The following is a 72,089-nucleotide window of genomic DNA, read 5'->3' as shown; positions in this document are numbered from 1 at the left end:
TTTAATGTTCAAGGACAGAGCTGCAGTGCCTCCCAGCACACACTCATTGTTTTCAGAGAGGCCATGAGGGAATGATGTAATACCGGAGATGATCTGTAGATCTGAGGTAAAGCATTTCCTGATGATCACTAATGTCAATAAAGGCAAATGAAGAGTGCACACAGACATGGTTGGAAGATACAAATGATTGGGAATAATGCTGCTCTGTAAAGCAGATGATCTGTTTTTGCCAGGCTTGTTCATAAGCATCTCTCTACATCAAACAGTGCACTCTGCCGCCTGTAGTCTGCTGTCATCTGCACATATTCATGCTGACACACCAAGGTCATCTTGAAGCTGAAATAGGAATTCAAGCATTTATTCCATGAGACACTATTTAAGTAAGCTAACCTACTTAAATTAAATAGGTTAAATTTCTAATGGCTATTTTTCAGTCGCTGCTGTGCAAAGGGAGGCATGAGGGGATTTTCTAGGTTATCAGTTTCTTCAGGTTCCAGTGGCAGCCACCATTATATGAAGATGATAATATGTCTCAAATGAGGAGAATCTGCCAAAACAGAATGTTCCCCTCCCCCATTTCTGCCTGAAATACTTAGTCTCTCTTCTGCTTGTAATAATTATCATAAGTTTCTTGCTTGCTACACACTTTTGTCAACACTGCTGTCTCTGCTCACATGAAGCAGTGGCTTTTGTATAGGCATTAAGAGGAAAATCCCACCACTTCTTTGGACATCTTCTCCGCCTCCCTGTGCTTTCTTTGCACTGTGTTCCCCCATGCCTCCAACTTATTCTTTTACATGTGGTTTTCTTCTCCTCCCTGTTCTGTTTCTGTTCCTGAAGCTCCTTTTATTTCGCTGCTCCTCTTTGTCTGCTCCATTCAGCACTTCAAGATTTAATTCTGACAGTTGCCTGCTCAGCCAGTTGGCCAGCACAGCGACTGCCACACAGATATTTACAGCACTCCTTCCACTGTCACCAGTGGCTATTTGAGTAAGAAGAGATTAGAGATGAGTACACTGGTCTACACTTGGCTCTGACCAAGTTGTTCCATAAAATCCACTAAGCATTGCTTGCTTTCTTTCTATCTGTCTATGTATCTGTCTGTCTGTCTGTCTATCTATCTATCTATCCATCTATTGCTATTCCTGTGCTGGGATGCCATAGCTGTGGGCTGGTGCTGGGGCTAGGATGCCAAAAACCTGTAAGTGACTCCTTTAATTGTTTCTTACCACATCTGTAATACACTCATTCTTCTTTGCCTACACCCTAACAAGTCCTTCAGGCTCTTTGAAGTCGACATACAATGGTGAGAATGCCTGCATTTAGGTTTCACCCTTGAAGCTGAGATTGTATGTATATAGAGTTTATTTTTGACCAATAAATGATCCATTTTAGACTGGCACCTGCGAACTGTTCATTTTACAGAAACCATCATGCTTTTTTAGCTCAACATGTAGTTGAGTTTAGCTGTACCAAGTTGTTTGTTCCTGTTCCACAGTCTGAATGTGTTTAGGTTACTAATGCATAAACATTTCCATAAACAGTGTGCTCTGTCTGGCATTCCTTCTACGTGCCCCACATTTGACTTCAAAGACGTGTTCTTTCCCTGCATGCTTAAGTGAAATATGTTAAATTGCTGATGGTTAGAAAATTCTGTACAGGTTCTCATGAATGCTTTAATTTGCATAGGAATAAATTATTTTAAGGTGTAATTCAGGGCTTAGCATTTCCTAATTTTCTCTTGTAGTTGTGATCACTTTGCATATTAGAAGGGAAAAAAAATAATGTGAAGAAAAGTCCAAAGTCACATGGAGGAGAAAGAACCAGCAAAAGTAGCAGGTTTATTTCATGGTTAAACAACAACAAAAAGCTAACTTCAGATGCTAACAGAGTCAAAAAGTGTGATTTCAGTGTTATGATATCAGATATTCATGACCAATGTTTTGAGTAGTGACCCTGGAAAAAAGATTTCTTCTGGCACAGGTTGTCACTAAGATTTTTTCATAACTAGTCTGTAAAATCACACTGTGTGCTCTCAATCTAAATTTGTTTAGCACAAAAGATTTTTGAAAGCTTTCAAATCTTGAGTAAAAGCTTAAATTATTATAAATTCTATTCATCATGATATCAAGAAAAGACTCACCCAGCCAGCATAAAACTGCAGTTCAAGAGTCCCTTTAATGAATTAAGAAAGCTTTTATGATTTGGCAAGGTGAACACTAGTACGTGTAAAAAGTTGCAATGTCTGTATCAGATTATTCTTGATGTAAAATGCTTTCAAGTGTTCTTTTCTCTGATCTTTGCTAATTACATCACTTGTCATAGCTGAATAGTCCTTCAGTGACCATACTCCAATACCTTCCTTATTTTACATTGCAATCTTATCTCCTACAATGCAAGAGCTTTATTTTTCATTGCAGTGCCATTTACAAGATGTCAAGGGCAAGCAGCTGCACGGTGGATATGTATAGATATTTCTGGTGAGCTTTTGTTCTTCCCCCGACACAGCAATTAGACGGAGGCTGCAAAGGGGAAGGAGAAGAAAAGGTCTCCCTCTTTGATTCCCTCTATCAAGCTGCACATCCCTGAACTGAAATTTCTGGATTCATTGCTCTTGTACGAATGCTAGTTTGGCACTCTAAGTTAACAAATGAGCAAATAAATGAAACCAAACAAATTCACACTTTCAATTAAAAGAGGTCGGATGTTCTATTATTATATATTCTTATCCTCCCAGCAGAGATCTCCCAGCTGTTCCCTTAGGGGTTTCTTGGTAGAGAGTTTCCATGCTGTTGAAAGGCTGTTTCTGGGCAGCCATCTCCAGAGAAATTCATGTCTGAGCTACCAGACAGTAAACAACAGTACGGTCCCACAGGGTCTAGGCTGACCTGAATAAGGTTCAAGCTAAAGGTAGTGACAGCAGTACAATCCTTGCAGAATGTCTGTGCACACGTGCATGTGTAATTTAGACCATGAATATTTTAAATAGCCTTGGTCAAACCTCAAGCGAAACAACCAGCAAGACAATGAAATGGAAGATATTTTTGCTGACAGTTTATTTTTGTCTGCAGAAAATAATAAGTGTAGTTACATTTGTGTCACAGTATGTCCTTATCACTCATTCTAAGCTTTTATATCATCTATTCTCTTCACCTTTTCTCTCACTGTATGCAGACTCTTACATACACCATATTTTCAGCTAACCCATTTCTCTCAGAGGGAGGCAGAGTTGATCAGTTCTATCCACAATGTTGTTGTGGTGAATGTGATGAGATAGCTTTATGTACCTAGTATTAATTTCTACATTTACTTACACTGTTTCCTGTTGCTCTTCATATTTCCTTTCTCCTGTGAGCCAAATGACAGGAGAGTTTAGCCTGTTCTGTATGAATTTACAGATCAAGCAACTTTCCTCTTCCTTTTTCCTAGAGTGGCCTTATGCTATTGGGTCTCTTGATTGCTGAAAAATTTGTTTTTACCACAAATTCTCATTTTACCGTCTGTCAGTTATATCTGTATCTCTCCATAATAGGCTTACTACCCCTGCTGTGTCCAATTTTTCTTTTGAAAGAATCTCATATTTTTCATTTCCCAGTGCAGCCTCTCAGGTTAATTTTAAAGGATAACACATTATTTTTGTTAGCAGAAAACACATTTTGCATCTGTTTATAGTGGGCTGTAATCTACTGCACATGGAATTGGTTTTTTGTTTTTTCTTTTTTTGCAAATTTTCATTTTATGTTAACACTTTTCTAATTTTCCCTCGGTCTTTCAATTTTCAGTTCTTGTCTGAATGTCAGAACATGTATTTAAAGGTCTCAAGGAGAAGGCCTTTATATTCACTGCTTCTGCTGACTAATCATCACCTGAACAAAACAGATCTTGGAGCAAATTCCATCTTTTTTTCTTAAAGTGCAGACAATTTAGATTATTTTTTGTGAAAAAGTGTGAAATCTTTCTTCTCTCCATAAATGTCTTCATGAACAAGTAATATTCACTCCTCATCATCTTCCAGATCACTGGCAATAAGGCATTTTTGATCCTTGGACAGTGTTGATACAGGAGTATTTTAGTTAATTCACAGGATTTTTATTTAATTATTTATTTATTTTTTATTTTTTTGACAACTTGTGGAGATATTCTCCATGATATTCTTTAGTATCTCTTTTCCTTTTTGTTATCTTATGTATTTATGTTGTGATAACATCATCTTTCATACTAGATTCTGTGAATAATAAGTAGAATCAGTGCTCCAAATAGTAAAAAACACAAATGGATCAGACAGGCAAAAGGTAGTATTACCTCTGCTTGAAAGATGGGCAAGTGAGAATACCTCTCCAACTCTCTCTCAGAGATAATTTGGACTGACATGCTCTGTGTGCTGCTACTGCAGTCTTTCTAATAATCATCCCAATGCATTCCCCGTGCTCTACATATGCATACTCTCAGTTGCTCTTTCATATTTTACTAGTAAATACTTTACCTTTCTTGCTGCAAGCAGGATTCAGTACCCCGCTGGGAAGCACAGTTGCCTTGAGATGTATGCTCTTAATATGCCAGGAGAATTTCAGGTTCTCCTTTATGTAAACTGTTGCCTTTAATACAACTCTTCATCTGTTGGTGCTAGGAAATAAGTTTTATGGATTTTGACATTTAATTGTCACGTGGCTGACTGTGGATTTTTTCCTGCCTTGGCACCCTGTCTTTTTGGTAATTTGTTGGCTTGCGTTTCATAGCTTTTGTAAACTGCACTTGCAAAACTCTATCTCCTTCTGAACAATGGAAAACACCTGAGATCCATGCAGCTGCTACTATCTGTAAATATTCTCCCAAGTTCTCTATGTGCAGTCTTTTTCACAGTGTTTCCTTATGGCTGCCCGTGCACTTTCTATTCATGATAAGCTGATTGTGTCCTTCAGTCCTAAGAACTTAACTGGCAGCCTCCTCTTGGCCTGCACCTTGACCTTGTATTCATCATGATTCTGCTGCCAAAGGCTGCATGCTCTGGCTGTGTCCTACTGCTTGGATTTGTCATAATTGTGCTTCTAATAGCAAGTCTAACTTCTGTTCAGGCTTGCAAGGAGGTTAGGACATCAACGTTCTTCACTTTTTCAAAGTGCTCCTCTGAAGCTCTTTCTTCATCGTGGAAGATAAACTCTATCAAAGTTTTCAGAGGCAATACACAGAACCTAGACAAGGACTTGGCTATCCCTGTACATTGCTGACATTCCTTCATCACTTGTTTTGTCTATATGTTTAGCTGCCTTCAGAGTCTCACTGGAATCGCACAGAAGCCAACGTGTATTAAACGTAAGGAAGTCCACTCTTAGCTTTGCATAAAGTCTCTTCAGCAGTTAAGACTTGGCTTTGCCATCTGATGTCCATTGCTTTTTAGCGCTTTTCCCAGTGGAGGATTGCATCAGGGAACTTTCAGGGGCTGTGCTGAGGCTCTGGCACCACTGCTACTCCCTGACAGCACTTGTTTATCCAGATCAAAAGACTGGGGCCTTTCTGGAGAGAAACAAAGAATCATTTTCTCTCTTTTTGATGTTAATCTTCAGTTATTTGCAGCACTTAATGTTTCCCTGCTCTGGGTTTATGGGTCAGTGTGCGCCTGCATTTTATCAGACTCGCACCATGAACAGGCTCCTCATCCTCCCCAGCCAGGATTTGCGATACCCCATCCCTCAGAAATTTCCTTGTACAATGACTTGCTTGGAGATGCCACATTTATTTATTAATTTACTGTGAGGAGGAGGTAAGGGTCTCTGTTACTGAGTCTCACTTCCTCTTTGTGACTATATCCTTGATCTGAATACTTTTTTTCTGCTTGACAAAGGTGTCTGCTCCCTCTTCTCCATGTGGTGTGTTCTGTGGGATTACCTTGCTTGCACTGCTCTGCTGTGGGTGGAACTCCTACATGTTCACTCATTGTCATCAGCTGAAAGCCTTAGTGTTTCCTTTCACTTCTCTATCTTATTTACAGCCTACATTTCTTCCCACAGATGGCCCCTAGAACGATTTTTCTAAAAGCATCTGGTCATATTTCTCTGCTCTGTTATTGCTGATACTGTTGGGTTTATGCTGTACTCAGCTTTGCAAACCAGTTAAAATTGGTTGTTATCTAATTGAACAACTGCAAATAAGCAGCCTTTGCATCAGTGAATGTACTTGGAATGCATGGGAAACAGTGACTGTTGCATACACATGTAAACTTTTGTGTTGCTACCACAAGTATTTACAGTCATCAAAGTGCAGCAGGCTCGAATTCAGTTTTGCAGGGATTATGTGAATTTGTTCTGATTTCCAACCTCTGCAGAGGTTTGTCTTGTGTTTAGCGATATCTAAAGTTGAACTAGGGCAGATTTTCTTACTTCTGCTAAAATCATAGTGTGGGAGTACTCCTCACAGGATGTTTATGTCTCCACCAACAATATGTGTACCATTGCTCTTTGTTTAGAAAGTGGTGACTACCTGACATGTATTTTTTTTCTTATACCTTTGCCCTATAATTTTCAGCCAGGATATTTTTTTCTTCCAGCTTTCATGCTGTCTGCTTGACACTGGATTCTTATGATTGTAGCTTCAGCTGGGGCTGCTCCTGGGTTTCAGACTGAGCCTGGTATCTCTGTCCTACAAAGAATCACAAAGTAGAAGCTGGCTTGTACTTGCTGCACTGCTACTTCCTCTAGTGAGATCCTGCTAGTCCTCATGCCTGCTCTCTGTGCACTACAGTCACTCGACTTCTCCTTCCAGACCCACATTCTTCCCTTCAGAGACATACCACCTAATCTCCATTTAGTGGTTCCATTTCTGTTTCAAAACCATTTTTTTTTTCAGCAGCAATAGCAATTTTTTTTATTTAGGGAGAAAATTTCAGGATATTTATTTAGTTATTTTTTACTTGTTCTAAGAGCATTTTTTCACTGCCTGGTTCACTGGATCACCAGTAAAATTTCACTATATCTTTTTGGACTGACAAGACAAACACAAGTATGATGCCAAATTTCCTTGCAGGAAAGTCTCAACTTCTGATTGTGGATCCATGGGAAATGATAATACTTCCATTATAAAATGCTAGTTATATAGAAGTGTCAAAGACCTGGTGTTTCTCTTGATATGGGACACTGAGTGAAGTGCCCACAGCTTTGGTTATTGTTATTTATTCCCACTGGAAGGATTTTTTTTGTCTGCCAGAGACTAGGACAGACTTACAGGACAAGAGAAAATGGCTTTAAACTAGAAGAGGGGAGGTTTAGATTATATATTAAGAGGAAATTCTTTACTCACAGAGTGGTGAGGCCCTGGCACAGCTGCCCAGAGAGGCTGTGGTGCCCCATCTATGGAGGTGTTCAAGGCCAGGCTGGATGAGGCCCTAAGCTGGTGGGTGGCAGTGCTGTTCATAGCAGGGGATTGGAACTGCTTGGGCTTTAAGATCCCTTCCACACCAGACCATTCTTTGATTCTGTGATTCTATGAAGCATCTATTTTTTCTGTACTGCATTTTCCTCTCCTGCCCTTCTAGCCTAGTGATGCACCTGAGGGCAGAGAATGACAGAGCAGAGCATCTGTTGGTCTTTCTGCAGCAGATCTCTGTGAATCACGTCCCTCTGACAGACAGGAGTGAGACTTGGGAAGTCACTACCCATGGAATACTTAGTGGTTCCCCTGCAAAAAAGTCCTTCCCAACAGCTCACTTTCTTATTTCTCTCAGTGTGAAAAACATTTTAATCGCAAGAATGCTCCCAGAGCAACTGAAAAATAGTAAGCTATCTGGTCCATATTGGGCCTGATTACAATTATTTCTCCTCATATTACTTTAGAAGACTTCAATCTGTGGTAAATGAAGAACAATGAGTCCGTGTACTTCTCCTGCACAAGGAAATCTTTTTATCTATAAAACTCTTGACCAAAGCAGTGAACTGAATTTATTGAATCTAAGTGGTACACCTGCTAAAGCATTGAAGGCAACAACAAATCCAGCAGCAATCTTCTACCTGTGGAATTTCAGTAGTTTATCAGGTTTTGTACTTTATTGATTGAGGTTAGCTCTTAAAGAATCCTTAGCTAAAACTTCATAGCGTTGGTTTAAACATTCCACAGAATCACAAAATCACAGAATCACAGAATGGCCAGGGTTGGAAGGGACCTCAAGGATCATCAAGCTCCAACCCCCCTGCCACACGCAGGGCCACCAACCATTTAATACTAGACCAGGCTGCCCAGGGCCCCATCCAATCTGGCATTGAACACCTCTAGGGACGAGGCATCCACAACCTCTCTGTGCAGCCTGTTCCAGCACCTCACCACTCTCACCACTCTCTCTGTAAAGAACTTCCCCCAACATCCAACCTAAATCTTCCCTCCCTCAACTTAAAATCATTTACAGATCTTCCTGCCTCAGAACTTGGAGCAATGATACCATTTAGAAAAACAAAGCTAGTATAAATACAGTGCAACATTAAAAATAACAGTAATTGGTTAATGTATTTCAGTATCTCCTCAAAATTCAGAAATTTACTTCCTGTTACTCAAACTGCAAATTCTGTTTTTCATTCCCATTTATGAGAAGGGCAAGTAAGTCCAAAATTTCTTGCAGAATATCCTTCCTTAAGATGCTGGGTTTAGATATTTTTGTAAACTGTAGAAATGTAGAATAATTTTTAAAATGTTTAAGAAGTAATGCCACTTTTTAATTGAAATATCTCTTTTTCTACATCAAGTTCTCAGTTACTTTTTCTAAATCACAGCGACTTCAGTTTGTTGCAATGAAAATGAGTAATTTCAGCTGATGCAGAGTAACAGCTGTTCTCAGCAACATAAAATTAGGAAATTACTAGCATAAATTATAAAAACAAGTATAATGTTAGCTGACATCATATTAAATAATGTAATATGCAAATGTTAAAAAATATATAATTTTCAAGACTTCCGGATGTTCTAAAGTGTAAATAAATCACTTTTTTATTTTTTATTATTGGGAAATCTTCACATAGTTATGAAACCTGTAGGTGAAAGCCACATTTCTTTTTGCAAAAAAAAAAAAACAAATCAAACCAAACCAAACCAAACAAACAAAAAACATTACTTCTGACACAACAAGACTTTTTCTTACTGTATCTGGCTTGGCTGGCATAAACTGCCCTTGAGAAGATCATCCTGAATAAGAGATGTCACGTTCTACACACTGCAGCAATCCTTCCTCTGCACTCAGATAAAATTAGCATGTCATCTTGTGAATGGGCATGATGCCAACAAAGAGGAAATGGGCATAAGTGTCCTCACCAGTAAAGTCTGGGTGTTAGGCAGTCAGACTTTTCTCATAGAATGCTGCAGTGTTTCAGCCTTGGCTAATGCGTATTTCATCACTGCTGTTGAAGGGTGGATTAACTCTGTAAGATTCAGAAATATTTTCTGCTAAAATGACTGTCAGTTTCTGGTAAATGAGATTTGAAAGTCTGACATAAAGAAAGGGAAAAAACCAAACCCACACACCTGTGTCCTTCAGAAACACATTACAAAAAGGAATTATGCACTTTGCAATGTTTTTGTGGCCCCGGAGTGTTTCCTGCTAAATAACTCATTCCTTTGTGGAAAATGCATTTGTGACCTTCTGTGGCTTTCCCTCTGTAGAATCTTGTACATATTTTCTGCTGAACAGGGCAGAAAACGAGCTCCATTTGGAGTGCAGCTAACCATCTGAATAAATCATGCTTCAAGTACATGACCCCATTTCTTCTCAGCGGAATATCATACTCTGCTAATGGAAGTGTTCTGGTTTCAATATAGCTATCTTTTTCCTGGCAGTGAAAGGAAAGCCTTGAATGTGGGTGTATCTAGCAATAAATATAGAGTCTTGAATGCAAACAAATGACTCATGGTTAGACACTAGGTATACAGTGATTGCATAGCTATGCCAATCCTTTGCTGATAGGAGACAGACTAGGTTACTCCAGCTTCACATTTTATGTTTTATTTTGAAGAAATTGAAAAAAAAAAAATCAAAACAAGAAAGCAAACAAAAAAAGGTAAAATGGGACCAAAACTTGGATGCTGAAGGGGAAGAAGTTAATTCAAAGATTTAAATTCTCCAACCTTTGGAGAAATCTAGATTTGAAGATGTCGCGGTTGGATAGTATTTCTTTGGTGACTAAATAACATTCTTCTCACTGCAAAATCTGTATCTTTGTTTTCTTAAAAAAAAAACAAAAAAAGCAACAAAACTGAGTTGTCTCATTTCTGGATACTTTCTTTTCATGAATCTTCAGGAATATATCTGACTATTTTCTTGAATTTCTACTTGAAATGTTGTAAATTTAAAGATAATAATATTTTATTGGCTTTACTGGAATAATTTGAAGACTGGAAAAAGCAGCACTTGACTAAGTATACCTTAAAACTATGAATGTGGTTCTTTTGTCCCATGGGAAGACAAAGAAAGACCTGCATGTCTCAAGATAGAAGTAGGGTTTTCCCCACAGTCACACATATATTTTCCCTATAAAGATAAAAGTAAAGCCGTCAGCAGTTGCTTAAACAATACCAAATGGTTTTGCATTAGAGAAAATGAGAAATTATCACGCAGCCTTTTCTCTTGGCTTATAAAATGTGACAGTTTAGCATTTATTCCTTAAGTGAGGTTGGCAACAAGCACCTGAGGGTAAAAATAGCTAAGCTGCCATTGCTTTTTTTTTCAGCTTTCACTGCAACTGGAAGTGGAATGCTTCATTAGTAAACTGAATTTGTAAATTGAAATAGTAAATTATGACATTGCAATATCTGTGGAAGGTGTGTATTTAGACACATTTATTATAGCAAGATAAACAATGATTCCTAATCATAGAATCAGAGACTGGCTTTCATTTGAAAGGACCTTAAAGACTATTTAGTCCCATCCCCCTGCCATAGGTAGGCTTGCCACCCACCAGATCAGGCTCCCAGGGCTCCATCCAACCTGGCCTTGAGTGCCTCCAGGGATGAGGCACCACATCTTCCCTGGGGAACTCTTTCAAGGTTGCCTCATTATGGGATCACTTATCAAACGTGTCCAGGTCCGTTTGGATGGCACCCCTTCTTTTGTATCAACTGCACCAATCAGCTCAGTGTCCTCAGCAAAGTTGCTGAGGGTGCATTTGATGCCACTGTCTATGTCATTTATAAAGATGTTAAATAGCACTGGATTCCTGAGGGATACAACTAGGCACAAGCCTCTGGCTGGACGTAGAGCTGTCAACTGCAACATTTTGACCAGATTTATTGATGGGAAGAATGACTTTAATGTTAGAGAATAATGTAGAACATTATATATATGACCAGCTGCAAAGACCACAGATGTGTGTGCTGTTTTTTTTTTTTATTAATTTTGGAGGAAATGTTTTTCAATATTGGTTTCTCTCAGTAAACATGCTGTGTTGTAATGGCAGATGGTCAAACTAAGACTACTTTTAAATTAAAATTTATGTTGACATGGAATGTACAAGAAACAAAGGTATTTATCTATATCATTATATATTTGAAATGAAATATATATATTTCATTCCTTCAGGCATGCTCTGGTAGTATGTGTGTTAGTGTCTCAGTTAACACTGAGCCTCACACTGCCTTGAAACTTAGAGACAAATCCATATAAGAAGCTTTGGGATGGAAAGAGCAGAAGTATTTGCAAAGGGTGCTTTTTCAAATAAAATGTGATGCAAATAAAAGACATCAGGTACTACCAAATAATTAAAATATGGCATTTTCTCTTTTGGTAGCATTAGATAAATATCGTTATCTGTTCACAACTTCATTGCCAAAGTAACTTCACACATGGCCTATGGACCCTGAAATTGAGTAGAAACATGAAATAAAGATAGCCACAAAGAAGACAAAATTGCTTTAATTGTATTTGTTAATGATTGAATACTAATACTAAAATTTACCTACTGCTAGAACACAGCATGAAAAAAAATTCTTTCTTCTCACATCCTTGTCTCCTCCAGTGGCCTGTTCATGAAATCTTGAATTGCCTGGTGTAGGGGTAACCATTTGTTAATTGAAGCCTTCAGAGCTGTAATCCATCTAAAAGAAAAACCAACAAATGTATATACTTGGGTGTTATGAATGCACTTCAAAACCCTTTAGAATATTCTATGAACGGTGTTTGTTTAAATGTGTTACTGTGTATACTGCTTGGAGAAGGGTAGAACGGGAAGGAGTTGACTGTAATAGCTTTATATCTTAAATTCACTTTCCATCATACCCAATAGCTTTGTCCTCTGTTCATTAAATTAGAATCCAAATCCTGCAATTAGAAGGTTTATGCAGTCAGAACTCCCACACAGCCATGGAATTTGACTGAATTGCTATGACAGGATTCACCTTTGGAACATGATTTCGTAGGCTAATTTTCATTTTTACTACTAATGATCATTGTTGGAAGTAAACCATCCTTGGGAACGTTGGGAATGAGGAGGATATGCATTCTACTAGTCTGGGCTCCTCTAATGAGAAAGTACCATAGGTTTTCTGTTCAGTGTAATAATCCACTGTGAAAAGCACTTTATCCAGATTCCCTTCTGAAACTCTGCAATCCAGAATTGCTGCAGTTCCAGCACTGACAGTAACAGAATTGATGACTCACATGGCCCAACATGTTGTGCTACAGTGTGACTAAAGCTAGAATTGAAAGGAAGTCTAGAGAAACAAGTGAAAACAGAATGAAAAGCTGTTATCAGGTCTTTCCCAAGCTATAGTGTTTCCAATTTTCTTAACTCAGGCAAATAAAATAGAAACAAGAATATTGGTTTACCTTTTGTTTTCATTTACATTTTCGGCACATAAGTAGAAAGTTTTAAATTCTTCAGATGGAGGTTTGAGTTCAATTACAGATCTCTTGGATCCCAGAGTCTGTTCACTCACAATATACCCCTGGAGGTAGAGGCCACCTTGATGGAAAAAAATTAGTATGCATCATGCATGTTGAAGATACTATTTAGGAAATGACTTCTTGCTAGCTGAATAGTGAAATTTTGTGAAAAAAACAATTTCCATATGACTTGTGTTGAGCTTTTCCACAGTTACGCAGAATTTACATACAGAATATAAAAAATATCAGTTTTCTTCTGAAAATTAATATGAACGGAGCTCCTTACTTGCTCTTTGTACAAGATTTCAGATTTCTTTTTCCTTTTCCTCTCAGCTACTTAGTGCAGAACTTAGTGGGAGTTCTACCAAGTCAGTTTTCATTGCTGCCTCTTCACTGCATCAGGAAAGAACTACACTTCTTTGGATGAAAAGCAGTGTACAGGTGGTAAACATTTTTATTGTTACAGATTGAATTTTCCCTCAGTTAATGCTTATGCTCCCAGATGTTTTTACATAAATGTATCTGTCCAGTTGCTGGAACTTTCTATTCTATTGCATTATGAAAGCTCACTCTGACTTGACAGATAAAGGGAATACAAAGGCATAATAAGCTGTGAATAATAAGTGTGAATATGATTACACAAAATGTGAGATTAGTTATGTGACAAAGCAACCTAATATGATGAATAGACATACTCAAAACTGTACTAAAATTAAACCATCTTAAAAGTTAGAAGTGAAAAGAAGTATGGATTTGAAATGTGAGAATAGATTTATTTGTGCTGTGGTTAGCTTTGTGTACTAAACTCTTGTCTTGAAAACTGTATGAACAACCAAGATTCAGGGGTTCGTTTTCAGTCAATTAATCTTAGAGGCTGCTTCAAGTTAAACTTGTAAATTTTGTTTTATCTGTCTGGTGTGGTTTTTGTTTCTGTTTTTTTTTCCTTTAAAAACTAAGGGGATATGAATTTCCAAATTAAAAAAAAAATTGCTGGAACCAGCATTTGTTCTTCTTATTTGACGTGCTGCCATCAGTAATTGGAACTCCATTGCAGGCCACACCAATTAGCTCTAAGGAAAGGAATTACACAGCACTTGCTCTTCATAATATTTTTGTTTTATTTGCTCATTTGTTTTTAAAGTGTCACTATCATGCCATAAATATAAAATACTCCTTTTTTTTTTTTTTTTTTTTTTTCCTTTCTGCTAATTCACTGCTTTGGGCAAATCTTAGGGTCAGTTTACTGTGGAACTCACTGGCCTTTTCACACGTGCACACCTTTTACAGGTGAAAAAAAGTTTTCTCTCTCAATCTGAAAGCCAGCTAGTAAGCAAAAGTACATTTCCTTTCTGGTTCTTCTGGCTGCCAGTTTCCTTAGGATAAGGAATCAACCCTTCTTCTTTGAGCTCCAATTTAAAAGAAAAAAAAAAAAATACAAAGTCCCAGGAAGTTGTCCTGAATGCCTAAAATTCAGCTCCTCTACCTCAAAGTCATTTGTAATGGATGCCTTGCTGCCTTCATGAAGTGGCCAGACACCTTCCTACTTTGTTACAAGGAGAACTGCTGCACAGCATCATGGATTTTTTAGCCTAGATGAAACCACCTGACCAGATTCTGTAGAACCCACCTCTGCTGCTGTTCTGCCTTTGCCAAGGCTGTATGAAAGCCCAGTAATGGTGGAGAAACCAACCAGACCTCATGATGTCCCTCCCTCTAAGGCTATTTATCAGAGTAGTCTGACAGCTTTCAACAGACTTTCAGCCACCAATGGCAAGGAATCAAGCCTCTAGGAAGTGCTTTAGGAAGGTGCTGTCTCTTGCTGATGTGTTCTTCTGAACATCTTTATCAGCTGTGTTCCAGAAACAAAAATTCAGACCACTGGCCATTTAAAAAATAATAATAATTATAATATGGGGAGAATGAGGAGTGTACTTTGTGAAAAGAAATTGAGTTTATTCTTCGTATGCTCACCTTCCCAGAACACTAAGAATTTGCTGACAAGAGAATTTCATTAGTGGTCAAAGTTCTATTTGGAAACTGCAATGAAATGTTTTATTAGTAACCATTTGCAATCCCTCAGCCAGCTCTACCTTGGGCAGGTGTGGAGCGGAGAGTGGCATAGAAGTACAAGCAGCCATCCTTCAGAATGCAGTAGTGCTGAATCCAGGCATCTTTGCTTCTGTCTAGCTGGTGGAGGAGTCCCAGGCACTCTGGGTTTTTGATGGCTAAGGGTGGCAATGCAGTGTTATGTAGCGTGACGTCTACCCATACGTGGTTCTGTAAGGTAAGCATGAAATGAACAGTTATGTTAAGAAATTAAAGATGGCCTGCTAGTATGAAATGACACTGTCTCTAGTCATGTGCAGGCTTTGGTTATGAAAAGAGTTTGTGAGCTCAATCTGGAAACGCAATTGAAAAACTTGTATTTGATGTAAAAAAATCTCCAACTTCTACTTCCTTCTTACAATCATAACTTGCATTTTCTGCAACTCTTTTGTTTTCCAAAATAGGTTGTGTCAGTAGAAACAGGATGTATGGTCTAAGCTGACAGTTCAGCACCATACCATTGTTCATTTACTCCTTCCCCTCCCAGTGGGATAGGGGGCAGAATTAGTGGATTAAGAAAAAACTATTTACTAAGACAGAAAAGGAAGTGGAAAAAGGGATAGTAGTATTTGTAGATAGTAGATATAGAAAGTTATTTTTATTTGTAAGTATATACAAAACAAGAGATGCACTTGTTACTCACCTCTCACCAACCAATGCCCAACCAATTCCCAAACTGTCCACCTGGCCAACTCTCCATTGTTTTTCAAGCTTTCCCCTTAACCAGTGTGGGTCAGCTGTCCTGGTTCTGTCCCTTCCTAACTCCTTGTGCTCCTACAGTTCTCCTCACTGGCAGAACAGTATGAGAAGCTGAGAAACTGAAATGTCCTTGGTTCTGTACAGAACTGTTCAACAACTAGACTATCACTGTGTTGTCAACATTGTCTTTCCCGAAAAGCCAAAACATAGCACCATACTAGACACTATGAAGAAAAAATCAACTCTGTCCTAGCTGAAATCAGGACAGATGAATATTTCAAAACCAAAAGGAAAACATTTTTTACTACTGGTGTAATTTCTGGATTTCATCAGTCTTTATTTCACATAGTAAGGCAAGATAAAATTCATCTCCTAACCTTTGTGTTACAGAGGAAGTGTGGTGATGTCTAAGATAAGAATACAGCACTCAAACACAGATGGCAGTACTATACTGTACATGGTTCTGAATGGCTTTCCAATCCCTTCTGGGATAGCAGTCTTTTCCATTACTCTAATGATCCCATTGTTATTTCTGGGTCAAAATTCTTCTTTCCTTCTTATCTTTCCTCTCTCCTCTCCTCTCCTTATTTCCTTCTTCTCTTCTCTTCTCTTCTCTTCTCTTCTCTTCTCTTCTCTTCTCTTCTCTTCTCTTCTCTTCTCTTCTCTTCTCTTCTCTTCTCTTCTCTTCTCTTCTCTTCTCTTCTCTTCTCTTCTCTTCTCTTCTCTTCTCTTCTCTTCTCTTCTCTCCTCTCCTCTCCTCTCCTCTCCTCTCCTCTCCTCTCCTCTCCTCTCCTCTCCTCTCCTCTCCTCTCCTCTCCTCTCCTCTCCTCTCCTCTCCTCTCCTCTCCTCTCCTCTCCTCTCCTCTCCTCTCCTCTCCTCTCCTCTCCTCTCCTCTCCTCTCCTCTCCTCTCCTCTCCTCTCCTCTCCTCTCCTCTCCTCTCCTCTCCTCTCCTCTCCTCTCCTCTCCTCTCCTCTCCTCTCCTCTCCTCTCCTCTCCTCTCCTCTCCTCTCCTCTCCTCTCCTCTCCTCTCCTCTCCTCTCCTCTCCTCTTCCTCCCTCTCTCCCTCCCTCCCTTCCTTCTTTCCTTCCTCCCTTCCTTCCTCCTTTCCTCCCTCCCTCCCTCCCTTCCTCCCTCCCTCCCTCCCTCCCTCCCTCCCTTCCTTCCTTCCTTCCTTCCTTCCTTCCTTCCTTCCTTCCTTCCTTCCTTCCTTCCTTCCTTCCTTCCTTCCTTCCTTCCTTCCTTCCTTCCTTCCTTCCTTCCTTCCTTCCTTCCTTCCTTCCTTCCTTCCTTCCTTCCTCCTTCCTTTCCTTCCTTCCTCCCTTCCTTCCCTCCCTCCCTCCCTTCCTCTATTAAAAAATCCTCTATTCAACTGAATGAAAAGTCTATTTTGAGAGAAGGATTCTTTAGATCCTTAGTATTCTTTTAAGAAACACTACCAGGTAGAATATACTTAGACATAAATTTGTATCTCATCTAGAAAATGAAGTCAGAAGAAATGCATCTTTGATTGTTTTTATTTTAGAGACACAAGGATTAAAGATAAAGGCTTCCTTTAACTGACTGGAAACAAATCACTATAACATACTGCTGAAGAGTCACCCCGATGCCTTAGGTTAAGAGGAAAAATGAAATAAGTATTTTAAAATACTTTTATTTCTGCATTGTGTTAAGGCAGTTTAGCATTTGTAACATTACTTAATTGTGTTGAAGACTTTATTTCATTTGCAAAAGAATTGGTATTTCTTTTGCTTTGGTATTTATCTTATGTTTCAGCCTCAGTTTCTTTTTGCTAAAAATCCAAATTGGTTCAGTAGCTATATCCATTTAAAAATGATTTTACAGATCAACAGCACATTTTTATAAAAAGGTTGGAGCCAGGAAAGGAGGGGCTTTAACTCCTATGCTTCTAACCCTGGAATTACTAGAACTGGTTTTGCAGCTCCCGATCTGGGGCCAGTCAGGGATTATTTCTATTAAATTACATTGAACAGTACAAGATCTATTTCCTTTTTGCAGCTCAAAAGATCTTATAGCTATATTTCTCCCAGCCACAGAAGCCAGCATTGAGCAGAGCTAAAGAGATGGAGAGAGAAATTCAAATCCATCAGCCACCTCATCTCTCTTCATCTCTTAAAATACAGAAAAGTCAAAAATACCCCAACAACTCTCTTTCTAATAGTCTGTCTGAAGTGACAGCAGATAGCCTCAAAAAACTAGCAATCAAGGCAGGCTTATGGGGAATATCTAAGAAGATAAAGTCCTTCTCTCCTTTTATTCTAAATAGTATTACGCTGTGCAGCACATGTCATAGTGAAAGTCTTCTCCACTGTGCTCATTCTTCTTCCTACCTTCCCACTAGTTTCATTTTAGGTTATATTTCTGTATGAGCTTAAAGCTGCTGATATCTGGAGAGGGAACATTTTGATTCATACCACCATATGGCAGCAAAACATATTTGCTGAAACAAAATAATGTGTGTATATGGCTTTCAGACTGGAGCTGATTCACAACTCAGCTGCCTTCAACAAATGTTTGCAGCTTCCATGTTATTATTTGCACTGGGCCATGCACAAAAATATCTATGGTCTCTCAGTCTTCTGCACAATATATTATACTGTACTTCTCACATAACTAAAGCATTACCTGATGGACAGGATGCACTGCTTTCTCCATAGCCTCCAGCCACCTATAAAATGACCAATAATGAGAATATCTTAGTTTTGTAGAGCAGAATAAGTGTGCGACACCACTTCTTTTAATTCTTGCTGATACAGTCAGCTTTCAAAAGGATGTGCAATTTTCAGGATGCATTCAGGGCTTCAGTATAGAAAACTAGTGGAATAAGTCTAAATAAATACTTCTAACTTGCAGAAAGATAACTTTCAGCTTGCTGTACATCACTGTAATAAATTAGAGCAATACTGACTATAGGATGAAGGTGAACATTTTGTTCATAATTCACCGTGTCAAGCTAAATGATCGTACTTCTGTCATTGTTATAATGTAGATAATAAACTTGTAGAAAGTGTAAAGCATCCTGAAACAGGAGATTACCAAATAAAGCATGAAGTTTGTTGGCAATGTTATTCCTTTTGCACCATGAATGGTATAAAATAGGAATTGAAAAATACCGCAATATGACAGCTGTGGATATCTAAAATACTAAGGTACTATAAAAACATGGGTGGAGAAGTCAACCTTAGAAAATGTCTTCCTACTTCACAGGTTTAGGTTTCAAATAATGCACACTAAAACTATAAGGGAAAAAAGATTAGATTTCACTACATTTTCAAACTAAAGCCTGAAAGTAATTACTTTCTAGTCTTTTGAATGATTTTAGTGTCTTTGTCTGCTATAGTATTTGGGAAATGCATAAATAACATTTTTTGGAGTTTGAAAAAAGCCCAAACTCATTGGATGAGACAAATCTCTTGTCTCATCCAACATGTTTTTGTGGCATATTTAGAATTTTAAATGAAAACATAATGATTTGATAGAATGACAGAAAGGCAAATGGAAGAGGGGATTGTGTTTGTGACTTGCATTGTCCTTGTTGGGCAAAGGAGAGATCATTGGTGAGAAATGAACAATAAGAAAGTTTACATCCACAGGAAGATTTAAGTTTCCATTTGAAATGGTGGAGAAGGTATGAGAATATGTGTAACTTTTTTTTTTTTTTTCCTGGAAATAACTCAAATCATCGGAATTCAGGGAAATGTTGAGGAGAGCATGAATGTTAAAAACTTGTAGAAAAAACTACCTTCTCATAATAACAAAAAAGTAAATTCTGAAAATGAAAAATATTGTTGAAAATTCTGCAAATAAAACCCGGAAAAACAGAAACACCAATCTTCCTATAAATAAATTTTTCTTTTTTTTTTCCATTGATCAAGAAAAGTCTTGTAAATATTCTCCAAAAATCCAGTTGTCCTCTCTCCAAATCAGAATAACAAAACTGTAAAATGAAAGATCGCTTACCTCTTCATTTCTTGGTTAGAAGTTGCACAGAAGTAGAAAATCCTGTTTCCACTTTGAGGTATGCACTTAAAAACAAAGGGTTTACCCAGACTTGTGTCAACACCAATTTCTGCTCCTTCCAACTTTGTTACTCCCAAGGGTCTGCACTTCCCTTCATCCTGTGATTAAAGAGAAGAAAATGCTGTGCCAAAGTTCAAAGCAGAGATGGAATCAGCTCAGGGAACATTCAAAGGTGTAGAAGTTTGTGACAGGCTTTTTTGCCTTTCAAACCATCCTAATTATCATTTGCTCTAATGATCAGTAGCCTCTGTTTGTTTATTTATTTATTTATGCTTTATCAGTTTACGTCTGTGTGCAGAAACCTCACTAGCTGTAAATATTCCAACTTTTGAGCATGGGTTTTTCAAATGTACTGAACCGCTTAGGAACATTGTAGAGTCATCATAGAATCCTACAATGCCTTGGATTGGAAGTGACCTCACAGATCATCAGTTTCCAATCACCCTCCACATGCAGGATTGATAGCTTCTATATCATGTATTAGATCACATTGATCAGGGCCCCATCCAAGCACCTCGAAGGACAGGGAACCACGACCTCTCTGGGCAACCTGTTTCAGCACCTCATCACTCCCTCAGTAAAAAATTTTCCCCCACATCGAATCTAAATCTCTTCTCCTTTAGTTTAGGACCATTCCCCCTTGTACTATCTACTATCTACTTGTGTAAAAAGTTGATGTATACTCTAGTATACACTATCTACTATAGAGTATAAAAGTTTATATATACACACTTGTATACACTATCTACTTGTGTAAAAAGTTGATTTCCCTCATGTTCATATACTCCCTTTAAAAACTGGAAGACACAATGATGTCTCCCCACAGCCTTCTCTTTTTCTGGCTGACCAAGCCCAGTTCCTTCAGCCTCCTTCACAGGAGAGGTGTTCCACCCTTGGATCATCTTCATGGCCCTCTTCCAAACCCTCTCCAAAAGCTCCACCTCTTTCCTGAGCTGGGGGTCCCAGACTTGGATGTATTACTCCAGATAGGGCCTCGTGAGGGCAGAATAGAGGGGGACAATCACCCCTCTCACCCTATTGGCTACCAGAATGCCATTGGCCTGGAGTATTGGAAAACCTACAAAACATGAGGCTATTCACAAAAAAGTGCTACTAGCAATTTGGGTTTATACTGAAAACCTCACTTATATATACAGACAGAGGGAACAAAGGCTTACATTCAGAAAATGGTGTCTGTATTTTAAAAGTCTGGATTTCAGTTCCTTTGTACATTTGCCCTAAATAGAAAACTATAGAATTATAGAATCACCAAGGTTGGAAAAGACCCTCAAGGTCATCCAGTCCAATTGTCCACTATCACCATTATTTCCCACTAAACCATGTCCCTCAGTACAATATCTAAAAGTTTCTTGAACATCCCCAGGGACAGTGACTCCACCACCCCCCTGGACAGCCTGTTCCAGCATTTGAACTCTTTCTTGGAGAAGAATTATTTCCTAATGTCCAATCTGAATCTCACCTGGCACAACTTGAAGCCATTCCCTCTAGTCCTATTGACAGCTACATGGGAGAGAAGGGTGACCCTCACACCAACAAAACTTCACTTTAGGTAGTTGTAGAGAGCTATAAGATCTCCCCTGAGCCTCCTCTTCTCCAGACTGAACAATCCCAACCTCTTCTCATAAGATCTGTGCTTCAGACTCCTCACCAGCTTCACTGTCCTTCTCTGGGCACGCTACAAGGCTTCAATGTCTTTCTTGTAGTGAGGGGCCCAAAACTGATCAACAGTGCTGATTACATACATAGGGATTGCCACTTCCCTGCTCCTGATGGCAACACTATTTTTGATACAATCCAGAATGCCATTGGCCTTCCTGGCCACCTAGGCACAGTGCTGGCTCATGTTCAGCTGGACGTCGACCAACATCCCCGGGTCTGTTTCCTCTACACAGTCTTCCAGCCACTCTATCCCAAGCCTGCATTGCCTGGGGTTGCCATGGGCAAGGTGCAGGACTGAGTACTTGGTCTTGCTGAACTTCATCCCACTGGCCTCAACCTATCAATCCAGCCTGTCCACATTGCTCTGAAGGGCCTTTCTACTGCAGTCAGATACACACTTTCTCCCAACTTGCTGTCTGCTTTCTTCTTCTTCTTTTTTTTTTTTTAATGAAAAGCTAAAGTCAATATAATAGATGAAAACAATCCAGAAAGTCATCAGCTCTGTGTGACCTACTTTACTTACGATATCTTCAGACACAAAATCACACTAGATAGACACAAAGATAGCATAAGCAAAATACACATTCAGGCTCCAAATCTTACTTCTAGTGCAGAGAATAATATGTGCTAGGGCAATGAAGCATTACCCATCAGGATCCTTTCCATCTTCTCTTTTCTGCTGACTGTCCTAGCTTGTGGCCCAAAGGCAAAGGTATTGTAGATGCTGAAAAGACTGTGTGACTGCTGTATTTACACATCCCTATAAACTACTTTTCTAAATACTTTCTATGCTGTCTAGAATTAATACAACCGGAGTTCTGTCATATCAAGAATGATTAATGCCCACTGCTTTCCAATTTAACACATGTGGGAAAAAAATAAGAAGGACCTGAAGCATTCATTGCAAAGAGGACAAAATGTTCTTTGTTGACTGAAAGGCAAACTCTCACCTCTAATCCTGAAACGCCAGAAGTAAAGGGCATTTCTTTTCACTAATGTGTCTATCATGAACTATATCTTGTGAGCATTCCTATGGTAACACTCCCATTGTTACAAAAAGTGCCAAAGCTATACAGCTGAAAAAACATCATAAAAGTTATTTGGTATTACTGTGACCGTAGTGTAACCCACTAATGATACTATCTCTTGGCAACTTAATAAAAGTACAAGAAACTTTCAGAATTGATGGTATGTGCTCTAAAGGTTTGAAATGAACTAGCTCAAATTGTAGCTACTACAACACTCTTCTGCACTTAAGAAAACAGACTTTTTGTTCTCTCAAGGTTGCTATGAGCTATTTCGTAGATACTTGGCAATTCACAAGATCTGACATGGATGGAATCTTTTGGGTAGAGGGCAGAGAGCAAATGCTATGTTGATAAATACTAGTCTAAGAACAACAGAAACACCTGAAGTAACTCCTCCCTTGCAGCTAGTATTTTTTCAGGTGGTCTGAGTTTTAGGGGATTTTTTTCCTGGAAAAAAAAAAAAAAATAGATACACATGAGGCTGAACTAAAGGAGACATAATATGAAAATAGACATCTCCTTATTTTAATGTATGAAAAGGTCATAAAGGTAGGGTATGTAGATTGAGGTGTGTGGGAGGGTGGTCACAGATTTAGTGTAAATACTTCCAGAAAATAAATGACATTCATAGCATTTGCCAGATAATTCACTGCAATTGAAGGATTTTGTTTGAGCAGAGTCGTATTTACTATTCTTGTTAAACTGCTTTGTCTAATAGAAATGGAAAACTGAAAAGATATATGAAGATTTCATGCTATTTGCAGTGAAATAAACAAAAATCAACAGGAAGAACTATGAAAATAGATTAAAATTAAACTTAATGGTACTGCAAGTACTAGTAAAAATGGAATAGAAATAATTGTACAGAAAACAAGAGCAAGTCCTAAAGAAATAATATAAAAAATTTAAAATATAAACTTAAAACGAATGCTGTCAGAAAGCAGAAATGGAAGATTGGCTAGCCTGGGAGATTCTCAGTGGGATAAGCAAGGCAGTCACTCTCAGCTCACTGGCTCAAACTGGTCGGTAATTATTTGAGAAATTTTTAGTGTCTGGACATCTTTTCCTGACTTGTAAAATGTCTTTTTGGATGCACCCTACTTTTCGTAAAGATGACATATCTGCAATGAGACGGGAAAATGACCTATTCTCCTTTTGCTTATTTCCCATTTGCCCAACATTCTTCATCAAAGCTGATGTGATTACAAGCCTCCCTGGCACTCAGTCTGAGGTGATTATCTATTATTTTCTGTTTTTCTCTGCCCAGCCTCTTCCTTACTCACAGTGTTGCTTACTTGGTAGTGTCTCTAAAATCTTGCCCTCCTTATCTCTTTTTTTCTAATCAGTATTTTTTAAGGTAGGCTTATTTTTCCAGATATTTGTTAAATTACTGCTAGAGTCTGTCTGCGTTTCTTCTCTCAGCTGAGCACATGGGATAAACTAAAGTAGAAGAATAGCTAGCACACATCAGGGAACAGAGATCTCTGGACTCCAGATCTGCATGCATGGCTTTTTTCTTTTTTTTTTTTTTTCTTAAATAGAGCTAAATTATCTTGTTTTTCATTTTGTTTTGCTTTAAGCCTTTCATATCCACATTAGAGAGAGTAGCAGCGTACTGAGAAGCAAGACAATAGAGGAAAAAATATGCAAATGTTCCTCTGATTTGAAGGACTTAATTATTGTACACCTAACTACACTGACTGTCAGATGGCAGTCAATGTGGTGGGCTTGTTATGTGACTAATCTTCAAATTTCTTTTGCTGAGTTCGAGTCATTTACTGCAATTCATTGCACAATAGGTAATTAACAGTTTTCAGGACCAAGTCATAGGAAGAACGTAGGAAGACTGGGTTATAGTTTTGAATAATTTGAATCAAGTCAAATAATATATCTCTTTATGACCGTCTGGGGTACAGTATGCAATCTGTTGGTAGTCCAAAATTAACTTATCACATCAGTCAGAAGTATTTAAAATTTATCAATTGAAAGAATACTGCAGAAGTAGTGAAAAAACTGGAGCCAGCATCTAAATTGAAAACTATATCCTGGAGTCATGGGAGTCATGGAAATCGTAGAGAAGAAATCAGTTTGTATACCAGCTCTAAGTAACGTGGCAGCTCCCAGACTGTGATGATAAAGCTCCAAGCAAGACAAAAGAACAAACAGAAGTGGTATCTTTATGAGCAATGGCTCAGGCCTAAATCTATTTATAGCTAAGCCTTTTATATAAAGTGCTTAGGCTTAGCGATGAGCCTGTACAGCAGAACTAAGGACTGAATGTTTATCATAGACTGAAACTGTGAAGGGTCCACACGTGGCAGGCATGGATTTCTTTCTTGTTATAATAATCAGACCCTGTATCTGTCACAGAAAGGAAGATAATTTAAAAGCATCTTTTCTTTTTTCTATTCCATTCTGCTGGGGAAAGTAGAATAGAGCACCTACAAGAAACCAGCAGCATGTACTGTAGATTCTGTGTTTTGTTTTTGTTTGTACGTACACTTTCTTTAATGACCCCAGTCTGAGATATAGAAACAATTGTAGAAAGAAAAGGGAACATTTGAGTCTGCATTTAAATTTTGCCTGTGTGCCTAGGGAGGGCTTTCACTTGTTCTGTAAGGCATGTGTCTAAAGTGATGTGTTTTTATGTGAATTAAGGCAAAACAGAGGACTGGAATCCAGTTGATTAAACATGTTTTGGAAAAGTTGAATGCTATTTAGAATAAAAAGGAATAGCAAACTGTAATACACCTGCCAGGTGTTCTGAATAAGACAGAGGGTGAGAAAGGAAAAATGTACAGACACAAACATATCCTAATGGAGACAACTAAGGAGCACAATTTCTTTTTTATAGTCTCTTCTAGTTAAAGACTACTCAATGAGAAAAGCATTCTTCCAATGAAAAAACTTTGCACTCCTTTGAGTGAGGACAGCACTGTATAATTATCCGAGCAATATTTAATTGCCACCGTGCTGTCTGTGTTAAATTGTGATAAACAGAGGAGGCTAGGTTCTGCTGAGATATTAATGGAACTAGGATTGCAACTTTTAGCTGAACATCTAGATGATATGTACTTGCTGATTAGGCTGGGATCTTTTTTTTTTTTTTTTTGTTAAGACATTTTAAGAAATGTTATAAAATCTTCATTCTCTCCATCCTTTCCTCAACTTTTGCTTAGTTACTCACAGTATGACTGAGGGCTTTCTAGAGGCATTAAACTTTAAAGGCTAAGAAATGCAAATTAAAGTTTGTTTTTAAACTGACAGACATTATTAGATATTATCATCACAAAGTCCAACAGATAGCATGTCCTTCCACCCCACTGCTTCCACTGTGATCGGGAGAGTCTTTTTCACCGATTATGTGTTCTCACAAGAAAATATATTGCAATTTTCTTGCAGAAAGAAAAACCAGAAAGAAAAACCATGATGAACTGTAACTGAAGGCCATTTATCTGAGGGTTGAACTAACTTAAAGATGAATTTGCTTCTTCTTTTTTCTCTCTCAGCTCACTTTGTTGCTACATATGAAGCTCTAAAACAAGCCTTTTCCTTACTGTTAGGACAGCAATTTTCAGCTTTACTACTTTCAACTTAACTGCTCCTACTTGTCCTTATGATATTTCTACTTTTTACTTCCCTACTTTTAGTTTGTTCAAAATGCTAGCAGCAAAACTGTGGTCTCTATCTATTTGTTTTTAATTACTTTTGTTTTATATTATTCTTAGCTGAGGAAATCAAAGAGTGAAATGGAGTAGCTGACAAGTCTAACATAAGCACCCAATGCCAACTGGTATGACTAGAATACATTAGTGCTGGATTTCTGGAAAGTATCATGTCTACAAGGGAGATACTTTAAAACCATATTCTCCTGTTTGGAAGCAGTCATTTTTATAGCTTTGCTTAGATGGTAACATCAGTAATATTTAACTCATATTTTCCTTTTCAGGTACTAGATTGGTCCTCAGTCTCACTCTTCTGTTACCCAGGGTTTATTATGGCATAGGGAGAGGAAATATTTCCTAGGAACATAGTAAGTCATAAAACAGAGAGGACTTGGGATATTGTTACAGACGTGATCTTTTGATGATTCTTCTAACTTTGTAAACTTTTTTTTTTTTTTTTTTTAATCCACAGTGCCACTTAATGACTTCTTTTTTTTTTTTTTTTTAATCAAGCTGTTACAGAAGTATTGAAACTAGGAAATTCTGTCTTTGGATGATAATTTTAGTGGTTTTGTAAATCCCAGCACATAATTAACTACTTCCATGAATGACATCTATACTGAAAAATTTGGGAAATATGTTATTGGCTATGATGCTTTCTTTGTCCTTGTGCTTCCCTATTAAAGATAGAACACTGTTATCACTTCAGCAGTTGCATCTTCATGATAGAGAAATGTGTATTCCATAACTTTCAAATTCCTTATTGACCCACTTGCTCATAGGTCCCAAGAATTCTCTTCTTTATTTTTAATGAATTTGATGTCTGAAACTTTTTTCCTGAAGTCTGTAGCATGTTGCTAATTTTTCAAGTTAGCTGTCGGGTTCTAAAAGATTCTTGATGAGGCAGCTCAGAGCTCTGTGTGAAACCTATTTAACTTGTTGAGCTGATGCTCTACTGCTGTGGCTAGATTGCTTTTGTTATCTTTCTGGTCTAATGTAAAGCTGATTAATTTTTCTTCGTTCTACACAGCAGCATTCACTGAATTGCAGAAGTACAGAATCGCAGAATCAAGTAATGGTTCAGGTTGGAAAGGAACTTTTGGAGATCAGCTAGTCCAACCTATTCAAGCATGTTTTTCAGAATTGTGTCCAAATGGCTTCTGAGTATCTTCTGGAAATGAAACTGCAAAATTTCTGGACAATCTGTACTAGTTCCTAATAGTATTCAGCACAGACATTTTCTGGTGACTTTGCAGTTGCCTTATTGTACTGTGCATGGGTCAGAGCAGGAGACATCACTATCTTTAAAGAAAGCATTAACATGGCTGTACTGGTGTGCTTCCTGTCCTTGAAGAAATGCATAAGCTCAAACTGAAGATAATGGCTTATCTTTGCCTCAGAGTAGGACCAGAGTGTACATTATTTACTCTCTCCTCACCATGTTCAGATAGGTGAAAACTTTGGCACAAAGAGGGAAATTTCATGCTTGAGAAGAAATAGATTATGAAGTGTACAGTGGACCTCCACTGCTGCTCAGTGTAGGCAAAACTGCTATAAATTGTCACAGCTTCACTGATCACAGTAATTTACAAAATCTAATCCCCATGTGGTCACATTCCTGCTATAAGGTGGTAAACAAAGCTGCACGTAGTGTGGTAACACAGCTGTGTTTTACTTGTTTGAGTAAGTACTTCAAGAATCAAGGCCAGTGACAGCATCTACTTGAAGGAAAACAAAATGACCTTGTAGGAAAAGTGATTGAATCTATTGCAATAGCTATCACTTCACCAGTGTATGATTGAATAGAGATGAGGCTGAAACAGCAGAAATTACATAGGCGAATCAATATGTAAAGTGCTCCAGAAACATCAATCACTTTTTTTAATGTATGTGGGAAAAGGAAAGTTCAGGCTGGATAATCTCTGCCTGTAAATAGCAATGATGAGGAAATACAGCTCTTTGTGTTTGTTGGTATGAACTAAAACAGAAGATGGAACAACCTGTCCCTTCTCAATAATGTAGAGTATATACAGATACACAGTTCAGGCATAAATAAAAAGACTGGTTGTGGTCTTACATAGATGTAAATCAGGCATGATCTTGGAATCCCTGCAATTACACCAGTGTAAGCTGTTGTTCTTGTCATGAGCATGAAGCCCTAGTTGAGTTATACCTCAAAACAGAGGAAACTGGTTAGCTTGCTTGACACTGATCTACAGATTATACTGAACTACTATTTCCACTCTTAGTTATTCTTGCCTTCAATCCACTATGTTAAAGAACATCGTATACCCACTAAGTAGAAACATTTGATCTCCTAAGTGAGGTAAGACCTAGAGCATATTGTTTCTAATATAATTGCATAGCTGACATGTTACATAAACGTGTTACACTAGGAACATTATTTGTAATTTTCTTAGAAAAGCCGTGGGATGAACAGCATCTGCACATGTTGCTCTTCTTATGTCCAGAAAGAAATCACACCAAAAGAAAGGAAAAATGCTAAAGAACCCATTTGAGCTTCCTTAACTCATTTGAGCACTGAATCTCTCAGTAGCGAAGAAATGCATTTATACATCAGCACCTTTCTTTCTCTCTTACTAAAGGCCTTTTTGGAGCCCTTTGTGAGGAAAGAAAGTCCTCATGCTTTCAGGAGCTTATTTCAGTCTATTCTGTGGCATCTGGAGAGAGAGCAAGAGCAGCTGGCTGAAACAATAACATGAAAGAATTCAAAAGGTGTTTGAATGGCACTAGTCTTTCATTATGCAAGAAAATACATGGTAATTATGATGATATATTTATGTGGTGCTTTAAATTTATTTGTCCTTTTTAAGCAAAAGGTTTTTAGCATGCTTTCAATGTTAAAATGCCCACTATCAAAACATGACATTGGGATTATCTAGCTATTTTTTCAATGCTTTTTTTTTCAAAGTTCAAGACAAGAATTGCTGGGTTAAAAAAAAAAAAAAAGTAGGCTTAGAAAGAAATGTGTTAGTTGAAAGAAATAAAATGAAAATTTAATTAAATACAAATGAGTATAAAATTATGAGGTAACTTATAATCCTTAATCCAGTTTATATTATGTTTACTGTCTTCAGAATTTATTAATTGATTGAGAAGTGGAGACCATTTAAAAGGCATAACTAGATTTTTTTTTTTTTTACATCTCAGGAATTTCCTCAAACAAGGAAATTCCTAAATGTTTGTGTCCTTTTCAGTGTACAAGTTTTGTTTGTTTGTTTGTTTGTTTGATACCAGAATATTTAATGATGAAACAACAATGACTGAAAGCCAGACTATGTTGTAATATAGAGGGGTTCTGCAGCATAACCTGGGTTAGATAGCTACTACTCGTATTATGGCATATGCAAAAAAACAAAACAAAACAAAAAAAACCTACCAGACTCTGTGCTGAAAATGTCAAGTGGATAAAGAACTGCAGAAGAAAAATCTCTTTCTGTAATTTTTAATTACTTTTCACAAAATGACTTTTATCCTCAGAAGTGACTGGTTTTGATCAAGAAGCTTAAACGTCTGAAAGCCTGTATAATTTCAGTTTGGTTATGAAGCTGCACAGCATCATGTGAATCCTTTTCTTCATCTTAGTGGTACTGCCCATGAAAATCTATGCTAAGAATCACTAAGAGACCAGAATTCATTAGGGGAAAAAAGGGGGTGAGCAGAGATCCTGAACAAGAGAAGGATTTTTCTCATTAAGTCTTCAAAGCACAGGCCTTGGGAAAGCATTGCATCAGCATCTTTCAGGTAAAAAATAATTTTGTGCCTAGGTTTTTACTAAGAGGGAAAATATTTCCAGTTAGAATTTTACAGGATTGGCTCTAGCAAGCATGTAAAAGGGACTAAACAGATTCATATATACATAGATATATAAGCAGTAAAATGAAATATACAGCTGGCTTAGAGAAGGATGAAGTAGGAGAAAAAAAAAATAATGTAAAGGTAGAATTATGATCAGGTGTGAAAAATGTTGTATTATATTCCCCATTATTATCTACTTGTTGAAGTACTCTAAAACTGTCTTACTGTCTAGAATACATTCATGTTTATTATAAATTCACATTGGTATTTCTACACATGTATACCTGTAAGTCCTTCACACAGTGAGTTGGCCAAGAGGTTCTGTGGTCACATGGAAGAGCTCCAAACTATTTTCAGGGCAAGGACTTTGTGCCCTTCTAAGGTTCTCATATGGTTTTTGGTTAAGAGTGGACATTTCAGCACAGTGCAGATGTCAGAGTGTTTTATAGATCTTTTCAAATCGTTGGAGACACTTGTGCTTCTACCTGTTTCTAATCAGGAGATGCCCTTACATTTCACTAGATTTTCTGGATGTTACTTGGGCTTCACCTAGTAATAAATTCCTTACTAGAACAGATTTTCTCAGCTTCACCAAAGTTTCTCAAAACTAATTTAGAATTAATTCCCAATTCATACAATAATACGTATCATTTTTACATGCTCTAAAGGGCCTTAAAGTTCTAAAAAGAACGCCGGCTTTGAAACCAATTTATTTAGTTGTATCGACGTAACTTTCTCGATGAGTAACTTCACCACAAAGCAGCACAAGGGAACGAATTAGGGACTGGAACTGTACCTACACGTGCGCCTGCTTAGCCCCTCACGAACAGCAGCAGCTGTGTGCGATCCAAGCCCCCCACCTGCTGGACGCCGGCTGCAAGCGACGGCTGCAGCCCTGGAGCTCTCCAGCCGCTCCTCGAAAGCCTGGTGTAGCCCCTAGTGGCAAACAGTCCTAAGGGAAGCAGCTCCTTTTTTTTGTTGCTTTTTTTTTGTTCTGTGTTTTTTCTTCTCCTCTCCTCTCCTCTCCTCTCCTCTCCTCTCCTCTCCTCTCCTCTCCTCTCCTCTCCTCTCCTCTCCTCTCCTCTCCTCTCCTCTCCTCTCCTCTCCTCTCCTCTCCTCTCCTCTCCTCTCCTCTCCTCTCCTCTCCTCTCCTCTCCTCTCCTCTCCTCTCCTCTCCTCTCCTCTCCTCTCCTCTCCTCTCCTCTCCTCTCCTCTCCTCTCCTCTCCTCTCCTCTCCTCTCCTCTCCTCTCCTCTCCTCTCCTCTCCTCTCCTCTCCTCTCCTCTCCTCTCCTCTCCTCTCCTCTCCTCTCCTCTCCTCTCCTCTCCTCTCCTCTCCTCTCCTCTCCTCTCCTCTCCTCTCCTCTCCTCTCCTCTCCTCTCCCCTCCCCTCCCCTCCCCTCCCCTCCCCTCCCCTCCCCTCCCCTCCCCTCCCCTCCCCTCCCCTCCCCTCCCCTCCCCTCCCCTCCCCTCCCCTCCCCTCCCCTCCCCTCCCCTCCCCTCCCCTCCCCTCCCCTCCCCTCCCCTCCCCTCCCCTCCCCTCCCCTCCCCTCTCTTCCCCTTTCTCTTCCCCTTCCCCTCCCCTCTTCCCCACTCACCCTCCTCCTTCCCCTTCCCCTTCCCCTTCCCCTTCCCCCTCCATTTTCCCTCACTGATGAAAAACTATGTAGAATGTTTGAGAGTTTGTAGATGACATAACAGGAGAAATGATTTAGGGCATTAAGACTCACTGTACATCTGGAAGATAGCAAATTATGCCACAATAGTAGATTTTGAGAATCGCAGCTGTGAGACTAAATATGAATCCACAAAATCCTAAGAGTTTGTGTGTATGTCTCTAAGTAGGGTAAAAGAAGACAGAACTAGTCAAACAACCTGCTCCATAAGCCATATACAAAAACATTGCTAGTGCTGACATTACTTGGTAAATATTACAAGTCAAGACAACCAGCTGTAAATCTGAGTACAACGCTGATGTGCTTTATAGTTCAGAACACAGCTTCCTCCATCACCAGCCCATCTCCTTACCTTCTTGTGTTTGTAATAGTGGAGATAGCCATTATGCTTCAGAACAAACCACCTCTTCCTCCATCCCTTCAATATTGCTGATTGTGTTCGTTTGTGCAAATATCCTCGACAGGTAGGCCTGGGAGTGTTAGGGTAACGGCTGATATCTGATCCCACCACCATAGTTAGGATATCAGGGCCTAAAATATTACGTGAAAAATGTGAAAACACAGGTAACAGTCTGTTTGAATTCTCCTATGGGATACAGAGCAGAAAGGAGTATTCTACCACTTGCCCTTCTTCTCCTGGTGTAGCTTTTAGAAAAGCAAAGAGTAAAGCAACCTATAAAGGAAATTAAATCATTCCAACATTTCATTTTCCTTTTGTAGAAATCCAGGAATTTAACTCAGTTTGCCTAGAAGACTAGTAACAGAACCAGCTATTAAAAGACACTTCCAGAAATGGTTTTTGTGCTATACTGTTACAAGTCACAGTTCAGGCACTTGCATATTTTATTAGGTTAGAGGAGTGGCTGGATTTCATTACCCAAACGAGTGGGCATTATTTGAAGTTTATTAAAAAATTAGTGATGATCTGAGAATTCTTGAATATTCTTACTCTTCAATGCCCTAGAGTCCATTACTGCTATCTGAGCACCACTGTAAGGAGGTTGGCTGCTGGAGATTAACTTGTGCTAATCTGTCTACTTATCAGCTGGAGAAGGTAAGTGCTCAAGAGAGATGATAGGTCACAGAGTTGTCTGAAAATGTGGTACTGTTATCAACAGCGTGGTACCATTTTATCATATTAGCTGATACTATCAACACAGCTATGGCTTTTACCCTAGAGACCTGAAATTCTGACTGTATCAGATACTACTTTACAGCATGCTGCAATGCATTAAAAAGGCTTGAGAACTGTGACTATAACACATTTTCATTTGCCAAATATTTGCTGGACTTATCTTCTGGGGACATTTGACTTAGGAAACGCTGCATGTGTGCCAAGATTCAGGCCAGGGGGTTTCTCTTGAAGGAGTTAAAAATACCGTGTAATTAGAGATTTATCTATAGAAAGACTTGACAGGTTCTTCTTAAATGTAACAGCGTGAATGGCACTTCTAGAATTAAAGAACTTGGTATGTGTCAAGATAAATTTGTCCCTGTCTTGTAAAAGCATTTTAACGTATTGAATTTCCCAAGAGCCCTTGTCAACACCATATCTGGGATAAATAAAAGAAGTACAGTGTCCTGACTTTCAGCATTCAAACATGAGTATCTCTGGGCTTTGTCAACTGAGCTTGAAGAAGAATATGCAAGTTCTGTATCACTGAAACTTTGTTTCTTTGATGTTCCAAAACAAACAAACAAAAAAAAACGCCTCAGTGAAATAACTCCTGATTGTCTACAGGTGTAAGATACACTGAAATACCATTGAACCAAGCTGTGAGTTCTCTCCCTGAAGAAGCATAAGTAGAGTATCGGTATCTCTGCAGCCATTTTCAGGACTTTCGCAGTCACCTTCTCTAAGGCAGGAAAACTGAAAACATTACTGCCAAATACACTCTTTGGGGAATATTTTGTCAGTATGCCCATCCTCTGTTGTATTCCTAGCAAGGTCTAGATAAATAAGGTAATGCTATTCACAAAGATCCCAAACTTACCTTTCCTTGCCAGATTGGCAGCTTCTGAATGTGGCATGCTAGTGACATCAGTTCCATTGACTGCTATCAGAATATCCCCAACCTGAAGACCTGCTTCTTCAGCTGCGCTGTCTGGAGTCAAAAAAAAAAGTATTTTATTTAGACTTAATATATGAAACAAAGCAATATTTTATAGCAAAGCAATATCTGTGAGATCAGTCAAGAATTCTGCCTGGTAGCCTTAGTGGCTTAGTTTGGAGTAAGTAAGTTTTCCTGAGCAATATGCTAGTGGTCTGTAAATGAAATCTCAGGATTTATGTATGGATTCAGAACTAAAAAATGACTGACAGAGGAGAGATGTCCTTTAAGAATTCTATTAGGACGCAGATGCTTTTAGAGGCAAAAAGGCATTTCAAAATCGGAAGGGTTTGCTCTAACCTGCAAACAAAGCATTGCTCTGTGAAATCAGTGGGAAAAACATTCCTTATTCAAGTCAGCTTTGGATTTAAGACCAAGAAATAACCTAAGATTTCTTTCCGTGCTGATTCCTAAATAATTGTAATGTATTAAGGAGGAAAAAAAAAAAAAAAAAAGCAAAACTTCTTTGGAAAATATTTTTCTTTACCTATGTTACTTAATTATTACTTTTTAAGAAAAGTTTATGTACCCTGTTGTGCAGTAGATGTGATTGTTCAGCGTCTTTCTGAGGATGCTTAGAAATTGTAGGGAACAATTAGTAAAAGCTCAGTAAGGAACAACAGGCACAAAGAAGCTGTGGTTCACTCTCATGTGATACAAATAATTTGCAGATCAGACATTCTGCTTTCTGCTGGCCTCGAGGACCGCATGCAAGACTTTATGGTCATGAATGATCTTTAAAATATTATAAAAATATTCTCACTTTAATATAAAAACAAAAAGGAATATAGATGAAGGTTTTATGACTGTTTTAATGAAATGTGTAATATATTGAGAAAACACAAATATACTAAAATTTGTCTGTAAAAATGATCTTCTTATTTTATTTAAAAGCAACCTCACGTGAAGGCAAAACATGAAAATAAACTTAATAGGAATGATATGCAACATGATCACCTGTTTTGCTATGTCTAATTTTAATTAGTAGTTTATAGGGTTAAGTTGGTAAGTATTAGAGCTGAAAAATTACTTTCTCAGCCTCATGGTAAACCATTTTTCATTTTTCAAGATCATGTAGTCTTAAAGGCTATAAATTAAAATAATTCAAAAAATTATACTGGAGTAAAATTATGTACTTGTTTCAGGATGAAACATAGTTACTATTTAATCTCAGTAGGTCTTTTGCATAGTATTCTGTAGGCAAAGATTTTTTTTTTCAGATTTACATTTTTGCAAGACTTCAACTGTTAATGGAAACTAATGATTCATATAGATTCATATAGATAAAAAGAGAATGGTCTCTAAGATACATTGGCAAAAACCTGTTTATTTTCATGTAGGTTGCAGTAAAGACTCCTATACAAAAAATAGACACAACCATATAGAAAGTAAGAGAACCACCTCCTAAATTTCCTTTTTTTCTTTTTTTTTTTTTTTAATTTTTAATTGATTTGTCCTTCATGAGTTCTCTTCTGGACTGAAGACTGACTTTTTAGTATTTAATAAGCTGAACAGTGCAGAAAGTTGGAATGACTTTTAGAACTGAGCAGGAACATCCTGCACAATGCATGGTTAAGATGTAAATATAAAAATGTTCAGATCTTAAGGGAGTGCACAGGTTTCTAACATATATCTTAAAAAGTGTTATGTATTAGTATCATACTGACCTTTTCAGATGTCTTTTTTTTCTCTCTACATGTAGTTCCCTTGCTTAGACTTTTGACTTCTCTGATTTTCTCTACTGAAATTTAATAGCTCAGGATTAAGTTTTTGCATGTTAAGTTAAAGTGTTCATAGGCCTGTGATGTTCTATTCTACCATCATGGCCAGGAAGCTGGACAGCATGCGATGTAGCAGAGCTGTTAGTAGGGATCTGACTTGTTAGAAGGCATTTATGGTTGTAGAAATTTTCAGAATCTCCCATGCTTTCTGCTCCTTTAACTCTACTTCATCCATCCTGAGGTGCAGTGAGCAGCAGATCAAACAGTACTCCAGAGTGAATCAAGGGTATAACAGCAATACAAGGCCTTGTCTTTTATTCTCACTGCTTTTGCAGATGGGAGCAACATTCAGTTTTCTTTCTAAACTGCCATTACACACAGAGCTGAAGATTTCAGAGATCTTGCAGTGGTAAGTTCCATGATCTCAATCTTGAGTGTAACTGCCAACGTTATGTTCTGCATCATTCCTATCTATGGATATTTACCTTTGTTAAAATTGATTTGCCACTTTTTTTGTGTTCATTCACACAGTTTTCCGAGCTCTTTCTGGTTTCTCACCATGACCTGACAACAGTACAGAGCTTTACATGCCACCTTGTCAAGGTTTGTAGATGGCTTATTAGAAACCCATCCAAGCATAACTGTCCCCAGCTAATGACACTTTTGAAAGTGTTAGGAGAGTGACTGCATCCTGTGTTTCATTCTAAAGGCCAGTTGTCATTAAAAGATGTCAGCCCCAAAATGTTGTAGATAGGGTCTTGAGAGAGGTTAGGTACAAACACTTGTATGAGGTATAAACTGGCACTGAATGCCAACAAACAGCATAGTGCTATTTGCCTGTAGACAAACTGGGTCTCTAAGATAGCATGTCATGTCTTGTTCAAGTATGTTGTATTAAACAACTTACATCCACCAATTATGGAAATGGTTTACATATATATATATATATACAATGCACTATTATACAACAAATGCTGTCATTTATGCATACTGTAATACTATAAATATTATATCATTAAATATCATAAATGTATTTTTGAAACAGAATTTAACTGGTATAAGCACAACTTACTTGTGTCAACTTCAGTCACAAGAATAGGCTTTGAGAACTGGATCCGGAATCCCCACGGGTAGTTTCCAGTTCCTTTAGCAATCTTCACTGTTCTTTCACGAACTGCAGAAATTGGAAAAAGAGATCCCTTTTTCTCTGCAAATAAAATTCAATTTAAATACGAGCAGCCTATTTTTAAACCTTGTAATCATGAGCACTAGAAGCTACTGATTCTGCAGATGACTCGGATGGCCTGGCATCAATCCTAGCTATTTGGTACTGCTTCTCTGCCAGTCGGTACTTCCTCACACCATGACAAATAGAATACAATACAACTTAAGGCAAAGACAAACAGCACAGATAAAATCTGCTTTCCTTTGAAGTTTAAGTTATGTGGCTGGACTTAGTACTTAAGATGCAGAGAAGCTGTCACATGATCCACTACACTGACCACAATTTGGGAGAGAAAAATACTCTTGCTCTTTGTAAAAGGAATGTCAGACCTCTAAGCTGCAAACAGAAAATACACTATAAATTTTCAAATCTATTTATTGTAGAATCACTCTTTTTCCATTTAAGAAGGTCTCTATCTTTTGGTTATCAGTTTACTTTTCTTTTTTACCCGCTCTTCTCTGTTTCTGCTCTACTCTCACTGCCCCTTAGTACTAATCTACTATCAGTGTCTGTACACATGTGAAATGCTGAGTTAGCAAAAATGAAGACAGAATCATCTTCAATGAAAAGGGAGATCAGGGTTTAATTTTCTGCTTAATGGTTCAACTTTTTCCTGTTGTCTACTATTAGTAGTATGTCTTAAATTGTTTGACGTGTTAGTAAATGTCATAGTGATGAAATGCTTCTGTATAAATTTGAATTCTCTTTTGATCATTTGAATGTTTTAGTGGGTTTATTTAATGGAGGACAATTGAATAATAAGTTATGATGTTGTCATGGTTTTGTGTTTTTTGGTTTTCAGTATTCCACATCATAACATCATGAGTGCACTGGGAATTAAAGTGTTAATGCTCCAATTCCAGGTACCTATCCCTATACATTACAGAAGTCATGGGATCTGACCCTTCCGGGTGGGGCGGTCTCTTACTGCCTGGCAGTGGGTGCTGGAGGTGCTTTCCTAGCTGTTCCAAGCTTTTTCATGTTTGACTCGGTCTCAGGAACTCTCTCTCTCCTATCTTATTTGATTTATTAGTCTCAATTTCAATTAGATTGTATTATATTGTGCTATCTTGCATTCCAATGTTGTAGTTAGTAAAATAACTTTTCCTCCATAGATTGTTTCTGCTGTTTTTTTTTTTTCCTTCCTTGAGCTCAGCTTCTATCTCCCTATCCCTTTTACCTTTCCCTTCCCGTTTTGTGGGGCCAAGGGGGACCTAGGGGCCTACTGCCCCCCTGTCACAGGCATAGATTGATCTAGTTAACTTTGTGACAGATGTCTGTTTCATCTACAACTTGTGTAATGTTTGTAAGATATAACTACTTTGAAGGTTAATTTACTAGCTGGCCAGTTGATGTTACGTATCCGAAAGAGCACAGATACTTCAACATATACTTTAATTATCGTTTTGAACTTCTGAGCTCTCCATTGGGACTAAAGGCAATCAAAATATTCTCCAGTATATTCTCAAACAGTCTATGGAAAATTTTTTCATTTGGAAATGAAATGGATTTTCATTTCCAATTCAAATGGAAGGCATTTGTTTTCTCTCATGTTGAGAATGATTTATTATTTCCAACAGAGGACTATCTCATGGAAAGATGGGTGTTTCACTTTGTTCTTAGTTGATCTTTGGACTACACTACCTTTCAGTAATTCAACATTTGAAAAGTGAAAGAAAATGCCCCAGTGCCCCACAGAATTATTCACAATACCTGTTTGCATGAATGGATTTAAATTGCAAATAGAATAAGTAGGGTCCTTCACATCCATAAAAAACTCAATACATTTCTTTCTGGGCTGTCTGAAAAAATTGATGGCAAACAGATTTTATGGCCATTATATATTTTTATACTTACCTTGTATCAAGAGATGATGTTTAGTTTTGCTTATTACCAGTATCAATTTTGTCAAGTAATCCTGAAATGTTGCGAGACAGTATCTAAATAAGAATTATTATTTAGTTTTGTATCCCCTCCTAGGTTCTTGTGTTCTCTAGTTCCCATCTTCCTTATAAGCATCCAGCATCCAGCTGTTACCCTTACATTAACCTCAGAGTGCACAAATCACAGAAATTTTTACAATATTTATTACCTGTTGCTTTAGACAACTTACTTGCCACTGGTCTAGGTCTTTTGCTGAGACATCTAGGGCTATTATCTGGAGACACATCATCTCCTCTGAAAACCCATGCAGCAGAATGAAAGTTTTCTGTATAGAAACCTCTGTCATCATTTTCAGAATGTAGTCCCAGATCTACTGACCGAGCATCCTCTGAATTCACTGTCATGAGTATAATACAAATAAAAGTAATGTTAGTAGACAAAATGCATAAAGAATAAAATATTTCAGTCAAAAAGCATTCAAGAAATATGATGAGATTCTGTATTTCTAGTGTCTTTGTTTAGTTGTACAATTTCCCAGCAGTTTAAGGAGAGCAAGCAAAGATAACAGAATATAAAAGTATTGGATATTATTGTGTATTGAACTTGATTACCAAGGGCAAATGATATAAACAGGAGCTGCAGCTGCATAAAGGGAATCTGCATTTAGCCCACTTCCTAAGCTTTTTTATTTGTTTCATTTGATTGTGAAACTAAACGAGATTTTTTTTCTGGAATTTAATATAAGTTCACTACACCTGGGAAGACAAGAAGTTAAAAGTAGATGATTTGGGTAAGAATTACTTCATTTGTTGTTTTCTTAACCTTAACTCTTCCAGATGTATTTAGCTTTATTAAAAAGGAGGTAGGGAAAGATGAGTGTTTTTTTGAACATAGATCTTTTGTCTAGACCTAGGCTGTTGAACATTTATCTGAAGTTATGCACATTGTCATGAGTATTTTCAGTTTAATAATTTGGAGAAAAGGGCTGCACGCTGATATAAGAACTTCCCAAGCAACTGGGAATTTGAATTGGAAGACTAAAAATAGACAGTGAAAAGTATGAAATATCAGAACCTACAGTAATAGATAAGCAGAAAAAAATGCTTTAGAATAAATTGCCTCAGATGAAAAAACATCAGTCTTTTCAGTACAAATATAATGCATCTAGATTTAAATGCCGTCTCTGTTTGCTTTGTTTATTCTGTATTTTATATGACAATTAAGTGAGAGGACAAGGGGAAATGGTTTTAAACTAAAAAGGGAAATTTAAATTAGATTTTAGGGTGCATACAGGTCCTAGATCATCTTATTATACATAAGTGTACAGCATTTAGGAGAGGCACTTCAGCACGCTGAATTCCCAGACAAACTTTGGGGGATTTCTTCATAGTAGTATCTTGTGAAAACTGACTGAATGGCCATACTCAGTGATTAGTGATCAGTGGAGCACTGTCTAGTTAGAGGTGGACTAGTGGTGGACCTTAGGGGTCAATATCTTCATTAATGCTCTGGATGTTTGATCAGATGACTCTAAACTGGGAGAAGTTGCTGATTTATCACTCATGCTACCATTCAGAGGGGCTTGGATAGGCTAGAGAAATGGGCTGATAGGAATTCCATGAAGTTCAACAAGGAGAATTTCGAAGAAGCCTTTGCAGCAAAGAAGGCTATTGTTATACTGGCCTGCCATGGGCCAAGTCTTGCCTGCAGGTCAGTCCTTTCTGTTCAGCACGTGAGATCACATCCGGAGTACTGTGTCTAGTTCTGGACTCTTCAGAACAAAAGAGACCTAGACACACTATAGAGAGTCCAGAAAAGGACCACAGAAATGGTTAAGGGATTGGAGCATCTCTTCTGTGTAGGGAGGCCAAGAGAACCAGAACTGCTTTAGCTTGGTGAAGTGAAGGTGTAGAGGGATCTCATCAATGTCTATGAATACCTGAAGAGAAGGTACAGTGCAAAGGGAACAGAGTGAGGCTTTCTTCAGTGGTGCCCACTGGCAGGAAAAAAAGCAATAGGCACAAACTGAAACACAGAAAGTTCCCTCTCAACATTAGGAAACACTTTTTTAATGTGACAGGAACAGCACTGTCACAGGTTGTGGAGTTTCGTCCTTGGAGATCTTCAAAACCTACATGGACCAGATCCTGGGCAACCTGCTCTCTGTGAACCTGTTTGAATGTGGATCTTGACCAAATGTCTCCAGGAGTCCCTGCCAACCTCAATTGTTCTGTGATTTCCTTATTAAAAGTAAACTTTCTATCATTAAGCATTTCTAGTGGAAAGTGTATTTTTCTCCATCTACAAAAAGTACTTCTTATGTTAGCTAAAAAAACAAAAGAGGAGGTAAACACAACGTTATGAATTGGAACAAGTTCTCTTAGAATGTGTAATGCTTTCTTGGGGACTCCATCCGCATGAAAACAAATTCATTAAGCAGTTTATCTTCAAAATTCCTTACCACATCATTTAAAATGCTGAATTTGGTATAAGTTCAAGCATAAAGTGTAGTGACATTTTTCTTAATGAAACAGCTGTGGGCCTGTTAGTGTCCCACAGTTGGTTAGTTGGTTAGTACTGCTAGTACCCAGGTTGGATATAAAGGGACAATCTAGGAAGCAAATCTGAAGATAAAAGATGGAGTGGTGGGTATCATAGGAAGAAGAACTCCCAGCTCACCATGGCTTTAACATACTCAAATTAGGCAACAGGATTTTGACTTTTGTTGCATTCCATAAGCAATTACTTTTTCAAGACTAGAGCTTGTCCAGTGGTTTATTGCATATGGACAAGGGATCTACTTTTTTTTTCTTTTTTTTCTCCCCCTCCCCAGCCAGGTTGTCTATGAAATGAAATTCCCATAGTGAGAAACACTTCAGCTGTGTAAAACATACTTGCTTATGAAAATAACTAAGATAGAAACTCAAGCTGAATGAATGGAAGACAGATTTCCTTGGCTGAAAGCCCTGACAAAGCATCAGTCACATAAAGGAAAAAGAATACAACTGTAAGACTAATATACTTACTTGATCCTTCAGTGATAGTGCTGTTTATGGAGCTTCCTCCGGTGGAACTGCATTTTTTGCTGTCTTTGAACTGTTTCCGTCTCCTGGCCCACTGATCTATTGCTTCTTCCTGGGAGCTATCGCTGGCTCTGGTATCTTTCAGCACAGGTAGCTTTCTGTTTTTATTCATTTCTGATTTCAAATCTGAATTATAAGCAGACATTGTTCATTTGGAATGTATTTGACAACTTTCAGAATATACTTAAGCAACTATATTGTAAATTTTTGTATTATAGATATAAGAATTGCTTCTTTGCTAACACAGCAATTAAAATAACAAATAATACTCAAAATACTGCTAACTGTATATTTTAAACTTATTGAGGTATTCATGCAGAAAAAAAGTGCCAGTGGTCATTGTACTTGCAGTTAAGTGTCTGCACAACAACTGGTGTGGCATTTTTATGCAAAAGCAGGTCAATTGTTCATGGATTTTAATTACAAATTCTTGATATTCTTGAAGATTCTTGCAAGACAAATGTATATTAAAGGAGAAGCTGTATTTTTATTTCAGGTATCTTTCTAAGTAGGGCACTAGAAGTCTTACTCTATTATTATTTAAACTATAATAATAATTATTATTTCAACTAAAATAATTATTATTTCAACTAAAATAACAATTGAAAAGCATCTTTGTATGGGATTTCCTTCTGAAAATGCACCTGCGTCCACTGATAAAGGTAGATAGGGTTGCATTGGAAAAAGAGGAAATTAGCTATTATGCCTAAAAAGTCTTCCTTGGAAATGAACGTGTGAGTTCTCCCCTTGACTTTGTAGTATTCTTGTCTTTTTTGTCTCTCTTTGGCCACGGTAAGATCCATTACAGATCTGCTTTTCCTAGACAGCTGATCATTGGTGACAGTCAGGAAACAGATTTCTTGTAATGCACTTAGTATGAATCTTTTTTCCTTTGATATTAAGTTCCTACATCATCACCAGACATCAGATTGCTGAACTCCACTTTTCCATCTGGTTAACAACTTTTTTATCTGTTTCATATCTCTGTTCTAAATGTCACACATGAAATCTGCATTTCCTTCCCAGTGTCATTGAATTACTTGTCATAGGAAGTCCCACATTGCCCTGTGTGCCAGTGTCTTGGCTGAGCAGGTTTATATTCCTGAATTACAAGTGGCTCTGATTCACATTAACCAGTTTTAAAACTTCACAGGAGTATACTTCTTACTAGATATATATTTACTGGGTTTACTATTGGGCTCCTCACTACAAGAAAGACATTGAGGCCCTGGAAAGTGTTCAGAGAAGGGTATCAAAACTGGTGAGGGGTCTGGAACACAAGTCTTATGAGGAGCGGCTGAGGGAGCTGGGATTGTTTTGTCTGGAGAAGAGGAGGCTCAGGGAAGGCCTCATCGCACTCTACAACTTCCTGAGGGGAGGTTTTGATGAGGAGGGGGTTGGCCTCTTCTCACAGGCAACAAACAGGACCTGAGGAAATGACCAAAAGTTGGACCAGAGGAGGTTTATATCAGATATAAGGAAGAACTTTTCCTCTCAGAGAGTGGTCAGGCATTGGAATGGCCTGCCAGGGAGGTAGTGAAGTCGCCGTCCCTGGCAGTGTTCAAGAGGCTGGATGAGGAGCTATGAGATATGGTTTAGTAGCTTGTGGTAACAATGGTAATGGGAGGACGGTTGGAGTAGATGATCTTGTAGGTCCTTTCCAATCTTGTGACTATGATTCTATGATTCTATAATATATTTATTCATTTAAGGTAGCAATTCCACATCAATACTAAGAATAACACTGATGGAAAGTCAAAATTTGACCAGACCAAAAAGGGGATGAAATTACAGGTTCTAGGTGACACAGAACAGATAGGGGGATAGCTAACAGAGAGCAAACACATACATAGTTCTTAGCAAGGGGCAAAAGAAAAGAGGCAGGAACAAAATAAAAATACAGCAAATAACTACACCTTGAGGCAAAATGTTTTACCACTGAGGTCTTTTGAGTATGCAAGCTTTTTCAGCATCTTTCTATACCTTGTACCTCTGTACCTTGTACTAAAGAGATTTCCTTTTACTAAATTCTATTTATTTTACTTATTTTCCTCTTAAAAACAAAAACAAAAACTCTTGAAACAAGATTTTTTCATGATAAGGAAGTACATATTTTTCTACAGTTAAATACTCCTAATCTGATGGAAACAATCCCTTCTACAGAGGATTATGCACATTGTATTTGCATATAACTTGATTAAAATTAAAGAGAAAGAAAGATTAACGGGTTAGAATGATAGTTCAAATACACACAGACAAAACTGTGTGTATATATATTCAAGGATAGAGATGTAATGTAGTGTGCAGTGTACCTATATAGCTTTATATTTTTATTATTCATAGCACTCCTTCTAAATGAGCAGTTATAGACATAGGTGGGTGGATTACAGAAGGAAATATAAGAAATTTTGTAAGTTTAATATTTTTGAAAAAAATCTTATTTTATATGCAGTTTTCCTTGCTATATAAAGATAGAAAGGAAGATGAAATGATTTACAATAGTCTTTCTATGTCACATAAAGGTTCAGTCAGAATTAGGACCAAGATCTACTTAAAATTCAATATATGCTTAGACCATACTGATTCTAGAAATAGATTTATGTGATTACAAAATACTGACCAGAGCTCTAGTACATGCCACATGGCAACTGTCAAACCACACATCCTGTCTTGGTGTTTGCTAGATGCAACAAATGGTCAACTGTAAACATAGGAATCCTACTTCCTGAGTCTTAACATTTTCTTTAATCTTTTAATTTAAATTAATTGGCTCCAAAAGAAGGCTTCTAGGATCCTCACTGTGATAACTACATAGTATAACCAAATAGTTAGGAATATCAGTATTATCTTTTTTGTAAAGTAATAATATACTTTCATTTTCTCAAAACAGACATCACCAAAGCACTAAGATAACTACGCAGAAGATGTGTAAGGGACATTAGCTATAAAAGTCTTAAAGCACCTACCTTTCTGACTAATCTGTTTTAGTGATGATGGGGGAAACTCTGTATTCTGGTGAACTTCTTTCATTTCAATCTTTTTCTCAACTTCATCAGAGCTGGATTTGACTAACTCAGATAGATGATGGGCTTCAGCGTCTGTTTTTATGTTATCATCAGGTGACTGTTTGCTGCAAACGTCTTCTGTTCTTTCCTTGATGTATAAGTGTTCTGTGAAATTTTCTTTATTTTCTGCATATGCTGAAGAGGTAGATAACATGGCAGTCTGGGCTGCATCATTATGGCAACTGGCTTCAGCGGCGGTATCCCCAGATATATCTTGTATTTCAGAAAAGCTTTCTAATTCATTATCTATGTTGTGCTCCCTGAGATCCAATATCAAGTGTGAAAGCATAGATTTTTCTTGTACACTACAGGAAAGATTAGGCTCTTTTCTTACTGCAGAGCCAAAGGGATCAGGTATCAATTTATTGTCACCTTGGACAATGATTCGTCGTTCTAGTTCTCCAGTTATTACAGTCATTACTGATCCTCTTCTTTTCCTTATCCCTTCAGTCTCTGCAGGGAGTGGCTGAACATTCTGCTGTATGGCTGAAACCTGGTTTGGGATGCACTCTGTAGAAGCATAATTAGACCTTTCCTTGTCACTAAAAAATTCTCCCGAAGGAGTTCTAGAAGGTGGAAAGACCTGTATGAGCTGAGCTTTATTCTGCAAATCGACATGATTTTCTGGATGGTGCTCTGGTGTTTCTTCATCTAAAGCATCTTCGGTTGACTCACTATCTTCCTCCCATATGGCTAGATTTCTCAGAGGTTCAGCATACTCTGTTTCTTTTTTCTTGCTTATAGTTTCAAGGGAATGAAGACTCTCCATTACTGTTTCTTCTATTTCCTCACCTTGTTCCACGTAGTCTGCATAGTCATTCAGTAAACAAGTGTCATCTAGACTTTCCTCGGGTTCAGATGGATAAATGGTAACATTATGATCAAATGAAGTGAAAGCATACTGATATGAAGACTTAAGAGCTTTCAAACTTCTTAGCGATGAGGTCAAGTCAGGGCATTTAGAAAGTTCTGTACAGCTGGTATGAACAAGTGAGTTCTTGAAACAGATATCTGCTTTAGTCTCCTTAGGCAGTACTTTTAAGGATAAGGATGGCAACGAATAAAAGCCAGAATCCCTCCTAGGATGAACTGGTGATGCTACATCAAGGGTAGTATCTGGGAAAGACTTTCTTCTTGCTGGTTTTTGACCTGTGTCATTGCACTTGTTAATGTTATTTCTTTCTTGACCTGCTGCACTATTCCTGTTGGTGCATTCCTTCCCAACGTTTGAATTATTCAAGGTATTACTAGCTACAAGACAGTTTGCATTATTCATTTTTGAGAAAAGTATTTTATCTTTTGAGAAATCTTCCTTTTCATTGTTGTGGCCTTCATATTTGTTTTTGTTATGTTTACTGAAATAATTTTCTCCCTCCCAAATTCTCAAGGCTGAGGAGAAGCTGTCAGATTCCTTTCTGTCATTGACAGGGTATGAAGACACACCCTCTGTGATAGTATCTAAATGCATTTTGTCACAATCAGCAAACTCCTTAGGTGGAGGGAGAAGTATATATCCATCCTGGAATGCCATGTCTTCTTTTTCATGAAAGCGAAAACATGACTCACAATCTGTATTACGAGGTGCCTTTTTAACAGAATAATCTGTTTCACTACAGTATGTATCTTCACATTTCCTGTTGCAGGTTTTCCTTTGTGCCTGTTCACCAGGTTTGATGTTAACTTGTAGATTTTTCTTTCTGTTGGTATACTCCATTTTAATATTCTTTCCTTCAATGTCCATTTTCAGGAAGGAATTCTTGTTGACAATAGTTTGAATTTTGTGTGCGGACGATTCCTTATATTCCCCAATGTCTACTACTACGTGGTCAGCTGGTGGCCTCTGGTACTTTGGACAACTTGAACAGTGGCTTTTCTGGTATTGTCTTTCATGATAATGTTTACTGTTCTTCGAGCATTTCTTTTTCTCAGTCACAAGGTTTGTTCCAGAATCAAACAAAGGAACATTCTTAATTTCTATTTTCACGTTAAGGGAGCCATATCTTACTTCTGCATTAACTCTTCCAGTACCCACACTAGCAGACTCTGCAGAGTCTGGTTTGCCCCACACTGTAATTTTTCCCATCGATGAACCCTCTGATTCGCCAAAAGTTACTGTAGCCAGGATTTCATTTTGCTGAGGAGGGAACACTTGAGGAGTGCAGTTCGTTTCCTTCTTTCCTTCTTTTTCGGTGTCTGAGGCGTTGTCAAGTTCTCTGTCTTCAGATGCATCTGGGCTACTCTGATTCTTGATTTCATGATCTTTCCCATTTTCTTCAGAACCCTTTACTTCCAGTGGCTCAGGAAAGTGAGCCAGAGACTCGTCTGCTTTATTTTCAAGGTTTTCTACATTTTGTTGGCATTTACAAGTGACTGATAACTGTTCATCTAATTTAAGATGAAAATAAAAAAAAACATTTTCCCATGATTTGATAAACAGTATCACAAATGTATGAGATAGTTTTCATAGAAAATGCTTCCTTTGTCCTTAAAGTGTAATGCATTTTCCTCAACAGCATTTTTTCAGTCCACTATTTGTTTCTTTTATCTTAGCTATCTGATCTTTAATATGAAGTAAAAAAAATATTTTAACTGACTCTAATTTGAATAAATTAATGTATGAATGCTTTTTTTTTTTTTCTTTCTCAGAAAGTTTCACACTTGTAAGGTGATAGGCATTCTATTTGCATTTAGAAAAATCTACTCCTTTTGTATCCCTTATTCCTTTGAGTATTTACTTCGTTCCCATGGACATAGTGGGACAATCAATATCCCATTGCATGCTTGCAGTTCAGGGTAAATTACATGGAACTTGACTTTTATAATCCTTTTACAGATGAGCAAACAAAGGGATTAATGAATCCTGTCACAGTCACATAGCACATCAGTAGTACACTCCCAGGAGGTCTGAGCCTTAGTACCCTGTCTGAAGCTGAAGCAGAAAATACTGTTTCCTGGCAGGAGGTGTACCAGGCAAGATTTCATAGCATTCATACAATTACATGAAATTCTCCTTTTTTTTTTTTTTTTTTTTTTTAAGAATAGGTCATGTTCACTGTCATGTGTATTAGAGGATAATAGTTTATGGTGACATCTGTTTAAGAGGGATTAAATCAAGTAATTAAACTTAGACACACTGAGAAATGTACAGCAGGAATAATGAAAATTTTAGGCATTTTAACTTCAGCATCTTTGGAAAGACTGTCAGAAATACATAGGATTGCAGTTCTACCAACATAAAGCACATAGCCTCATCAAGACATTACCTATATGTACCCATGTTTGAATGTAAGTATTCCCAATTTGAGAAACATTCTTGGGCACAAAAATGGATTTATGTCTTGATGAGTGGCTGGCGAATAACCACCTACAATTCTGAAGTTTTTACTTCAAATCAAACATTTCTGTAAACTTACATTCTCTGGAATCAGAGCTCTTTCTGCCCTTGTAGCTCTTTCTTCTTTTTCTACTCATTTCTAAGACCTGAGGGCATCTGGATTCCACTCTTCTGCGTGGGAGGGAAAATAATGTACTGTAAGAAAGTTTTTCCAAAATAATTTTGCTTTCTAACTCTCAGGCTTTCTGACTTGGGTTTTCTCCTGCATAAAAAATAAAGAAATGCTAAAACAGGTACTAACGCAGCTATTTTTTACTCTTCCTTTGGACCAAATTTTTAAAGATTTCTAGGTAATATCTTAAAATGGCTGTTAGGTATCTTTGATGAAAAGACACTATATCCCTCAATTAAAAATATTGTTTAAAATTATTTGCAGATGAAGAGCACTACTGCCTATCTTACACTAGTCTCTTTCTACAGTAGTTAATTGTACAGCTGTATCCACTACATAGATTACTATTCTTTTTCTTTACAAAAAAAAAATGAACATATGAATTTTAAAGAATGCTGAATGCATCTTAAAGGGAACGTAATGTATAGTAATGTCCTACAAGTATTGAAGGAATTTATTTTTGAGAAGAATAAAATGCATGACAGTACCCAGCTCATCCATTTCAATTATAGTGGCTTTGAGAATAAGGTTAGCATGTCTGAAGATTTATGGAGAAACCAAAACACTGAATAACACTGAAAATAAATGAGAAAACACTGTCTGAAAGATGCTGGAAGTTATACGGTGTTGTGGACCAATTCAAGTGAAATTCCCTTTCTTGTCATAGTTGCGATGTATATTTTGTATGTTGTTGTAATGACAGAAAATCACACAACTTTGCAGAGTATATCTTGTTCTGAGATGGTCACTGGTTCTGTTACTTTTCAAAAAGCTTTTAGTGGCATGGAAAAAATTGAAAGTCTTGAAGGTAGATAGTGCTGGTTCTCTGCAAGTCAGAACTGTGGGAAATTATTTGTTAACTTCTGAAACTTAACAATCTGCCCATGCATCAGGGAAATCATGCATCAGAAATGATCAGCTGTAGGCCAAGGTTTCTTCCAGTGATAGGACTGCAGATTATGCTGAGAGGCCAAAGATGTAAGATCAAGGTTAACAAGATGACTATGCCAGGGTTTTATTTTTATTTTTGTGCTTGGTATTAAGTAGGTGAAAATTATAATTGAAGGTGATTTTTGGCATTGTTCATAATGAAAACTATTATGTTCTCAATTGTTAACTTCTGTATTTATGTATCACTAGGTGACACGTGCAGTGCGCTAAACTGTTGGCATCTTAATATATTTTTCAAGTAAACATTGAAAAGAACCTTTAAGATGCAAATAATTTTATTGGCTCTAACACATTTCCGGAAGTATGGTTTCTCATGTAAAATCTACTGCTTCAGAAAAGGGTGAGATACCAGCATTCTTTCCCACTCATGTCTTTTATCAGTGTTTCCATTGCACTGTCTTTGTCCATTCTTGCTTTTTTCATCCTACAGCTGAGATACATTAATAGAATTAGGAAAGCACTCTCAATCCTAGTAGTCCCATTGACCTGCTAAAGGATAAGTTAAATTCAGCGGGACTGCAGGGCAAGACTCTGCATAAGGGACTAAATGATAAGAGGCGTTCAGAAGTTCACTGGATGGAAGCCAATGTTCCCTGACATAGTGTTCTACGTGACAGGTTATTCTTACTACACATGCAGCACAGCTTGGATTAGATTAGAATGTTAAACCTCTGCACTTAATGTTGAATGAAAGATCGCTAGCCACTGTCACAACAGCTAAACCCCCGTCTAGAATTTCACTATGAACAGTGTTGCTAACAGTATCTCTTTCAGGATAATGAAAGTGATGACATGTTCTGTGGTAATAAAAGCAACCAAACATTTTTAACATGTCCCTCTGAGATCATGTGAGGCAGGAAAAACTGTCTTTAGAATGTTGCTTCAAATTGGAAAATATAAGGATTATTCTCTTTTTATATTTTTATTATGGTGATTTTATGTGAAAACATCTGTTTTCTTAAGTTTTCTAAAGAATCACATTCAGTGACCTCTATGACAATGGTGATGCACTGGCAGAGAAGACAACCTGAAAAAGGAAAAAATAATTACGTTGAATAAGAGTGGTGTGGTGATACAATGCATTGCAACATGTTTTGTGTACTTCCAGGACAGTATTAATTGCCCTTTTGGGGTGATAAATATTTTTTCTATAATTTCAGTGTCTTTTGTTGTAGATGACATGACTATAAATGTATTTAGTAGCAGCTCACTGAACTACCTCCAGAATAAATCCTATACTTCAAGTATTTCACCTTTTGCAGACCATACAAGAATGATGCCACAAAATACTCAAACAAGCACTTCCGAAACAAGAACTTCCACTGCCTTTTCATTCTGTATTTCAGAACACATTAAAACTCCGACTACTCTCTTCCCTTTGGATACAGAATTCCATTTTTTCATCTTCATTATTCTTGATATCCTTACCTAATACAGAATCTTGTACTCACTCACTTCAATTTGTCTCTCGCTTCTTGTATTTCTCAATATTCTTTTGTTCCACACTAATCTTTGCTATCATTCTTTGCTCCTCTGTCATGTTAGCAGCTATATTTGTCCTAGACTTTCACTGCTATTAAATGTTTTTCAAAGCTCTTTTTTTTTTTTTTTTTTTTTTTTTGGTGTGTGTATGTATGTATAAATTCTTCCTTTCACTCTCCCAGCTGCTTATGGTTTGTGTGGCATATTACCATGCTATCTTTTGCACAGATGCCTCATGACAATGCTATTATGAATTCTGTGTGATACCTAATAGTTCCATAGGCATAGAGAAGGCAAAAAGTGCTCATCCATTTACCACTTATTTATGTCATTCAAGTACTTTCAATCTTTGCCTAGTCTTTTCCTCTATAAAGATGTTCCAAATCCCTTTATCAAGCTACCATTATCGCATTATTTGAATGATTTCTCAACATCCATTTCTGGAATACTTTTGCCAAAGAATGTATTTTATGCCAGACATATGCATGAGAAATATTACAAGAAATACCTTAGTGTTGCTTCTTTTTCAGCTGCTATGAATCATAGTTTCATTTGTTAATCCTTTGCTGTATTTATTTTCCAAAAACAGATTGATCTTTAACAGTCTCTTTGCAAAATGCTTAGAGCAAAGGAAATGTTTGTATACATGGGGCTGTAATAGCATTTCAGAGAATTAATTTTTTAACAAATGAATTCTATAGCTGCAAAGAATTAGTTTCCATTCAAATAAAACCCAGTAGTTATCTGACAGTATCCAATTAGCTACGAGACTAGCACATTCAAATGAAATGCTTAGAAAAACCTGAGTAAGCAAAATTATTCTGCTACTGTCATGGGACAAGGACCCAGTGATAAAACATTTTCTTCATGGAATGTGCTGTGAAACAAGCACAACTAATCAAAACCTTGCATTCCCAGACAATCAAAAAATAGTGAACATCAGTAAGTAATACACTTGTAGTTCTGATTCTCAAGAAAAATTACTACCAATACACATACTTTTAAGAACAACCCTTATGCACAAAGGAGCATGTTCAGGAAATACTCACATCATATAATGAAGATTTAGCATTATTTTGGACTCACATAAGCAATAAACGACATCACATGAGTGTTAAATAAGTTTTTTTAACAACATTTTTTAAAAGCATAGTGAGTATACTACTCTTGCTTTTATGTTGGAAGTGATGTCCCAGTGGGAGGGAACTCTTTGCCTTAGTTTTCAAAAAGGCTAATAAAGTAGCATCAGTCAAATCTTTTCAAGATTATTTTAACTTAGAACTGAGAACACAGTTCAACATGGATTCATGAAAGTCAGTGAATCCGTATTCAGAACTTATAATTTAGTGTTTATAAGCTTGTATACACACACAAGTGTTTCTGCGTCCATAGCTCCAGTTTTCCACTCCTAAATTCAGCAAAACCATATGTAAAATTCATTTTCTTACAAAGCTAAATAAAAACTTCTATTTAATTGACTGATCTTGCTTTCTGCCTGATTTGCCATTACAAGAATAATTTATTCATAAGGATAGGCATTTATTTAATGTTTTTGAAGGTGTTCCTTTTCTCAATTAACATTGCTTGCATCTGTTACTTTTTCCACTGCAACAACATAGAAGACCAGTGGGTGGACCTCTATAAATGGTCCATGCAGAGATCACCTGACACTTTAAGTACGCTATCATGAATGCTTCAGCTTACTAATCAAGTTTTCTAGCAGTAACTGTTGGTTAAGATCAGTGGATGCTCACATATTTGTTATGCACTGAGTGCATAATGTTCTTTTGTCTTTATTATAATGGGTGAAGTTATTTAGTCTTCAGCAAAATTTCTGAAAATATATTAAAATAACTACCAAAAATTTCCATTTCTGTTTTCTTTGCTGGATTTCTGTTATTCCAGTCCTGAGACCAAAAGAAAATCTGCCAGTTTGAACACCAATTGGATCAGCTCTTTTCCTGTCAGTGCATCTCTTACACCCATACAGTTTGGAACGCTGCCTTGCATGTGGTAACTTACGGGTTTTTTCTTGCTCTGGCACAAAATTCATGCTTTCTCAGCATGAGTAATGAGAGCAGGTAAGTGAAATATCTTTCAGACGTGATGTGGCAAATGGTCATGAAATTCATAGAAATCTCACTATGACACTACCATTTCTACTACCAGAAAATATAATTTCTATAGTAAAAGGCAATATTATAAACAAAGTACTAGAACCCTTTGTCAAATTATCATATTTTTCACAACTTGAGAATTGTTCATCCATCACAACATGGAAATATAGAAATTCAGAATCTTTAATTCCACTTGAAACTCAGCTCACCAGATGAAGCCTATGATAGTTATACATTATCACAACTGATCTTTTGAACGTGTACTACCTTGTTGTTTTTAGATAGACTGCAATTACAAAATACAGATCATCATTATATGAGAAAAATAATTAATTGTAAATTCCATTAAGGGAAAAAAAGTATATATTTTGGCTTCTAGGATTCAAACTCCATTGTCTACAATAGAAAAATTTAGATACTGTATTTTCTCACTGTGCTGTTTGCAAGGTCACCTTGTCCAAAAGATGAATTTAAATTGCATAATTAGGAATAATTTAGCTGCAGAATGCAACAAACAAACAAACCACAAATGAAAACCCACTGAAAGTTTAATATTTCACAGGCTTGGTTTTAATTTTAGTAGTTTTTTTTTGACAAAATGTCTACATATTTCACCAAACTGCGAGTGAGTACTCCAGTTTTCCCTCCAATGGTTCTCCTAAAAGAGGTATAAGAAAGTACCAAAGGTAATTTAGTATGCAGGATGAGGAAATGCTAGAAAAAAAATGCTACCAAATCATATTTAAGTGCTGCAAACTGAGTTTGTAAGTGTTTCTACTCAGTGGTATATAGCATTCCTTCTTGATGAATATCCCTCTAGTATTACTGTAGCATTCATCACCCTCCACATCTGAATTTTTTTTTGCTCAAAACTAGACACACACACACACACAAACAACAGCAAAAGTGAACATTCAGGTAGGCTTTCAGTTTTTGAAATTAAATATTACTGAACTTTAAGCTACTGTATGTTAAAATGACCCTTTTATTTAAGAAACTATCATTCTTATTTATTCACAAAATTAAACTATCTACTCAAGTATAATTGAAATTCTTTAAACTGCATCCACTGTGTAAAAACAATTTCAGAAATCTCATACTTTCTAACAACTATGATGAGTTTCAGCAAATAACTATCTACACAGAATACTATCTGAGAGGGGTGTTATTTAAAATAAAAAAGGTACTTATACTTACTGTCACTATGAGCCAGGATTCATTTTCCTCAGATGTTTGCTTGCTATTATGGACTCTCTGTGAACAGTTTGCTTTTCTAAGCTCATGAAGGATGTGCGGGCTGTCTTACCAAGGCTTAATAGGATAACAAGTTCAATATTTTTTTCCTTTGGACTTATCCACTTCTGTACTGTCAATCCCAGTTGGCAATGATATGCTATATATACCTACTTTTCCGATCACAGAGGCAAAAAAAGGACTGCTGGCTATTAAATATTTAACAACTAAAGCAAAAAACAAACAAACAAAAAACAAAACCCAAACAAATAGTAACTCAGCTCGTTAGGGCTTTACATTTCTCAGCTTTGTCTGAAAAGTCTTTAGTATGGGTAATTTTATTGACTAAATTAAAGATAAAAGAAGGACCAATGTTGTTTTTGCTCCACTTCTTTTTCTATTTCTGTCCCTTAAGCTCAGAATCTGATTAGTATATTTAATTCCGTGAAGCATCATGACCCGTCTACCTTTAATCAGCCTACTGACATCCAGCCCTTGTCCCTTCACATGTTGCAGAACTCAAGATAATCATTTACCTGTTTGGTAGCATTATGATACAAAATACAATGTACGCTGTTCATTCACAACACTGGAAAGATTTTTCATGTTTACACGCCCAATACTGAAAAAAAGATGAGCATACTTAGGGGGACTAACACAGGTTTATTAAAACTCTCACATTGCTATTTGAGCTTATAGCATTGCTAGTAGCATAAATTTTCTGTTTAGACTTCTCTGTTTTTTGTTTCTTTTTATTATAACTTTAAAAAGACAAATATTTACAAACTATATACTGAATGAAGTTAATTCTCATTAGTGCTCTAGCAAGTTGGAAGAGAGAACATTTTCAGATTTTCTTCCTAATGAATCTGCATGTTCTATGAGCACTCTTTTTTGCTTTGAGACCACAGCAGAAGCAAGAGAGAAGCAACTGAGGGATCATTATCACACATCACAAACAAATTACGTCTATTTTTAGTGGCTTAAGGGATTATATTTTCTTAATACACTGCTTTATCATAGTGACAAGCACAGCTACAGCCTGGATAAGGCAAACAATTCAGATGTTAAGAAGGTACTACCCTTATCCAGTGAGGAACGCTACACTTTGGTCCTTTCCTAAATTGTTCCAGTTGCTAATAACTACAGCATTTGGTTCTTCAATTAGATACTTTGTATGTAATCTGCAAATCATCATGCCTTCAGAATATTTCTATGCATAGGTGTTTCCAAAGTAAATCTCAAGCTTATTATTTACAAACAAGTCAAATCATGCTCAGAAATAGCACTTAAAATTAAGACATTGAAATGAACAAATTAGTTTTCTGAAAAAAATGATGTTTATCAACCTTTCTGTGAATGGTTCTTATGTTGAAGATAGAAAAGAAAAAAAAAGACCTCTGGTTTAGGAGGAAGCTTTTCACCCAGATTGTGGTGACACACTGAAACAGGTTGCCCAAGGAGGTTGTGGAAGGCCAGGCTGGATGTGGCTCTGGGCAGCCTGGTCTGGTGGTTGGCAACACTGCACATAGCAGGGGGGTTGAACTAGGGGATCATTGCGGTCCTTTTCAACCCAGGCCATTCTATGAGTCCTTGATTCAGCTTTCAAGCATGTATATATGTTAAAATTATAACTACCAGCTATAACAAGTAAGAGATTAAAATCTTATTCACAATCTCAGATAAAAACATCTTCTTTTCAAATCAATTTTTTTTCTGCTCTTTTCATTCCGTAAACGATCATTTTTAAAGTTATTTATGAACATTTTTAATAAGAGATTTTCTTATAGATTCTCAATGAATCTATAATGAATCTCAACTGAATCTCAACATTGGCTATGGGCACCTTCTTCTGAGTTCCAGTTACAAACTTATTGCTATAGCAACCCACCCATACATATAATTTCCTACATGAAAAGCTAATATTAGGATGGAACCTTTACATATATTTTTAGTTATCTTAGTGTGATAAATAGCTTATATAATCTATATTTGCTCTTTGCATTATTCTGTTTCTTCCACCTGCTCCTCATTCCCTTCTTGTTCATCTTTCTTAACATTTTTCTCCACTACTGTCTCATGCTCTCCACTCTTCTCTATCTGTATGAAGAAGCTGCAACTAGACTTCCTTCTGTTTGACACTGATTTTTCAAAAGATTAATTCCACTAACCATGTGCAGTCCTGTAAGTATTGATAGTCCATGAAAACTTCTCATATTACCTCTCCTCTGTAAAAGAGATCTTAAAGCAAAGCAGTGCATTGTTTCCTTCTCAATTTCACACAGCTCAAGTGATACCCTTATTTTCTTAATTTGTAGGTATGGGTGAAACAAGGAAGAGAATGAAGCAATGTATGATTCATCACCTGCTCTAACTGTCAGAAGAGTTTCTTCCTTAAAAGCTTGATGCCTACTGCCACAAAAAAATTATTGCTATAATAGTAATGTTGAATAGAAAGAAGTAAGTATTAGGATCTGTAGAACATTTTTAATGATTCTGGAATTAAAAGAATTTTGTAACAATTTTTACATTGATTAAAAAAATATTCATATTATTCTGAATAAACAAAGCACTATGCTAATTCTTATGAACCCCACTGCCTCCTGGCCATTTCTATTTCTTTTTATACTGCTGCATTGTTACAGAGTACTGATTCATAACATAATGACATTAACAACTGTATACTTTTATAACCTTCCATTTTCATTTCATATAAGCTTATATCTCTTCAATAACAATAAATTAAGGCACAAATCTGAACTACAGCATTAAAAACACTTAAGTAAATAATTAGTATATTGCCTTCTCAATCATACAGCTGGGGTTGATTATAATTCTATCAACTGTAAATTCTTAATAGCATTAACAACCTACTGCCCCAATTTCTATAGAACAGCTTTGTATATATTTTCACATCTTTTAAATAATCCACTTTTCTCCTCCATTACTCTGCAATTCCATTTCTATCAGAGAATGAAATAACTCACTGTCACTAAGTACATTATCTTATATAAAGACAGTTAGGATTTTTGGAAAGATTTTCCAATGCATTTTTCATAAATAGAGTGCTGTGTTAGAAATTTAAATTCAAGTTCACACAACTGATTAAATGCTGGCCAAATCAGACTGGGGGATCTGCAGGAATAAATGTGCTGCTTAGAATGTTCTTCATGTAAGAGACAAAAGGTACTGCATATTTACTACTTAATGATGCTATTAGCTCAAAAATAACTTACTGACAGAAGTTTCAACTCTGAAACACTGGTGTTTTCCTTGCCATGTAGAATTTTAAAAATGGAGATAGGACAAAATGAGAATACTAATGAGAAAACCGGAGGATATAAATGCAGAGTTCAGACTAAAGGAAAGGTTAGGCCTTCCTGTAATGTAATAACTCCTTCCATGGAGGGATAGAAAAACTCAAATCAACATCAAGAGCCTAATAATGACAGACATAGTAATTTGATCAAAAATCACAAACACATAAAAGTAGCTGGGCACAATAAAATATTCATTTTGTCTATACGTTGTCTGCTTCCTTGGGATATTCACTGAGTTTCCCTCAGTTTTCACTCAGATCTGAAAAATCTGTAAAGATTTGCAACCTCAGAAACCTAAAGACTCAAAAATTTACAAGGCTGCAGAAAAAATAGATAAGCAGTTCTTTTAAATTCATTCCTAATTTTAGAATTCATTAAAAGAAAGAATTTAATTCAAAGATTAGCATTCATTCCAATCCAATGTTTTATCAACTGGTGTGCAATAGCTTGACTCGGTGGTACAAAGAACGAACGCTGATTTCCTTTAATGAGAACATCCACGACCTGCAATAAAAATACATATTTTTTTCCTTAGAAGAAGTATTATAAGCCATACGGAATCTAATTCTAATGTTGAATTAACTTAGGGATAATGATGCAACAATTATCTTATCAGTCTATTGTTACTGTAGCCATTAAAGGGTTATTACCAGAGTCTCCAAGACAAATACAGAAAAATGCACCTGGAAGAGATGTTGGATTCTGACATTTTTGAGCACAAATGGGACCCAAGGAATACTTTCTTATTCATACAACTGTGGAGATAGACTGTTAATATAATATTTAAGATTTTCGTGAAGTCTCTGCATGGTGAAACCACCAGATGGTGCTATATACTGTTCATGAAATGTTCTTTTTCATTTTAACATATACTGTAGGAGAAAGTATGTTTTGTTCATTTTCTGAAGCAAGAGTGAGCAGCATGGGTGTATGCTTTTAGATTAGCACATTTCTGAAGTGCACTTATGCCCAATTCTAGACCAATCTGCATATGACTAGCTGCATTAGAACTGATATTCATTTAAAATAATGTTCTTAGCGTTGCCAGAAATACACTGAGATTGTAGGTGGCTAATTTTGCCTTCAAGTTCACTTGCAGAGTCACAACACTTGCAATTGCTAAGCAGTTGTATAGCATTATTAGAAGTTTGCTTTTAAGTAGTTTGTGGCAAAATTCACAAAGAGTATGCTGTATAAGCAGTCTTCACATTTTCTACTCATGAACTCTTTCTGCCAAAGTTTTTTTTTTTTTTTTTCCTTCCATGTTTCACTTGATCATAGCTTAAATAATCAGGAAATCTACATATAGGATTTTACATTTATGCAAAGAAAATTGCACTCAGATGTATCAGATTATTAAAAAAGTCCCTAATGAAAAAAAAGATTTAAAATAATGACTTCAAAGAAATTTTACCTAAATCTCACATCCAGCCCCACCAAACTTGGTAGCATTCTTGTTCGCAGTGATTCATGTGAAGAATACTATTTCTGCCAAAATGCAACATTTCTTCTTTATGAAGAAAACTAAGCTACAGTAACTCTAATTTGGACGTGTCCCAAAAGAAAAAGGTGAACAGCTAAGAGACAATAATGACATAAAGCGGACTTGCCTATGACCCAGTAATTACTGTGCTCCTTATGAGTACCTGCCTTTTACTGTTCATGTAATCTACAAATACAGTGTAATGCAACTACAGTATGATAAAATGGAGAGATTACTATCTCATTCAACTTGCTGAAAAAAGCAAGTATCTATGCTGCCAGAAGTGATACGACCACAGACTAATCAATACGAGAAGGAAATTAAATTGAACTTTACTTGTTCTCTAGTGAACCAGCGGGCATCCTCTATTTCATTCTTGTCAACTCTAATTTCTGTAGACACTGCAACAGCTAAGCAGCCAATCATTAGGGAGGAGGGCATTGGCCATGGCTGACAAGAGACATACTGAACATGGCCAACTTTGACTCCAGTTTCCTCTTCTACTTCTCTTCGAACAGCATCTTCTATTGTTTCTCCTGATCAAAAAGGGCAAAGAACAAAGAGCTGATGAAAATACTCCAAGCAAGGATTGCATCCTGTGCTTTGAAATGACTCAAAGGATTTTAAACTGCAATAGACAATTACACATAGACATCTAGTTCATAGATCAGGGTATAGATCTTAAGCTCAGGGCACTGAAGACTAATAAGGCTACCCACCACAGCAAAATGGAACTCTGAAAATGAAAAATTGTAATTTTTCCATTGTAACAACTATTTCCTGAATTGACAATTTATCATACATGCAACCTACCATTACCAGACACTTTAAAAATTCGATAGGAAATACACTGTTCCTTAAATGAATTTTGAAATGCAGATCTGTTCACTTAAAAATATCATTCTGTTAATTTTTTAAGTTTTCAGTAAGAATGTAACAACAAAATCGTAACCTGTTGTTACTTATACAGAATTCTGTACTGTATTATTCACTTTCTCTGACTCATTCTTCATTATCTTGATACATGTAGACAACTCTCCAAACTTAAAATGCAGTGAAAAAAAACATTATGTTCACATTCACGGAAGATTTACAAGGCAAAGGTTCTTTACTGAGACAATGATGAGGCAACAGAACAGACTCCCCAAGAAAACAGTCACAGCACCAAGCATGCCAGAGTTCAAGAAGTGCTTGATAGCACCCCCAGAGACATGGCTTCATTTCTGATTGGTCCTGTGCAGGGACAGCAGCTGGACTCGGTGATTCTTGCAGGTACCTTCTGACATGAGATATTCTATGACTTTTGGATGCGTATGTGGAGTGGAAGTGGTCATAAGCTTACATATACGCATACATAAGCATGTATGTGCTTTGCAGTAATCACTGATTACAGATTCACTGCACTGGAGAATCCACGCATCAGTAAGTGCTTTATTTGAAGATAAAGAAACTTTTTAGATAGTTCAAACCAGTTCTGCAAGAACCAGATTTCTTTACTACAGATCACAATATACACTGATGTTCCTACACGTTCTGCTTTGTCACATAAGATAACTAACCACTAATAATGCAATCTTTTTAGTCTTTTAAGTCTTCTCATCCAATTACAGAATTAAATTCTGGATAAATTTCAAGATCTGTGGTTATCTTCATTTTCTTTACTGAGCAACAAACCAAGTATTATTTCAAATAGCAAGTGAATTCCTAAAAGTTCTAGAGGAATTAAGTTAAACTGATCAGAACCTGGTAAGATCAGTGATCTTAAATTTCAGTATATACATTTGGATCAGTATCAGAAAGTGCTGATTTGGGAGAATTAAGAAAGTAGTAAAGAAATAAACCACCTAGCTTTTTTTCAAATGACATAAGCTTATTCATGCTCTTGCCATATTTCACTTGCATGCAGTTACTGAATATACTTCAGCTTATAGTTATTTACTGTACATTACACTATAGCTGGTGATTAAGATGTATTCACAGTATAAGAATATTTTATAAATTATTTTTCAACAACCAATAATTTTAACTAATTCTAAATATTACTGCTGAACATAGCTAGCAAAATCTCTTTGCTTTTCCTTGAATATTATAAGATCTCTGCTTATCTTCCATATAATCAATCACTTAAGCATAAAGTGGAACTCCTATTTCTCCAATATTAAAACCCCTTTGTAAAAATCACCAAATCACCCTTACATGTATTTTAAAATGTTTTTTGTCACTTGATACATGATTTAGAAGTGTAAGATGAGAGAATGATTAGAAACCTTTATTTACTCAGTTTTTTTTTTTTTTTTTTAAAGCAGCTGTTGCAGAACACACTACAGGTATGTTTATTAGTACAACTTAACTAGCAGTAAACAAGAACATTTATTTGAATAACACAGAACAAATTTCTGAATTATTTACAATATATAAAACCGGTATGTGGGAAAGCCATCTAATAAGGGAAAATCACTCACCAGGTTCTACAAATCCAGCAAGACAGGTAAACATTCCAGGAGGAAACCTCTTTTGTCTACCTAGAAGGCAGTGATTCCCATCTGGGTGAATGACTTGCATTATCACAACAGGATCTGTAATGGACATTAAAGGAATATATTTCAAATTTTGGAAGACTTAAAAGCAGCAAGAAAATTCAGCCTATATTGAAGTATATACACAAATGTGTATACAAACCAGAAAACTTTAAGTGCCTGAAATCAAAATGGTGTAAATGCCCAGAGCAAGCAGTTATTTTATTTTGCTTTGATTGGTTGTTTTTGTTTGGCAACACAAGTACTTTGTGTAAGCACTTTACTAGCCAAGGGTATGGCACAAATTACCTGCAACCCCAGCATATGATCTGTTAAGAGTCCAGAGGTACTAACTTAGGTACACATCCAACACACAGAAACAATTTCAATAACAAATACAATTTACTATCACCTCCTCTAAAATCACAGGCCTGTAGGGTGTAGGTTCCACTTAAATACACTACGCAGAGCCAGGTACTCTGAATGCAATACTGACTAACCTTTCCACTTTCACTTGTTTACTATCAATTCCTTATCTGATGTTGCATCTTTTCACTCCTGATAGTTTCATGCACCTTTTTCTTTTTTGCTAAATATTTTCTATTGATATCATTATTTTTGTCATATGTTTCTGCATAATGGTAATCAACCTTCTGCCCTTTTTATTCTCAAATATTCTAATGTTTTGTTTTAAAATGTTTCTGCCTCAGCATTAACATTTTCCTCTTGCTAATGTTTTTCAGGCCTTCTCTTTTTTTATTGTCCAAAATGCCAGTATTTTCTCTGTATAAAAAGGTTTACTTCAGTATTTATCACAATCAGTGATCTCAAAGTCTACTGTCCTACTTGAAGGTATCTGCCACATGGCACAAAGAGAAACATGCAGTACTGTTGTCTGTAAACACTTTTTTCAGAGAAAGGCATAAGTACATAACACTCATTTGGCAGTCTTTTCTATATTCTCTCATTCCTTCTTTAAGTCTGTTGTACTAGAACTACAAATGCAAAAGGGAAGGGAAGGGAAGGGAAGGTGATACCATATCATGCAGGAAAAAAAGGGTCATTTTCATTCCTTGTTATCTTTGCATCAATACCATAGCAATTATAATAATCTCCTTTGCAACATGTAAACAAAACGAGCTGTAGAATAAGCTTATTTTCTGAATAAAAATAAACCTGGCAGTTTGCAACTGACAATCAAAAGTCAAAGCAGAACTGTCACCAAGAGAAAAATGTAAAATTAAATCCTCTGGACAATCTGGGAAGAGACAAACATGTAAGAACTGAACAGAGATTGAAATAATTAAAAAAAACCCACAACACCTCAGTAACATGCACTTTGTAACATTTGAACAAGCTTATCTTATAATATCCTCACCAACTCTCGGATATGATGTGTTATGAACACCTTGGAGACTGGGACAATCTTCTTTTACACAAGTTTTCTTGTAGCCACCTTCTTCAATCTTGGTTGTGCTCCCACAAGTTGGGCAGAAACGGTAGCGGCTGTGCCATGCTAGAATAGATCTAGCCTGGGCTACTACTCCTTTTAAAAAATAGATTAAGAATGCATAAAATCACATACTAATTCATTTAAGCTCTTCAAATTAGAGAAAAAAAAAGAGAAGTATTAAAGTCTAATATAAAAATCAAAGTAGACTATGGCTTAAACTGTCATCAACTGCATCAGAAGCCGCATGATACAAGTTTTTTACATATTTTTATTTGCAGCACAGCATATGCAATACAATGCACTATGATGTAGATACAGATCAATTTATTTAAGATATTCGTCCAGATCAATGTAACCTCTTCTTCACTGAAATTTCTTTGCCTGCATGAAATGTCAGAATTGCATACCACACTTTATCTAAGGTGAGAAAGGCATTTACTGCAGGTATCTTGACATAAAAAGGTACTGACTGTCTCATTTAAATTTGAGGTGCAAGTTGAGTTTGCCCTTTATCCTTCTCTAAAACTGACATTATTGCAACAGAGCTGTTGCAACATGTCTGTGGCATTCATTCCAACTGGGATCCCAACCTTGCAACACTTGCTCTCAGTTTTCTTTCCTCTGGTAAATATTCAACACACTGTTACAAGGGACTTGTACAGTTTCTTGTAATGAAAATGAGTAACAATGGATTTTTTTTTTTTTTCCTTCTTCTTTTTACAACATTAATGCACATGCATTAATATTAAAACAGTGTTATTTGTAAAACCATGATAATTAATGCACTTAACAGTTTACTACTCACAGTTGCAGATATTAGCATTTTGCAACTGCACATTTTTACACATAGCATTCTTCACAAAACCACTAACACGACTGTGAAAATTTTATTTTTTCTATTGTCATTGAAAATACCTGATTACTTTGCAGCAGTTTGTCCTTCCAGCATATCTCAGCAAATACCAAAGCATATCTTTCTGACTACCTATTTGATTACTGTTGCATTTTATGCATCTTACCAGCTTCATTTTCAGGCAGCTGCAGCAGTGTTGGCATCGGTGGATGAAGAAAATAACAGTCCTCATACTTCTGTTTAAATCTCTCTGCAGAAGTAGGATTTATGCTAAGAGCAAACCAAGCAACAAGTCCATCATCATCACCTTCTTGTAGAGCCTCCCCATTGTGAGCAGTGAAAAGATTTGTGTGCAACTGCAGATCAACTCCAAGAAAAATCAAGGTGACTTCTTCAGTCTGGCTCATGCACTGTTCCACATCCTTGTAGTGCAGTCTGCAAAGCCTGACTTCTGGCTGCTGCAACTTCTCTGTTCCCCCACTCAGAGTAACCAATGGATTTAGGTCTGAGAAGAGTATGTATACTGTAGCAGGATGGCTTTGTTTTTTGCTTAGCCACTTGGAATCTATTCTTTTATCACTTCTTCGGTCCAGAAGTGTCGTGCCAAAATAATTTGAATATCCTTTCACTTCAGTTGACAGAAAACCAGGCTTCTGACCTCCTTTTGCATTAGCCAACAAATTAGCAATGTGCTTGTACCCCCAAAATTTAGCAATGTCCAGAGCTGTCTGCCTTGATTTATTAATGATGGACCTGTCACACCTACAGAAACAGAAAAGAACAACAGTTAACAGAGTGAACATTTTCAGGAAGAGTTCCAATGTTGTACTATTGTTACAGCACAAAGATCTGATACTATTGAGCTGCATCAAGTTTTCAAAACTCAGAATCGAGGGCATTCTTCAGGCTATATACTGATGGTATTAAAAAATGATCGTAGTTTTTATTTTGCTATGGTCAAATCCCTCATTTATGGCGCATTCTTGACATCACTTAGCAGGTTCATGTAGTACTACAAGAGTAACCAATTAATTAAAATCCCAAACACTGCAACATGCTGTTCTGTCCTGACAAAAGAAACAACAAAAAAAAAAAACCCATTCACTCAAGATTCTTTACAGGGGAAGTTTTGAAAGGCAAGAAAGAGCACTCTTCTGGCTTACGAGCAACACAAAATTAAGTAGTTTAGCTAGCACTTCTTTCCAGAAGCTACCAAAAGAGTCATCAAAACACATCAAAACAAGAGTAATATAAAGGCTCTTGGTGCTAAAGGAACTGATATCGCTCATTTATCCTCAATTTTTTTTTTCTTCGTAGGTTAAGATCTTACTTAATTTTCTACTTATTTTCTTATCACTCAGACACTGAATTTCATTCCGATTTTGTCTTCCACTTTCTGCCTGCTCAGGTCCATGCACATTGTGATGAAACTGCTATTCAATATCTTCTGCAGTGGCCCAAACTTTTCAGATCGCCAAGGTCTTTCTTCCAGTCTATAAATGTCTCTTATAGCTTTTCTCAAGCATGGATGAATTGAAAAAAATCATTCAGGCTTAGTTTGCAGAATGTTATACTAACATTACCTTGCTAGTTGTACTTGACATTCATGTTTACACATCCAGCAATTGCGTTTTTCCACATGACTAGTATGACTAAACATTACTGATACGAAACCAATGAGGCTGTAGTAACACATCAGTAAATACGGCCTAAGAGAACGGCCATGAAAAGGGCATTTACAAGTGGAAAATTCCTTCTTTCTTTCTTTCTTTTTTTTTTTTTTTAATAGTAAGCAGAACTTCTATCATACTGGCAACTTCTCCAAAATCTCAGAGAGCTCTTCAAAAACACAGAGGATTTTAATCTACAATATGTGGCACAGCAAGGCTGCTTTACTTGCTAGAATACACAAATTATGGTACAAAAGAGCATTCATTTGAGACTCCATGGTGAGCCCCAGCAGAAGAAGGTACAGTACCTTAGTAGGTCTTAAAAATAAGTGTGAGAAGATCTGGGAGGCTGTAGAACAGCATGCTTGATAATTACTTATAACCACAGAATGAACTAGTCTAGTTTGGCAGTGTAATTAGGGATACAGAAAGGAACTAATTGGTCTTCATAGAATCACTGAGACATTGGGTTGGAAAGGACCTTAAAGATCAAATAATTCCAAGCCTTCCTGTCTTGGGCAGAGATAACTCCCAGTAGATCAGGCTGCTCAGGGCCCCATACAGCTTGGTCTTAAATGCCTCCAAGGACTGTGCCACCATAGAGGTCAGCTGAGCTCTTGCTCCCATTTTGGAATGTTACTCAATAGAAACATGTCAATCCCAGTTTTATACTGGCTTTAGAAGAACCCTGAGGTTTCAAGACCTCTGAAGCATTTTCTGCTTTACCCAGTGTCTTCCAACACCAGAACTACAGGATTTGATTTGATTTGAGGATAGCTAACAAAAATTAAAATAAGTCCCTGACAAGCAAAAAACATGTCTGGTTTCATATTGACCAAAAGGGGGAGGCAGGGAAGGGGGGGGGAACAGCCTAAAAAGAAAGAAGTGTCTGAAAAATAATAAATGAATGAATGAAATTCAGCAATCACTGACTTTGGTAAAGACAAGTCTGTCATGTCCAAGATAATGGTTAATATGCTTGCAAATATTCTGCAATATCACTGGTTCAAGTGTATTACAATTAAACCTGAGACAAAACGTCTAAGTGGAATACTTAAACTTATCAAATTTATACTCAGAATAGTACTTGTAATGGGATTGTATCACTGTACTTTATTGTACTGTATTGGTTTTTGGGAGGAGTGACCCTGTCTTTGAAGATCAAAGCAATAAGTTTAGAAATCCCCACACAGTTAAAACTGCTGTTAGCAAGTATGGAAATCACGATGCAGTAGCACAATCCAGTTATAAACTGACACAATTTTCTGAGTTTTAAGCCTGAAAATTCTTCTGCCATCTACCAAGTAAACGTACTTATCTGATGCCGCATTTAAACGGGAAGAAAGGGATTTAGCTCCTCAGTGGGACCTACTGAACAGCTTACCCTCCTTCGAGAAGAATCCGCACAACATCAAAGTGTCCGTTTCTCGCAGCGTACATCAGGGCTGTCCAGCCATTACCTGCAGTCGCATTGAGCAGTGATGGGGAACGGCTGAGCAACGCTTTCAGCCTGGCTGCGTCTCCCACCGCAGCAAAATTATGCAGCTGGGAAACCATTTCCTGATGGAAGTTCTGTTCAAAGTTGGCCATTGTCTCAACTGAGTTAGAAAGCAAGAACACCTACAAATACACTTACTGTTAGCAAAATATTTTGAGTAAATGAAGCAAATTGTTAACGCTACACAGATAACCCTAAATCCTGTCACTGAATTATGGTAACGGTCCGATTTGTGTAATTAGGGCATATCAAGGTTGCCCTTGAGCAAATTTTTTGTGTATCTGCAAACATGGTACAATTTTACCTAAACAAATCAAAGTTACTTTCAAGGAGGCTTGAGAAGAACTTTGCTGCAAAAATAAAACTTCTTTGAATATGAATACTCCCATTTCCGAGCAACCAAACCGCAAATCTAGACTTCTGAAAAACACCAAACCTAACAAACAAATCCCAGGTGCCCGGGGAACAACGGAAGATACACATAAGATGGATCTCTTTCCAGAAGACCAGACAGCCCTTCTCTGGGGCGACCTTTCCTAAGCACACCTCTGCTGCGCAGCGTCGTCCATTCAGCTGCACCTACGGCCCCACAGCCGCTGGGCGTCCCACACGGTCAGCCCGCCCACTCCCGGCTCCGCGCACGCGCATCCCGCCCCGCGCTTAGGGCTGCGGACGCGCCCGTCCCGCTCGCTGCAGCGTCACCAGGGCGCTTCGGAAGCCGGCAGGGTGGCAGCAATTGCGACCCTAAAGATAGTGCCGGCGTCGGCTGCGGACCAGCCGCACGCGGGGGAGGGTCGTGCTTGAGCCGCTGCTTATCTCCCGGGCCCGCACCCGCTGCAGCGCCGAGCCGCCTGGCGCCCCGTTACCGTCAGTCGGGCTCCGTGCGCACTTCCGCCGTGGAAGGGGCGCGTCCTATAGGCCGCCCCGCCCCGCCACCCCGGGGTCGGAAGGGCGCCCAGGAGGGAGGTGGCTGGCGCGGAGTGCTGCTGGCAGTAATTCCCGCAGCCCCGGCAGTTCTGTCTGGTTACTCTTTGCCAGACACGTAATTTAGCTATCAAAAGCAGACCTTATCTATCTATCCATCTATTTATTTAATTTCTCAGGCTGTCTTTTGTGAGGTAATAAACTACGTTAACGGTAGAGTGTGCAGTAATTGCAAGAGATGTGGAACAAACGAGGTACAGCAGGGGGACAGCAGTTGAAAAGGGAGCTGGAATGCTGACAGTCCCTCCCCCCCCCACCTCGCCCTGCCCTCGTTCGGTCCCAGCTGGAATAACTGCGTTCCTGGGGCTCAAAGCGTGAGAAGGACTGCAGCTGTTGGAGTGGGTCCAGAAGCAGCCCGGGAATTGGACTGCGCCTCTCCTCAGGAGGAAAGTTAAGGGAGCTGGGCTTCTTCAGCTTGAAGAAAGCTCCAGGGAGACCTCGTTGTGGCTTTCCAGAGGGGAGCTTATGAACAGGAAGAGAACTGACTTCATAGTCGTGTAGTGATAGGGTATAGTGATTTTTTTTTTTTTTCTCCTGAGTATGGCACTGGAACAGGTTGCCCAAGAAGGATGCCCTATGTGGATGCCCCATCCCTGGAGGCGTTTGAGGCCAGGCTGGATGTGGCTTTGGGCAGCCTGGTCTAGTGGTTGGTGATTCTGCATGTAGCAGGGGAGTTGAAACTAGATGATCATTGTGGACCTTTTCAATCCAGGCTATTCTATGATTCTGTGATGGTAAGACCAGGTTGCCCAGGGAGGCTGTGAATGCCCTGTCCGTGGAGATGTTCAAGATCAGGTTGGGTGGAGCCCTGGGCAGCTTTATTAGCAGGGTGGCAACGGCACAGGGTTGGAACTGGATGATCATTAAGGTTCCTTCCAACCTAAGCTGTTTTATGATAAAAGCCGGAAAATAGTTTCAAAAGTGTGTGCTGTTAATGTATGAAAAGCTTGGGGAAATTGTGACTACGCCAGTCCTAGGAAAATGCATGTATTTAACAAGCATTGCTTCCTAGCGGCATCAAAACATGAAAATTATTACTGAGTAAGAGGGAAGAGTGCATGCAGCCTATGATTAGTGAGAGAAAGGGCACTCAGAACTGCTGAACATGAGCTGACTGTAAGCATCTTTGTTGTTTAACATCTGCAAAAGGAAACATCTGGGGGAACAGAGACTTATGGTAAATACTTAAATACGTGTACAAAAACTCTGAAGAAAATTGGGTTTGGAAGCTCAAGAAGAATGCGCTTGTTCTTTTTCGTCACTTTTAACCCACGTGAATGAAGCAAAAATAGCACTGTACACTGCAAACTATATATCAGGGGCTGGGCCAGACTCACCAGCTGTTACACAAGCTGTTTTGTTGCTGACACACTGGTAATACTGATGGGAGTACTGCAGATTGTCTGCCTGTTGTGAGTGGTTACCAAACTTTGTACTTGGCTTAAAAAAATTGTGGATAAATGCTAGTCCAGCACCAGGTATTTTGAAGTCCTGATGCCAGTCATAAGCTTTCAGAGAATAAAAGAAAAAATATTTACTTAAATCTGTTTGTTCAAGGATATTTTGGTTTCTTTTTACATGCCTTTGGAATTATTGAGTCTGGTGGATTCATATTTTCAGGTTTCTTGAATAGATAAAAACTTTAAACCCATAAGGACCAGACTGCTTTTTCTTGTGGTGCTTTAAGGAAACATGAGATGTACTCTCAACAGTGCATATTTGTAGCACTGAGTGTAGAGAATGAGAGAAATTGTGACTGGGTTCTGTCAATCCCAGTAGTGGCACAACTGCTTGCTGTGTCTTATATAGTATTGCATAGAAAAAATACAGCTTGGCCTCAATTTTTAAAGCTCATAATAATTTAGGTTATTAATTTTTGCAGCATGTGCAGTTCTGTAATTAGTCACTGCTAAATGATCAGCTGAAAGTACTAAATTGTTTGGAGTTCACATATCTATTATATGTTTTTTATACTTGACAAGTGAGCTTGAAAGTCTGTGCTGTGTGTTGTTTTGTACCCTTGTAAAAACTATACTCAGCAGAGGGGCAGGTCTGTGAGATTATGTGCAGAAATGATGGCACAAAGCAGTGAATGCACATAAGGAATTGATAAGAGCTTTCTTCCAGATAGGAACAAATGAAAAGGTAAGGAATGTGATTTTAATTTTATTTAATCATGGAAACTGTCTAGCCATACCCAGTACGATGTGGGTCATGTACCCATAAATAATTGTTTCCACCTGGTGAAGAACTGCCACCAGCCCCTCAATAACTGAGTCCCAGAGGCATTCTTTCTTCCTGTGATGATTAATGACTGAAGAAGGAAATAGCTTTTCGCATTGTAATAGGCATTCAGAGGCACAAATTACTTCTTAGTAGTGTCTTAAATCTGCCATTTATGAAATTATAACAATGCAGACTTATATCGTGACCTGTGTAATAAAGTCACTGATCTCTTAGGTGGGCTAAAGCATTCTTTGTTCAGGCAACCAAAGCTTTTCTTGGAGCACAGCATAGAAATTTATTTATTTGAATGACTCGTCTTACCCTGTTCAAGGCTTAGAAATTTGCTTTGCTTGTTTGTACAAGGAAACAACTCAAGAATGAGAAAGTATCCTAAATCCAAGACAGAAGATGAGACAGGAGACTGAGACTGGGTATACTGGGATTGTGAAAGAAGTGTATTGCTCAAAGTTCTATGAGATGAAATATGTGCAGCCTCTTTAATGTTCACATTCAAGTTAATGCAATATATTTAAGTTGATTATGTATTATCTGTGTACACTCACATACTTACACGTGGAAATCTTACTGTAACACTGGTACAAGCTACGTAGTGAAGCAAATGCTATAGACAGAAAGATCAGATACCCTTCAAGGAGACTTCCATTATCTTCAGTACTACTTCTGGCAATCCTTTTATCTATGGCACAATACAGGTGCTATATGGTACAATATGAAACAGTTTCAGAGGACCGTTTGACTAAGCTGTTTTCATACTTCAGTTTTCAGTGAATTTATTAGGCTCTTTTTCTTTTTTTAGTATTCTTGTGTTTTTCAGAGATTTAAAAAAAAAAATGTGGTACAGTTATGTGTTGACAGAACTTTTTTTTCTACCTTAGAATTCTTTTTATGTATACTTGGATGTCTCTTTTAACATAAAGCAGCTAGATACATGAAAGATTCTTTCCTTTAGGCTCCTAAATAAAAATATATAGTCCATGTATTATATCTGTGAGGCAGATTTTTTTAGTGATATCTGAATGCTTCTGCTTCCACTTTTTCCTTCTCCGTTCAAGAATTTTCCTTTGGAAATTTTGACCATGGCAGCCATGCACATGTTAGATCCTACAAAAACTAGCTCTGCCTCCATGACAAATCACTTTGAAGGGGTTCTCCTGGGAATTTCATTAAAAGTTTCTTCCCCCAAAATTCTACAGACATTAAAGTCTTCTATCAGTTTTAATATCATTGAAAGCTTTCTCAGTTTGCAAAATGGGAAGCATGATTTTATTCTTGAACAATAAATTATTTAAACACAAGTTCTTGTTCCAAGAATCTTGTTCCTGTTCCTGAAATACACTGTAGTGCAGTTCTTCATATTCCACTTTGGAAGAAAAAGCTTGAAATAGGGCAAGGGTCGTGTTCTTCATAAAACATTTATGTAATGAGTTGCACAGGTTGCTTTTTGCTTCTTCCTCGTGCTGTTTTTCCTATGTTGATTAAGGTGGTTGTTGAGGGGTCAGAATACAATGCTGATGATAGCGCTACATAAAACCGCTAAACTGATTCTTGTTTCTCCAGCTGAGGCATGCAGATTAAACTATATGCCGTTCTTCCACACGTGTTCCATTTCCAGATTCCTCACTTCATGTGTTAAACAAGAATAGTGAGTTCATATGGATCTATATTTTGCTGTTTCATTTTAATTGTTTTAAATAACGTTTTAATTTTTTTTTTTTTTTTTTTTTTTTTTTTTTTTTTTTACATCTGGATATCAGATAGAAGATTTAATGTGCCCATTCATCAAGTTTTCATTTTATAAACATAAGTTTAATGAGAGATGCACATTGCTTTTAATGCTAATTAGAACTGTAAGTAGAATGGCCCTCTTTTCTCTGTCCATGATTGAAATCATATGGAAACAAATTGTGATTCTGATGTTCTTGAGCTGTAAATCCTCAGAGCCAAACGATGTCTTACCCAGTTCTCTGTGTACTGATATTTTTTTTACTGTGTTACTCTATTTCCTGGGAAATAGTTTTTCAGTATTAGATGTATGTAATATAGTCATTTAAAATTTGATTTGCTTATAATTTCTATATGGTTTACTCATCTGAAAATCCACAGTATTGTTTCTCACCAGAGCAACATCA

The 72,089-nt window shown here is 37.4% G+C and overlaps 2 protein-coding genes across 4 annotated transcripts; both read right to left on the bottom strand.

Annotated features, from left to right (window-relative positions):
• Positions 1-11,960: 11,960 nt before the first annotated feature.
• On the bottom strand, positions 11,961-48,118 carry LOC149912684 (uncharacterized). The gene is made up of 12 exons (XM_090132045.1): positions 48,061-48,118; positions 44,549-47,032; positions 41,526-41,708; positions 38,729-38,896; positions 36,463-36,564; positions 33,553-33,663; positions 31,911-32,089; positions 19,633-19,790; positions 18,298-18,340; positions 14,938-15,124; positions 12,791-12,926; positions 11,961-12,060 (listed from the first exon to the last, which is right to left on the bottom strand). The coding sequence occupies exons 1-12, from the start codon at positions 48,116-48,118 to the stop codon at positions 11,961-11,963; spliced, it is 3,909 nt and encodes a 1,302-aa protein (XP_089988171.1).
• Positions 48,119-53,282: 5,164 nt separating this feature from the next.
• NUDT12 (nudix hydrolase 12) lies at positions 53,283-67,972 on the bottom strand. Of its 3 annotated transcripts, none has more exons than XM_031594504.2 (7): positions 67,276-67,972; positions 66,616-66,851; positions 63,728-64,323; positions 62,634-62,801; positions 61,202-61,315; positions 59,076-59,275; positions 53,283-57,760 (listed from the first exon to the last, which is right to left on the bottom strand). In XM_031594504.2, the coding sequence occupies exons 2-7, from the start codon at positions 66,819-66,821 to the stop codon at positions 57,650-57,652; spliced, it is 1,395 nt and encodes a 464-aa protein (XP_031450364.2). In that variant the 5' UTR covers positions 66,822-66,851; positions 67,276-67,972; the 3' UTR covers positions 53,283-57,649. The 3 variants fall into 3 exon arrangements, with proteins under 3 accessions (XP_031450364.2, XP_031450366.2, XP_031450365.2); XM_031594506.2 differs by having other exon boundaries at positions 67,596-67,972; XM_031594505.2 differs by having other exon boundaries at positions 67,561-67,971.
• Between the last annotated feature and the right edge of the window lie 4,117 nt (positions 67,973-72,089).

This window comes from Phasianus colchicus, chromosome Z (assembly GCF_987193195.1).
Source record: "Phasianus colchicus chromosome Z, bPhaCol1.hap1.1, whole genome shotgun sequence".
NCBI lineage: Eukaryota > Metazoa > Chordata > Aves > Galliformes > Phasianidae > Phasianus > Phasianus colchicus.
This window is presented reverse-complemented; position numbering and strand designations above follow the sequence as displayed.

Coding starts and splice junctions, on each gene's coding strand:
- LOC149912684 (XM_090132045.1), bottom strand. CDS start 48,118: ATGAGTAGAAAAAGAAGAAAGAGCTACAAGGGCAGAAAGAGCTCTGAT. Junction 41,709..44,548: donor AAAACAGATTAGTCAGAAAG/GTAGGTGCTTTA, acceptor CTTATAATTCAG/ATTTGAAATCAGAAATGAAT. Junction 12,061..12,790: donor AATGTAAATGAAAACAAAAG/GTAAACCAATAT, acceptor TTTTTCTTTTAG/ATGGATTACAGCTCTGAAGG.
- NUDT12 (XM_031594504.2), bottom strand. CDS start 66,821: ATGGCCAACTTTGAACAGAACTTCCATCAGGAAATGGTTTCCCAGCTG. Junction 64,324..66,615: donor CGGATTCTTCTCGAAGGAGG/GTAAGCTGTTCA, acceptor CTGTTTCTGTAG/GTGTGACAGGTCCATCATTA. Junction 61,316..62,633: donor CACATCATATCCGAGAGTTG/GTGAGGATATTA, acceptor TGTCCATTACAG/ATCCTGTTGTGATAATGCAA.